At 42.3% G+C, this 64119-nt stretch overlaps 1 protein-coding gene across 1 annotated transcript; it reads left to right on the top strand.

Moving 5' to 3' along the window:
- The first annotated feature begins 20837 nt into the window (after positions 1–20837).
- LOC135455324 (endogenous retrovirus group K member 5 Gag polyprotein-like) lies at positions 20838–32972 on the top strand. Its single transcript, XM_064728493.1, has 2 exons — positions 20838–24319; positions 32837–32972. The coding sequence occupies exon 1, from the start codon at positions 20844–20846 to the stop codon at positions 22047–22049; it is 1206 nt and encodes a 401-aa protein (XP_064584563.1). The 5' UTR covers positions 20838–20843; the 3' UTR covers positions 22050–24319; positions 32837–32972.
- Positions 32973–64119: the final 31147 nt, after the last annotated feature.

The raw sequence follows: 64119 nt of genomic DNA, 5'->3' as shown, positions 1-64119 counted from the left end.
GAGAGGAACCTAAGGTGATTGCTAAAACCATCCAGAAATCTAATTTCAGGTAATCAGTGCCAGCTTTTAGGTGTGAACAGTAATCACTGGAGTATTCAACTAATGGAAATAAAAATACCCTCTATTTTAATTTCTCCGATTTTGCAGGCCTTTTTTTTTTTTGGGTAAGTATCCAGGTTGTTAACTGGATGTGTTTCCAGGAGGTACAGACCAGATCACATAGGCCTCTCTCTGCACAGAATTGTATAATGGTTTGGGCTGGAAAAGACCTTCAAGGTAATCTGGTTCCAGCCCCTCTGCCATGGGCAGGGAACTTTGCACTATATCAGGTGGCTCAGATGTCCAACCACACCTTGAGCACTTCCAGAGATGGAGCATCCACAACTTGATTGGCAAACCTGTGACAGTGCCCCATTATTCATGATTGATTTGTGATGCTCAACAGCCTTTTTTTGTGTGTGTGTTCTCACAGTCAGAAATGTATTACCTATATTTGGCCAAAACAGAAAAAGCCTGAGTGAGGTTTGTGCTATGCAAGATCAGGTCAGTGAGCCTGAGCACCTCAATAAAAGCTGAAGGGGCGGGTACAAAAGTATGTTTGTGGGTCTGTTCGTTGCTGGGAGTTCACTGCCTCTGTGGGTAAGTTCTCTGCCTTTCAGAGGTTATTAACCTTTTAGAAGCATCAGTAGTCACTTATCTCAGTTAGCACTTACTTTCCTAACAATTTGTATCCCGAGAAGCCTTCTCAAGCGATCCATCAGCCATAAGTGTGTTTGCAGTCACTCAGATTGCGTGTACCCAACGTAAGAGGGCACCAAACCCCTGCTGGTGCTTGGGGCACTCCGTGTGAGGACAGACCTAACAGCTGGTGCTTCCTGAACGCTTTCAGTAAGTCAGCAAGGATAACGAAGTGCTCCAGACTTCCTTTCTCTTTTCAAAATAGACTGCTTGAAGCATAAGCTGATCATAGAATCATAGTAATTTTGCCCTATTATTACTGGATTTATGTCCATCTTTTATTTCAATCGTTTTCCTAGGGAAAAAAAAATCAGTAATTCAGTCTCCATAGACAACTGGATATTGTGAATTGATTCTTGTAGTGCTTCCATCCTTGGTTTCAATTGAATTAATAGTGATAGGTTGCTTTGGAAACATAGTTATTTATAACAGTATAACTGTAGTAGCAGAATTATTATACAAAGAGAGTGATGCCAGTATGTTTCCCTACAGAGGTGACCCTGAGTAAGATTAGAGCTAAATTTACTTAATCTCATTCACCAATTTTATTCTACCCCTCCTTCCTCAGCCTTTGTTTTAAAAAAATCTTGCTCCGGTTTTGCATTACTATTTTATCCCATTCCTTTGGGAAAATGCATCTACAAAAATTGTATTTTCCAGTAGCTGCCATAAAAAGGATAGAACACAGGCTTTTCTTCAGGTAAATGATTCAATATTGTTGAATCATTTGGTCTTTCAGTGTTCATAAATCATTAAATTCATGTTTTTTATATGAAATTTTAAAAGTAGGAGCATAAGAATTGATGCGCACAGGATGATTTGTTACTGTATTAAAGCCAAAGTAACAGTGATACAAATGAGATATTGAATAGACATTCTTTATCATAGTATCACATGTTTCAAGTCTTAGGAAACCACATGTAATTGTATAACTGGATCTGCAAAACAGAGGTGAAAAATACTGCCCATTTACCACAGGAATAAGCCTGATAATTCAGTCTCAGCTGTGGAGGAATATCTTACAAACAGATTAAGACTTCAGAAATCTCTTTAATCTCTTAAAGAGTCTGTATAGTTAAATTTTTCCTACCAGTCAATAAATATTAGGAAGGGCATGCTTTATATTTAATCTGGGTTAATTTGTTTTCAACACCCTGTCTTCTGTTTCCAGGTAGCTTAGAGATTTAATATGGCTTTTTTTTTTTTATCACCCATGGAATCATTTATAGATGAGTACTGAGTCATCTCTTCCTCTACTCCTTATCTAAACCATATAGTTTGGAAAACTTGACTTGCAATGGAAAACTGATAAGACTAATTTCAAAACATTTTTGTAGCACTTTTTAATAAAAACAAACAAATGCAGAAGAATGTTTACTGTGCTACGGGAAGTCTGAATATTAGATTGCCAGCACTAAGCCTATCTGTGTGCTATACAGATTAATGCTATCCCCCACTTGATTTGGTGAGGCTGAATTTATTCTTACAACTAGCTCTCAGTACAGTACTGTCTCCAACAGTTGTCAGAGAATTTGGGTGACTACATGGTCAAGGTGTAAATGTGTAACAATAGACCAGAATGGATATAGAGTTTTTTATCACTCTTTGCTGTTGAAGTGCTTAGCAAAATATTCATGCTGCTAACATTTTTGACAAAGTTTTATTCAGAAGATATGGCTGAATTTAAGTGTCAGTAATGTCTGCTTGAAACAATCTGATGAGTTACTAGCAGGTGGTCAGCTCATTACAGTTATTAAGTATTTTCAGGAGATTTCCGAAATACTAACTTGTGCTTAGAACTGCATTAGTATCACAGGAGAGAAAAAAAAAATAGGCAAATGTGGTTCAAAGAAAAAATATCCACCACACACACAAACAAACAAAAAAAACACCCACCACACCTGTGTGTGTGTGAGATTTCTGTAGAAGTTTAAAAGCATTGATGGCTGTACCTTGCCCATTGACGTAAACCATAATGAAAGAATACGGTATTGGATATATAACCATGAAATCTATTACAAGTCTTTGGAAGAATCTCTAAGCATGTATGTCAGGATGATCTGGCTAATAAAGTTTGCTTAAATCTTAAAAGGGCTTTTAGCAATGTCTGATGACAAGTGTCCAATTGTGTGAAATGAAAAAGAAGGGCTAATTGTGGAAGACTAATTAAAATATTATAAATGAAGGTAAAAACTGGTTCTGTGCTGGTGAATCTATTGATAAATGTTCTGGAAATTAATTTGGAGAGTCAGGGACAGAATTTACTAACAATACAGGCTTGAGAGTAGAGACAAAAGCTGCAAAGAGTTGCACAATATCATGAGATTGAATGGGCAATAAAATAGAAAAAGAAATATAACACTGATAAACATAAAATCAGGTACAATTAGTAAAAAGAAGTCAAATTTTATATACTGTGATAGCTGTAACATATACTGCCATTCAGGAAATTATTCCAGCTCATAAAAGATGATTCTATGAAAATATCAGCTTCCAAACTCAGCATCAGTCAGGAAACAAAGAGAATATGAACAGTACTAGGAAAGTACCAGCTGATCAAACAGAAAGCTTTGCAATGCAGTTATGTGAATTCCCATTGCATGCTCATTTGGAGCAGTACAGGCAATTCTGCCTCTTCTTCCCCCTTCTAATCTCAGGAAAGCTAAAGCAGAAATAGAAATAGTAGAGCAGGGGAAGAAAAGTCTGTTAAAACGCCTTGGCTGTATGCAGCTGCTGTGTGGGGTATTGTCAGCATTTCATCACAAAAGGCCTCTGCATGAGCATGCCTTTACCCCATAGCTGCTGCTGTGAACTGGTTTGGCTTTAGAGCTTGGTGAGGATGTACAGACGGCTGGAGTGCCACGGAGGGGTGGGGGATACAGATGGGCAGGGACATGTCTGTGGTATTTTCTGAGACCCCTGTCAAAGGGAGGAAATTATGAATCTGACTCCATGTTCTTAGAAGGCTAACTTATTATTTTATGATCTATATTATATTTAAGAATAGTATACTAAACTATACTGAAGAGTAGAGAAAGAATACAGACAGAAGGCTAAAAGATCCTAATGAAAAACTCGTGACTCTCTCCAGAGCCCTGACACAGGTGGATGGTGATTGGTTATTAAATAAAAACCATTCACATGAAACCAATGAAACCTGCACCTGTTGGTAAACAATGTCCAAACCACATTCCAAAGCAGGAAAACACAGGAGAAGCAGATGAGATAATATAGTTTTCCTTTCTTTCTGAGGCTTCTCAGCTTCCCCAGAGAAGAATCCTGGGCAAGGGGATTTTTCCAGAAAATATGGTGGTGACACATGTGGTGTCTATTATGCAGGAGAAGTTTAGGTTGAAGGGAAGATAAGACTTTGCAAGTATCTAAGCTTTTAGTGGTGAAGGTACTTCATTAATAGGACATAGAGTCACAAAGTCAGTTATTTTGTCTTACTGAAAGTCAAAAGTTTCAGCAAAGGGATCAGAGTTGCCCTCATTCCAATCTGATCACCTTTGATGTTCCTCCCAAGGGTCATGCTCTGGGTGCCTGTGCCATGTGTCCATCATCCCATAGACAAAAAGCACTACACTCTCTGCATCAGGTATTATAATATAAAAAAATTTTTTTTTTTTTTTGGGAACACATCTCCCACAGTCTAACACAAACACAAGGTAGCACAAGCTAAGTTTTGTTGAAAGATTAGAGCCCTTGAAAAATGTTGGCATTCAAATGAAGGTGCTCTTTCAATGTTTTAATGATTTCCAGCCAAGACACAATGCTGATGGTTGTGCTGGCTTATCGCATGTGCAGTGGTGTAGCTGGAAGAAGCAGGCAGAAGATGACTCTTGGCTCCCAAATGAGGCCTCTCACTGCAATGTTTGTGGCAGTGAGTGACTGGTCTGCAAGCAAATACCCATAATTGTCTCTACAGGAATGCTGTAAAAGAGAAAGGAATCATACAAGGAATCATACTAGGCATGTGCTCCAACATGTGTATAAATCTTACAGTGGAAAAATGTCTTTAATCAATTAAGGAGGAGACCTGGATGTCAGGGGGAAGGAGAGGGGAGGGGTTCTCCCTAGCAGAGTCCACACTAGCTCTGTAATAAGTCTTGCCCCATCTTACTTAATGCCCAGTCTAATTTCAGAGCTTTTAGTAATGAAAACTAGAAAATTGTTATAAGAGCAGGAGATTTAATTATAAATAAGGATTGCCATGATTAGCCTCCAAGCTGTTGCCTTAACAAGGTTTTGTGATGGATGATGCTACCAGATAAAAACAGAAAGAAAGTCTGAACCATATTTCAGACAATAAGCTAAAGGAGTTAAAAATATTTGGGATTACTTTAGAAGTGGTACCTTGCAATTGATTTGAAAATGCTTGCCAGTGTTCTAACAGGGATGCATGGTGCAACAGACACTCCTGATTTTCATTTTGCCCAATCTCCTTGTCATAGATGTCCTACTTCCTCATAGACAGTTGAGTCAGGAGGAAATACAGGCCACAAAAAATATTTACCAAACATCTTTTATGAATTAAACTATTATTATTAATAAATTCAATTTACTATTTTCTTTACTGTTAAGTCTGACCCATGAAGATCTACCTCCAGAGCTCACCCAGCTGCAAAGGGCTGCCACAGACAGCTCCCACCATGTACTTACCTTCTCTTTGTCCTGCTGCTTTCCAGTCACAATTCCTCCATCCTCACACATATGTTGGCAGTGAACAATTCTTCTTCCCTGCACAACTCCCCAGCAATGCACAGAAGAGAAGGACAGATTGCACACCAGGAAGCCCTGGAGGGGCTTATGTTTAAAAAGTCTATTTTTTTTTTTTAATCAAGCATTGCAAAGAAAGGCACAGCTTACCTAAAAAGGGAGATTTGCTGACTCTAGGAGAGGCCACCTCTAAAGCACAGCTGGCCACCAGGAGTCCACCAGAAGGTTCCCAGATGCTATGAAACCCATGCAGCTCTGCAGAGCAGCCATGTAAGGTCTGGTGTGTCTCAGCTGCTTCTGCCTGTGCCCTTCCTGTCCCACATGGAACCAAAGGGCCCTTCAGTCACCATGGCTGCTCTCTGAGCAGCACCTTCCTTCTCCAACACAGGAAGCAATCACACTCCCAGTGTAAAACCTGTAATGATCTGCAGACACAACTTTTGCAAGGAGAAATATTATCTCTTGTTAGCACATTTGTGGCAGTTTAAAAGCCTTTGGGTATGCAAGGCCTTATGTAACTTTCTTTTTTTTATCAACTTTCTCACTAGGTATAATAAAGGATGTCACCTTCCCCAGCAAATTTCAACTTGCTCAAGATGCTGTAACAAATTTCAGATTATACAGATTGCATACTGTGTGTATCCTTAACACAAACACACACACACTCAGGTATACAGATAATATATCAGGAGAGGTGTGCAGCAGATGCAGTATATATAATCTAACATTCATACATATGTATGCTATTTTAATTTAATTTTTATTGATCTAGTCTGGGTAGAAGGCATGCTGGGATAGGAGAGTGGTAGCAAATGCTTCTATAGTGAAACTTCCTAAGCCACCCAACATCAGCAGTGGTTCCCTGCTGCGCTTGCTCTGAACAGAGACAGTCCTTGCCCTTGAGGTCTTCCCCAAGGAAATGGGCTGGTGTTAAAGAAAAGCAATATATAACTCAGTAAGACAATATGAAACTTCCATCCTTTCAAAAGGAGGTCTGGTTTGGTGTGAGGGATCCATTAGACCAGCTCAGGTGTCCCAAGGAATGCTATTGTGCCAATCTAACTCACTGCAGTAATTATGGTGTATGAGTTTGAATGGATTTTATTAAATCCTTAGTTCTCACTCCTTTGCTTGGGAGAAATTTTAGCCAGGATAAGAAAGGAATAATAGCTGCTTGACCCAAAATCTTTATCAGAGAAGAAACATTTGCAGTTTGATCTAAAAATCTCAAACCCTGTGTAATTTCAGAAGAAAAAGAAACAGCACTTGGCACTACACAATACATGAGATAAAAGCCTGCACATTGCCAAGAGGGCATGACATAAGAACACTGCAGAAAATGAAGCAGTGGGAAAATTAATAGAGAGGAAATTACGAGCACCTTCTAAAAAGTTTTCTTATAAACATACCTCTTAGCCCATGGAAGAATTTCTTTTTCACTGCAATGTGGTTAGAGGTGAATCCAAGTAAACAGAACATTCAAAAATTAAGTGGAACACAGTGGCATTTCATGGAAATACAAATCAATGACACAGGCTGGAAATGTATCCTTTTTGTTTGGCAAAGATTTATGCAAGCCTAGTCAAATTGATGTGGTTCCTGGTGCACACATTTAAAGAGCTAGCACCAGGATAGAGCTATACCTAGGACAGCAGTCTCAAATCTGAAGTGTAAATTAGACTCCAAATCAGTAGTTGCAATTGGTAACATTTAAATAAACACCAGCAGGCTGAGTGACTGATAATCCCACTGCCCATCCCTCGCTAGCCCTGCCTCCTCACTGAGGGTGAGTGACAAAACCAGGTACATCCTCTGAAGTGAAATAATTAAATGGGCTGAATCCTCCACAGCTGGGTGTTCAAAATGCAAATACTGCTGCTTTTTGAAATTCAATAGAGAATTTATTAGCCTTTTATACAGATAATCAGATGCAGTGGGGGAGGGATGAATGGTAAAATTGAAGCAATACTGGCGACCCAGAAACTGTGGGACAAATGGGATTGGGTTGCTTCATTCCTGTTCTGGGATAAGACTATTTTAGCTGCTGCAGTTGGTTTAATTGCCTGGCTTTAGTTTTTTTTTTATGTGGGTGAAAGCAAACCTGAAGACTTTTGTTGGTCCCTTATTTTTTGCTTTGTTGCTTGCTCTGCATAGAAAGGGAATGAAACAAAAGGGGAAGCTGACCACTCCTCCTCCAGCCTGGACAGGTCTCCTGGTGCCCATCGAGGGGTGCTCTGCAGCAATGCCCTCCCCTACAGACCCCCCTGAGGAGATAGAAGGGAAGAGAAAACAGAACCAGCCCTGGACACTTCTCCTGTTTTTTCTGCAGATGATTTACTTGGAGCACAGTCTCAGACCCCAGCCTCTGGTGTCCTGTTCCTCCTCTTCAACAAGGCTCTTGAGGAAACTCCCAGGACTGCAGCAGGCTTATCAAAATATGAGCTGAATGATCAATAAAGCAAGTAATGTCACCCAGCCAAAACCTTCCAACATTCGCCTTTATTAGGCATTGGTTTTGTTTACTTTTGACCTCTGAAGTTAAACTATTCAGGCTGAAGTCATCCATGCAATGGACTTCTTTATCTTCGGCTTAAATCAGTGACTTCTAAGAAAGTATATTGTTTTCCACTTATTCAGAAGAATTTTAAAGCAGGCAGAAGTTCTATTACCTTCCTACTAAATATGGCTTTAAATTAAGCAAAGGTCATGTCCTCTGCATGAGATATTTCCACTTGTTATTCCTGTGGAAAATATGTGGATGTATGACTGTGCAGTGGGCCTGGAGATGTCTGAGGAATGGGAAGCTGGAGGAGACCACCCAGGAGAGAACACTGAATAGGACAGGAGCCCCTGGGGAGAAAATAAATTGGTAATCATGTCATTAAAGGTTGTAGCCATGATGCATGTGGGGAAAGGGCAGATTTAAAGTTGCACAGTTGGCATTAACTCTGACACTTGGTAGTTTCTGCCTGCTTGAGTTAGTAGATTTAACAAGGTATTAAATGTGCATATGTACATGTATAGTATTGTTTTCTGACAATGTGCCTTTGACTGGGTAAACCTGTTTGCAGTTGACAATACCTTGACACACAATGCCAGTGATCCCTAAGACATGGCTGAGGAGAATGGAAAATTACAGTGTGAAGTGGGCTTTCAGTGTTACTGAGAAAAAAAATAATCTGTGTCACCAGAGGTGGGCTGCTGCTTTGGATCTTATTCTCTCATCATAGTTTTCCTTACAGCTGTGTCCGACAGTGTTTACAGTGCATGTGTCTAAGTGGAGGGGAGAAAACTCTTTGCCAGAAGCCTCAAGAATGCACAACAAAACATTCTTCTTGGTTTTGTCAGTTACTTGTTTTTCTTACTTCTGTAATCAGCTCTTTTACTCCTTCTTAGCTTTAAATTTTATTTAGCTGACCATGCCTGTATAAAGATCCACAAATAGAACAAGCCAGTCTCCCCTCTCTAAGTGTAAGATTCAAAAATAAGTTTGTAATGGAAGATGCTTTCAATCTTTTTAAAAGAAATAGTAATTTGAGTTACAACAAGGACTATTAAACAATTTCCTGTACTGAGCTACAATAGATGTTTTCATCTCTACACCTCTTCTCATTGCTCACTATTATTCTTACTGCTTATATATGTTGATGGGTTTTAATATGCTTAAAATGCTTCTCCAGAGTATTTTCCTAGATTATCATGAGCAGAGTTGTTATATGGTAGGCCCTTTCATGTTCTGAGCATCATATTACTTTATCAATTAAGATTTTCTGAGTAGTCCAATCTTGCTAAAATTTGCAAATCAAATAACTTTTAATTTAAAGGAGAATGATTTGATGGTAGTGTCTACTGAGTTTTAGCTAAAGTAAATCAAAACACACGCAGCTGAAATTGTCTTGAAAGCAGAAAGGCAGTTCCACTGTGAATCTGTGGGGGTGGTGGAGGTGATGAATTACACTGTGAAAGAAAATGAAAACCAGATGGCACTTGCCAAACACCAACACAGGGCAGTTATGCATAGTGGAGGCACAGCCACATAGCACTTGTTCAAACCTGTTACCTAGATCCTCACCAGGCTGCTGAGCAGAGTGAAGCCCGAGGTGCCTGGTGACATCGGGGTTTTGTGAGATGAAGACAAAGCAGCAGCTCGGGCTGAACGAGCCCAGGCTGCAGATCAGATGAGGGACAGGCACTTTGCCAGGACCTCCCCAGCACTGGTGACTTTGCCCAGAACTTCTGCACTGTTTGGAACCCCCACCAGTGCCTTCAGGGCAGGGAGCTGCTGGCTGCTCTGATAACGGGGAATGAGGGGGGGTTTGAAGGCTGAGCCTGAACAGAGTGTTTTTTCCCTTATACAACAGCTCAGGCATCACTTTGGTGGCCACAAATAGTTTTAAACTCACAACTTCAGTTGCATTATGAATCTTAGCTTGGTGTAGGTGGAACTCAGATTTTATATAGGAGGAGATAAAACTTGTAGGAAAAGGTTAAAACACTGACTGCACTGCAACCAGGAATAAAATTGTCACTGACAGCTACAGCAAAAACAGGATTTTCCCCTATGCAAATAGATCACATATTTTGTTGTTGCTAATATGACCCCACTCACTAGGACCAGAGCGAACAGAAGATACAAGCTGGTGATGAGGGATTGACATCAGAATTGGGATAGTTCTGCTCCTCCAAAGCATCCACAGTTTACTGACTGGGGAGTGCAGCTGTAAGTGAACAGAAGCTTTTTGCTCAGCGAGTTACTGCTTATTAAATGTTGTTGTTTGAATTTCTTTGCAACTTTAAAGTAGATTTTCCAATCAGCAGATGAGTCATTCCCCTAATCCGCTTTATTTTGCCCACAGAAAAGTAAGAAAACTCAGCTGATATACACCTTGGCATATTGCCATTTTATGATTCAGTCTACTATCATAATTGTTTGTTGTTCTGCTTTGTTTCAGTGAAAATGATGGATTATAATAATTATTTTTCATATTTGTACTTCTTTTTTAGTCCTTAGATCTAGAAAGGGGTTTGGACCCATTTTCCTGCAAGAGAATCACAGCAGAGGCATGCCATTTTTATTTAGAGATAACCTAGGTTAATTTCTATTATCAACATCTCTTATTAGCAACATTAAAGAGAAAAATCAATTCCCAAGAAAATCCTTATGGGCACTTTCCCATCAGTAAAAGGTTATGGCACTGCAGAGTTAAAGCCTCATCATCTCTGCATGACTGTTGTTGCTGGGTTTGTTCCAGTTAAAGTATCTTGTGAAATGGTCACATGAGTGCTTTATGATTGAATTCAGCAATTTATAGAAGATTCCCTTTGGCTAGAATTTTCCAGCCAACAGCTGAGATGCAGTAACTGACAGCATGCCTGGAGCAAAGAAAGGAACAAATTTTAACTGGAGATCCTAACAGCTTGTGTAGGTACACATTTTTAGGGGTTCTCTCATGCTGTGGCACTATGCATGGAGCTCAAGGTGAAAACGTTTTGATCCATTAAAGTTGCAAAACTGACCCCTCCTTCAGCTCAGGTGAATGTTGCACGTCACAATATAGAAAGCTTCTCTGGGACGGTTTCCAGAGAAGATTTCTCATCCACCACATTGTGAGGGCAAGGATCCAATAGATCTGTTAGCTGTTTTTCTTGCAATTCCACCTGCAAGCTGACCTGAGATGTGCAGCTTCTGGCCATAGCCCTGATTTACACATGCCTAATGCTCTCCATGGGAAAAAAAAAAAAAAAATTCTCTCTTCCCTGAACAGCTGGAGGAGGGTCTGAACTCCAGTGCCTCAGGTTGAAAGGCTGGATGGCAAAGGCTATGTCCACTCTGTTAAAAATAACAAAAAAGAGGGTTTGGTCCCTACTCCTGAATGACATGGACTGTCTCACATCCACACAGCCCAGGACATATTCCTCTTGTAGCACTTCCATCCCATCCTCTCTGGATGTCCTCTGGCACCCTGTTGGTGTCCTTTCAGCAACAGAATTATGATTTAGAGGGCTGGGGAAGGTCACCTTGTTTTCTTTTTATGAAATAATCTAGGGTTTGCTCTGCAACTCTGAACTTCAGGAACCTGTAAGTGGAGGTTTTATTCACATCAGTGTGGCACGGGGACATACCTCAATGATGGAGGGCCAGGTACACTCATGGTGCCTTCTGACAAGAGTTGCTGAGAAAAGACTCTCCCCAGAAGCACTTCTGGACTGTCTCTTGGAAAACATTCATTGCAGTAGTCTGGTCAGCCCTTGAGCAAACTAAAAATTCAGCAGAGAAGAGCTGGGGACCGGTTCTCAGCCCCACCCCCTGCCCCACATTTGTTTAGCTGTACTAACAAACCAGGAGTCAGCACCTTATTCCACCAAAACAGTATTACCAAATACAGAAAAGGAATTACATGAGTCAAATTCAACATTGCACACACTCTTTTCCCTGACAGGGAGCAAGCATTCCCATCAAATAGTTTAATCCAGATTAGAAATATATATATAGATATAAATCTGGCAGAGAAGGAATCTTAAATGTCTCAAGTCAAACTGCCTCCTGGGACTTCTCCTGGGAAAGTCAGCTCATGCCCCACTCCCACTCAAGGTCCCATCCAGAATTATGGTTTCATCTTATGCAAAACACCCAAAGTTTTTTGGCAGAATATTTGAAAATTAATACTGCAGCACAATCATAAGAATTCCTCTCTTTTTAATGGGATTTTCTGCCTGGTTAATAAACAAATTGTCTTTTAAATGAAAGCTGTCTCTGAGTTTTTTCTCCTGCTGGATTCCAGCCCAGTTGACTAAGAAGGAAACTCCAGAGAAGTTCTGCTCTCTCTGACAATGATCATGCCATGAAGTGATGTGTAATGGTTATTCATTTATTTATTTGCTTACTGACTTGCCATAGTTAATCTCTGTTGCATTGCTGCCTGCTGTCTCTCCTATTGGTTTAAAAGGAATTTTGCAGCTTGGGTTGTTTTTTTGCTCACAGTACTTTGGCCACCTAAATCTCTTGGTGGTGGTGTGTCCTGTCTTCTAGCCCTGGGGATTTTCTGTCATAATCATCCTTTATCTATCTTAGGGTTAACTCTGCAGTTCTTTTTCCCTAGAGATGAGAATGGATAGACAAACTGAGCCAACAATGAATGAAAGCAGCAGGGCTGCATACCCCAACAGGGTAAAATGCTTGACTTAACCAGCACTGCTTTAGACAATCATAGTTTCTTCCCAGTTAGCTTACTGGTCACAATCTCTACAATTGCTGTGCTCTGTAGTCACAGGCTTCTCAGACAAAGAGTTATACATTTTAATTTATCTGTGAGGCAACCAGCACAGCATCAGTGCTTCTGAACGTAGACAATAATTCATTCTGGCACTGTGCTGTGCCGTGTTAATATGAAAATGCAGGGCTGATTTTGTTTATTTGTTTTGTGTAAGGAGATTGATGCTAAATTTACACCTGCAAATCCAAAAAGATCATTGCAGTTTAAGATAATTGCATAGCTTAGCATAGTTTTAAAAGTGCAGTTGATTCTGGCACTGGGAGCCTGCCTTTGATGTGTCTCAGGTTCATCTCCTGGAATAGAGTGCCAGTTTGTCCCACAATCCATCATTTATTTATTTAAATCTAAAATAATCAAGATTGGTTCCCAAGGCCCTATGGAACTGCCATAATAAATTATGCAAAAATACTGTCAAGTTAAGCCTCAGCAGTTCAGCCAACTATCTACCTCCACTGTCAGCTGGAATGCATGTCTCTGCCTCCTCTGAAAACCCTCTTACATAAATGCCTTTTGCAATGTGCCTGGAAAGTCAGCAAATTTGGAATCTTTAAAAGAAGCAGAGGAAAACTTTCCACAACCATCAAATATAACACTTTGCAAGTGCTGTGCTTTTCCCAGTTACTGGGAACTTATGAGGAAAGGCCATTTCTTGGTTTTGCAGACCCAGTCCACAGGTGACTTTACTGTGCACACAAAACTGAGTGTGTCAGAGGACGAGACACTCTTAATCCAAACAGAGACAGTAAGGAAAACTGCAAGGGATGACCACAGATACACTTCTGCTTTCCTAGGAAAACACCACAAACTCCAAGGAGACTCTGCAGCACTGATCATAGCTCCTGAGATACCAGTATCTTGTCTCTGCATTGGGTCTGTGTGGCAAGGTTTAGCTGGGGGTGCTACTCAGGTGGTGGCTGTGAGAAGCTGCCAGGCACCTCCCCATGCCCCACAGAGCTGATGCCAGCTGGCTCCAAGACAGACCCACTGCTGGCCAAGGCCATCAGATAGTGCCTCTGGCATAACAGAGTTAAGAAAGGAAAATAAAACGACAGCATCTTCAGCTGGAGAGAGGAGTGAGGATATGGGAGAGAAACAGCCCTGTAGACACCAAGGTCAGTGGAGAAGGAGGGGCAGGAGGTGCTCCAGGTGCCAGAGCTGGGATTCCTCTGAGAGCTGTGAGGAAGACCATGGTGAGGTAGCTCTGGCCCTGCAGCCCACAGACATCCACAGTGGAGCAGCCATCCCCCTGCTGCCCATAGAGATGTGTGATGAAATGTCTGTAACCCCCATTCCCTGTCTTCCTGCACTGCTGGGGGAAGAAGGCAGAGAGTTCAGGAGGGAAATTAAACCCAGGAAGAAGGGAGGGGTGGGGAGAAGTTGTCATAAGACTTGGTTCCATTACTCACTGTCCCACACAGATTTAATTGGCAATAAACGGAACTAATTTCCCCAAGTTGAGCCTATTTTGCCTGTGATAGTTCTTGGTATTTGTAACATAATCGTCTTTATCTCAACCTTTGTTTTTATATTTTCTCTCCCCGGCCCAGCTCAGTTGGAGAGTGACTGAGCAGTTTTGGTGGGCACCTGGCACCCAGCCAGGGTTAAGCCACCATATACTCCCAAGCATTCTGTCTGGATTTCAGTTGTTGAGCTGCATGAGGCATGTTTGCCAGCATCTAACCCTGAGAGAGCCATCAGGTGGATCACGTTGTCAGTGTTTGTGCCCAAGAGGGAAGGCTGTGTGTGTCTCATGAGACACATATTATGAAAACTGGCTAAGAGGAATGCTAGCAAAGAAAGAAGAAAATTATAAATAAAGTAGGCTTGATAGAGTGAAAATATTTAAACTATTATTTTTACTGTAGAATCACTTTTTTTCCCTACAGCCTATGTCCCTGGTATCTTCTGAATAACTCTCACTTTTTTTCCCTAAAGCCTATGTCCCTGGTATCTCCTGAATAACTTCCCTGTATATCCTATTTCTTCTTACTCTTGTCAGAACTGTGGCAAAAAGGTCAACTATCACAAAATACCATTAAATTCCTTTAGCCTCCAAACTGCTTGGCTGCATCCTATCTGCCTGTTGGCACTGCTCTTTGTTATGTAGTAACTCTGTGCTTGTGAATTGTCTGGAAAAATGCTTGTGGGCCCATTTCAAAATCACACCAAGGGCTTTCTGCAAAAATACAACACAATTTTGGCAATCCCAGTTGCATGAAGCACATTCTGCAATCAACAGAGATCAACAGACTGTGTCCAGCCAAGGATGCTGCCCATCCAAAAAAAGCTCTTGACTCAGGGGACTTGAGATTTGCAGCTGCATCTCAGCCTGTTGTCCATGTGCATCTTTGGTCTCCACAATGTCTGCGCCTTGGGATGGATTCTATGAAAAGTCCAGGTTAACTATGGGCCCCCTACTAGGTAGAAATAAAGCACCTTTCTGAAATCTGGTTCCTAAATACAAACAAGGGAAGTGTAATGGAAGCTTGAGTGAATGGAGACTTTAGCTAGACCACTAAGTACCACTTCTAAAGAGATGAGATCTCTTAGACCTTACAATAACAAATAGAGCCACGTGCAAACACTTTCAATTATAGAGTGAAGTACAAACACTTTCAATTATAAAGGAGTTACACTCTCTTTGAAAATCATCCTTAGCCAAGGCCACATCCCAAATGGGCTCTGTTTATCAGTGTTTCGGTAAAGACACAACCTCATGGGAATGCTAAACACAGTGGGACCAGTAGTAAATATTGTGTGATATTGGAAGGTCACTTACCCTCCTCAGTGTTTTCTGAATGAAAGACTACTTAGAATCGGGAAAAGTATAAGGCTTTAAAAAAAAAGACATCCTATTAACTGAGGCTGTATATTGAGTTTTCTAACATGGCATTGCTGAAGTCTCCAAAGCAACTCAGCTTTCAAAACTTGCAAGACCACTAAAAGATTAGGGAGCACAATCCAGGAACTGAAGTGGAAGAGTTGTAATTAGTTTTGATGCAATTACCAGGATGCATATTTAAATCATACATGTACAAGCTGTATGCTGCCCCAAAGTTGTGTTTAAGCTTCTTTTCTTATTGAAAGGCAATGACTGGCCTGCCTTTTGCACAGGTGAATGCAATTTAGATATGTTCATAGGTAAAGCAGACACAGCAGCTGGAGCATTAATTAAACGTTTGCCTAACTACGTAAACAGACAGTGATATATCTTCATGGCATCTGGCAGTTTAACCATTCACTAGTCATCCTATAATTAGCATGCTGATGAATTTAATAGAATACTGTTCTAATGTAGTGCCAGATGGTCCTTCTGACTTACAAGGGGAATGACAATCTCTGTCATGTTTACTTCAAGGGTAGCAGAACAGCTAAAAAGATCCTTCATAGACTAAACATTGGTGATATAAGAGGTTACATTTGCTGCCCTCAGAAAGCTTTAAGTGTTGCTAAATGAAGTAAGCACAACTCAGGAACTTCACATGAAGAGTATGCTTGACTTCCCTTGTTTATTTCTGCTATTTGGTAAAGACATTAGCTTGCTTGCTGTGTTTGCAGACGAACTTTGTGTAAGAGAAATAAGCACCAATCCCAAGGTGCTGTGGAACAGGAGGAGATGGAGGATATTGAGTAGTGCTCAGAGAGGTCTGCTCTTCAGCAAGGCCTGTGAGATGATCCCTGGCCACCTCAGTGAAACTTTAAGTTAGTCCAAACATTACCCAAATGAGTCTTTGCTGTAGCTCAATTCATTTGAGAAATTACATTTACAAAGCAACTAGTGAAATGGCATGGATAATAAAATGAGGAATATCCATAGAAGAGAAACTAAAAGACAGAGATGGTGACATACTTGGTGTCAATAAGTAAAGACAATTATTATGTAGCCAGCAGAGAATTTCAATAACCTTCAGTATCATTCTGGAGTTTGTAACAGACTTCAGTGGAATTAGTAGTCAAACTACAGCAATCTTATTATCAAAGAATGTCTTTTAGCTAAGAACCTCTGGGAGAAGATACCATGTGTGACACATAAATCTCAGTGATTCTTTCATTCTGAAGCTGGATGCAGCCTGCTAGGTCAAAGTCTCCTTCATGACAACTATTGATTGTGTTCCAGCTGAACTCCAGCTAATATTCTGAACATTAAAACTTGCTGACTGGTTTTTACTCATCCTTTCTGTACAATCCTCTTCTCTTAAATAACAAATTATACTGCCAAAATGTCAGTGAAGAGACTCTGTATAGACTTCTACCTCATCAGCATAAACAACATGCTCCACACTAACATCCTAAATTCCCTGCTACAGAGAACAATTGCTTTTAACTTCAGGATCTTCCAAACCGTTTCTAGAATAACAAAGATCTCAAACTACTTTTATGGGCTCCTGCAGTGGTTCTGACCTAAAGGGCATTGCACAGTGAGGATTAGTGATCCACCTAACAGTGACTCTGTGAAGGCACAAGGCCATGCTGTGCTGTGCACCAACAGCATCACCTTCAGGCCTGTGCCATGCTGCACTTCTGCCTCGGTGCAGGGCAGATTTGGTCGGGGGATGATAACAGTGGAGTAGCTCCCACTCCAAACCAGCGATTACACACCTGCCTGGCCTTGCCTTTATCTCACAGCAACCAAAAAGTTCTTATGTGAATTTCCTCTCTGTTTGACAGTAGAAATGATGAATGGAGTTGTTTTCTTGTAAGAAAATCCTACAAAAGCTTGAATGACCAGAACAGACCAATCCTTGCATCTGATGGGATCTGTAGGGCATGCTGCTACTCTCCGGTACCGCACAACATGGAGTTCCCAGCATGTAAAGGGAGACGTAAGTTTAACTCTCCACTTTTCCTTCTTTATGCTGTTGGCTTGTTAAAGTCTTATTTTAAATGATGCTTCACAGAATCCAGGTGCCTTTCTTCCTGGGATCATAACCCCGGTGTGCAAACCCGTTGTTGCAGCAGGCAGGTTCCAGTCAGGAACGCCTCTCTGGAGAAAGGATCCTGACGGAAAGGGGACCCCGGGAGGGTGCGTGGGTGACTGCCCAGGCCGCAAGGCGCGTCGCCCCGCTGGCTCCCGCGGCGGCCAGGGAGAGCAAGAAGGGGCTGTCTGGACGCGTTCCCTGGCCGAAGTACTGGGTGTCCCAGCAGGGATGGGGCAGGGGAAGGGAAAGCCGGGGGACGCTTTCCCTGAGCTTGCTCGGGTGTGAAGCGGGGTCAGCAAGCGGGGCGGCCCGGCCCGGGCACCGCGGCGGCTCCGGGGACGAAGAGGTTGCAGAGGGGTCCGGTCCTGGTGACGGCCAAGGCGAGGGCTGCCCGCACCCTCTCCTCCGGGAAGATGCTCCCGGCTCTCCTCCGCCTCTGCCCCCGGCCGGGTCGGTTCGGAGCGGCCCCCGCCCGCTCGGTGTACGAGGAGAGGGGCGGCGAGGGGGCCGGCGCTCACAGGCTCCGCTCCTGATACCCTGGGGATGGGGCAGGATACGCGACGGGTTATTGCGGTGCCAGGGTTGTTGCTGTGCCAGGGTTATGGCTGTGCCAGGGTTGTTGCGGTGCCAGGGTTACTGCTGAGCTAGGTGGTGGGGCAAGGGGGAGCCCCCGTGCGTGGAACTCCACCCCGCTACCCCAAGAATGAGCCGACAAATACGAACGTGTTGGGTGGGGCAGGCACGGCCGTATGTAAGGATGTCATGCTGGACAATGTCAAACGCTCTGCATACATCCAGGCAGACGATGCCCGTTGCTCTGCCCCAACGCTGTAGCCCCGGCACAGAAGGTCACCAAATTTGTCAGAGCATGATTTGTCCCCAGTAAAGCTGTGGCGGCTGTTACCAATCACTTCATTGTTTTCTATATGCCTTAGGATAATTTCGAGGAGAATCTACTCCATGATCTTGCCTGGCACAGACGTGAAACTGACTGATCTCTAGTTCCCTGGGTTTTTGGCTTTCCCGTTTTTAAAAATGGGGGTTATATTTCCCTTTTCCCCGTCATTACTGTCTTGGTTTCAGACAATTTAAAGGAGAACACTCTGGAATGAGTTGTCTCCCTTTATAGGAGATTATATATGAACATATCTGAATTGCATTCACCTTTGGGAAGGCTGGTCAAGTTGCTGTCACTTTCAAGTTAGTTTGTGACAACTTCCAAGATTCCAGAGCAATTTGCATTTCCTATTTGAGCTTGTTGCATAATGAGGGCAATCCACATACTCCAGGTAGCATTGGTGGTGTGACATGCTGCAGGGACCTTTCCTTTAAACATCCAGCCCAGCACTGAAAGTCAGGGTGCCAGAAGAAGCTGTGCTTCAGTGTCAATCACTTCTGAGGCAGCTCAAGCCCCTTCACAGGCTGCAAGAATCTGTTCTGCAGTTGGAGTACAGCTGGCTCAGATCCTCTCTATCTGACTCCACAACCCAAGAGGTCATCCTCGAGTCTCTTCAGGTACCTTCTGCCAGAGGCTCCAGGCTGTGGTGTACAGCATTTAATTCACATCCTGTCCTGCCTGGCCCAAAGGCTGTGTGAGTAATCTCTTGTTTGATCTCTTCAAAGGCTTGCTGTTGTTGTTCAGGGCCTGTGTCACAAGGCAGAGAGGGCTTACGATCTGGTTGTTTTCTGAGATGTGCATCCTCTAAAAACCCACAGAACCTAGGAAAACCTGTGGTTTTTCTCTTTATGGTCAGTGAGGACATGGCAGCTATCTCTGCAGATTCCTGTAGAGTTCCTGCGGGCACTCTGCAGGAATCTCTTGACAGCCATCTTGCCACTACACTCCTAGGAGCTGAATTTCCTGGGCAGGTCCCTTGACCTTATTTTGTTTAATGACAAAAACAGCTTTCCAGAGAATCTGAATTATTTTTTCCTGTTTCTCAGAAACATCTTCTGCTGTGTTGCCCTATACAATGAGGTCATTGATAGTGTTCCAGAGCTTCACCCTTTTCAGTGCAGTCTGGATCAGTCCATAGAAAGTGGTGGGACTGTGCTTAGAAAGTGGTGGAACTGCACCTCTGATGCAGTCAATTCCAAGTGTACTGCACGTCCCTCCAGATGACAGCAAACTGTCAAGAGTGGGGTCCCATTTTGCTGCCTTGCATGCCAGTTCATACTGAAGTTCCAGCGTGTCTGTCACAGCAGCACTCCAGCACGTACCCGGCAGCATGGCTAGCCCGAACTGCCCATGGGCATGGTCTCGTAGTCCTGGGGGGTCGGCAGCGGCCCTGTGGCAATATCTTTGTCAGGCAGCTGAAGGGGCATAGCAATGGGGGATCCAGAGCCCCTCTCGGGCTTCTCCTGGCTGTGCCCTGCCTTCTACAGGAGCTCCTGCACCGCCTGAGCCTCCACCCAGGAGAGGTCCAGGGCAGCCCCAGCCTGGTGGGGTCTGTGCTGGGAGTGTCACAGTGGCGGGGGTGGGACGTGTCACAGCCTGGGGTGGCAGCAGGGGCAGCCGGGAGGGCCACGGCAGCGGTGGGAAGCACGGGAGCGGTGGTTGCATGTGGGGCGGTGCCAAAGACGCACATGAAGGGAACAACTTGCGCAACTGCAATGGCGAGCGATCAGCAGCCATCCGAGTCATGGATCGCGGGAACTATGTCGAGCAGGACTGGGCCAGCTGGGATGGGGCACAGAATTGTGGGAGCCAAATACGCAGCAGCGACGTGCACAGTGCTAGAAATGGCAAAACACAGAAGTCAGAGTGGGGAAAGTTTTTCCTGTTTCGCAGACATGTCACAGGCACCGGCAGGGTGGGAACCACATGCACCAGTTGTGGGTGTTGGCACGGAGCCAGGGGAGGTGAATCCCAGTGGGGATCAGAGCAGCCAAGCTCAGCAGCCCTCACAGTCTCAGCCTCAGTCAAAATCTCAGATTAGAGGTCTTTTGCAAATATAGCAGATACCATGTGAGGCACTCAAAAACCAGTCAGATTTTTCAGTCAATGCAAGGCAGTCGTGCTTTTTCTTCAATAGCAAATACTTCTCTTTCATTCGTGAATGTTTGGTCTTAATCTTCACAGAATTTGCAAGCAGCACAGGAATTTCAAATCCCTGTTCACCATCCAGGATCAAGGGCAATGGCCGCAGCTCAGCAGGGGGTGCAGATGCCACTGATGCTGGTAAGTCCCAAGATGGGAGAGGCTGCAGCATGGCAGCAGCCGCAACAGATGACTTCACTTTACAAGCAAGTGCCCGTGGAGATACAGGTACACACAGCACAAAAAATTCCAATGATAGATTGGGCAGGTATTAGGATGAAATTAGCTAAAGAAAGAATTTTATTATGTGGAACAGGAGACTTCTTGGTGCCAGTGAATTATGATGCACAGGGCCAAAAACGAAGATGGGAACGAATAAATCATGAAGTAGTCAAAGATCTAGCAGAGGCCATCAGAGATAATGGACTAGGATCTTCACATTTTAAACCACTTTTAAAACTCGCTTTCAATATATATGACTTAACACCATATGATGTCAGATGTCTTGCATCAATGATCCTTAGAGATACGCAAGTCCTCATGTGGGACATGAGATGGAGAAGAGCTCTTGGTGAGCTGCGAACCAGATATCAGGGCGGAAAAAATGCAAACCTCACCATGGCACAGTTGGCAGGTGATCCTCCTGAGGACAACCCGGTGCAGCAAGCGGAGAGACTTCCACGAGAGGTGTTGAGCGACATCAAAAAAGCAGCAGGAAAGGCAATTCTAAAAATTGCACGAGCAGGAGTTCAAGACACCATTTACATGGACATCAGGCAAGGTCTTTCGGAGTCTTTCTCTTCATTCACAGATCGTCTCATGCAAGCAGTGGATCAACAAGTGACTGATGAGGTGAGAAAACCACATCTACTCAAGGGCTTTGCGTTTGCTAATGCAAACGAGGAGTGCAAACAAATCATCAGTGCATTGCCACATCAGACCTCTCTGGCGGAGATGTTGGAAGCGTGCAGCAAGGTGGGAACTCCTCAACACGTGGCGTCCATCATGGAGGAACGGTTGGGGGAACAGTTAGAGGGACAGTTGGAGGAATGGATAGAGAAAATGTTCCAAGTGCAAAATGAAAGATTAGATAGGGTTTTGGCAAACTTTGAAAAGAACAGCAGTTCTCCTGGAGGACAATGTTACAAATGTGGGGCATTTGGACACTTTAAGAGAAACTGCCCACAAATGCCAAGGACTGAAAAGCCATTGGACATTTGTCCAAGGTGCAGGAAAGGAAAACACCTTGCAAGTGAGTGCCACTCTCAGACAGATGTGGATGGAAAACCTCTACCGCATCCAGGAAACTCAAAAAGGAGCGTGCATCACCAGCACATGACGACAAAGTTATGGCAATAACACAAGACCAGACAGAAAAATCATCGGGGAACATCAAGCAGACCCCCTCCTCAAAGCAATCTGAGGAATCCCCAGCGACCCAGAGCTGCTGCCACCAGGCGCACAGTGTACCCTGGCAGCTTACAAACTGACGTGCTTCATGGATGAGAGCCACGCAGTGATACCCACTGGTGTCACTGGAACTTCACACAAGAGACAAGACTTTTTAATAATTGGCAAGGACCGAAGCAGTATCCTTGGACTTGTCATTTACCCCTCGATCATCTTGGCAAATCATAGTGAAGAGCTGACAGTTCTAGCCAAAGCTCTTCAACCACCACTGATTGTTCCAGAAAATACCCCGGCAGCCAAAGCTATCATTTTGCCACCACGTGCAGTGGAACAAGTCATGCCGGTGTTTGATCAGCAGGAATTTTCCTCTGGCGACCACGTGGAAGCACACACTTCCTGGATAAAACACATAGGTAGGGATCAACCCACCATCACCTGTCAATTGACGTGGGGTGAAAAGTTGATCACCATCAGAGGGATTCTTGACACAGGGGCTGATGTCACAGTCATATCATACATATTTTGGCCCCAGGAATGGAAGTTGCTTGCACCCTTGGGCTCTCTCACAGGCACATGGGGAAGTTCCCTGTGTCTGCAGAGTGAGAATGCAGTTGTTGTCACAGGACCAGGAGACAAAACAGTAATCATTCATCCTTTCATTGTGCAAAAGCCCATCACTGTATGGAGAAGGGACCTTTTAGCACAACGGGGCATGAAATCGGAAGTGGATTTTTAGTGCGGATCACTGCGGCACTCACCACTCTGAAACTTATTTGAAAAACAGACAATCCTGTCTGGGTGGATCAGTGGCCCCTTGAACGAAAGAAATTGAGTGCTCTGAAAAGCCTGGTCAAAGAACAACTGCAAAAGGGACACATGAAATCAATGAACAGCCCATGGAATTCTCCAGTGTTTGTCATTCAGAAGAAAATCCCAGGCTCATGGACACTGCTACATGATCTCAGAAAAATCAGCAAGGTCATTGAGAACATGGGACTGCTTCAACTGGGACTACATTCTCTCTCAATGATTCCAAGAGATTGGCCACTTGTGACCATTGATCTCAAGGACTGTTTCTTCAGCATTTTGCTTCATCCAGATGATGCTCCTCGACTTGCATTCTCCATGCCAAGCATCAACAAGGAGGAGCCTCTGCAAAGGTACCATTGGATGGTTCTTTCACAAAGCCTGAAGAACTTGCCAACTATCTGCCAATGGTATGTGGTGCGAGCTTTGTCTCTGGCACGGAAAAAACACCCGGGGGTAAAAATCATTTATTACATGGATGATCTGCTCGTCACAGCACCAACACAACAGGAGCTGCAAGAAGCTTGTGACTGTGTGATTGCAGAAGTGCAAAAATGGAATGTTGAGCAGACCCCCTCAGCAAAGCAATCTGCGGAATCAGCGTTTTTAAAATTCAGGAGATCACACCATGGAAATACCTGGGGTGGAAGATCTTGGAGCGAACAATAAAACCATAGAAAATGGAAGTCAGCTCAAAAGCCAGCAATTTGCATGACCTGCAACAGCCTCTAGGAGAAATTAGCTGGATGAAACCAATCTTGGGGATCACAAATGATGATATCCCATCATTACTTGGTCTTTTGAGAGGGGACAATGTGGAGAGCTTTGTTCAAACATGGCTTATAGAAAGAGGCCATGAACATATACAGCTGGTTAAAAAGTAAAAGGCAGCTGTAAGCAGCAAGTTCTCAGGCTTTTCCCTTAACAACAGTAAACACCACGTCCTTGAGGAAGTGGTGAGAAAGGCATGGTGGAAAACATGGAGGCCTTGAATGATAAATAACAAGTCAATAACAGGATGAGAAAAACAAGTATTAGTCTCAACAAGAAAACCACAGGTTTCAGCAACAAAGGAGGGGTTGGTGTGCAATCTGTGGCCAATGATGAGCTCGGATTTTGTAATATGTATAAGCTTAATTAACACCACTATAAAAGTGTGTAAGTGGGATCAATAAATTGGAGTTCGATGCTCATCAATCGGATGGTCGTCTCCCTTCACTTCGTCAGCACAACAACATTAAATCTCCCAGAACTCTCACACCTGAAGCACAAAAAGAACTAGAGAAAGTTACAGAGATCATTCATCAGAAACAGGCACACCATTTTGTGGAATCACTGCCCTTCCAGTTGGCGGTGTTGGGGGAAAAAATACAGTTTCATGGCCTGATTTTTCAGTGGGATTCGTCTCAAATGTTTTGCGGAGAAAAGAAGAAACCTCACAACTTGTAAAAGTTGTAAAGCCCGGTATGCTTTATTGCGACGCGCGCCGGACGCAAGACTCCCCAAAAGGGCATGCGTGCCCCTGGAGACTCCGAGTCCCCTTTTTATCCCCCCTTCCAAATGCATATGCATACAGTTTCAAATTAAGTTCATACATATTCATTCCACATGACATTTAGCACTAATTCTTCTTTATCGAAGGAATTCCTAAGTCGGGGGCAGATTGACCTCGTGGTTTTTCTGTTTTTCTTTCTCTGTCTCCTTGCTGTCTCTGGAACGCGGCCTCTCCTTCAGCTTTAGCTCCACAGACCCTTCACCTCTCCCAGACACTTCACCTAGTTCAGGATGGATTACTCTGTCTCATTCCCCCCTTTCCTAGGAAATAAGTAAATTCTTTTACTTAAGGAAAATTTCCACGACAATAAGTGTCTTTTAGCGCTTTACCATGTACATTCGACAAAGAGGTTAGTACAGCTATTCGTTGTAGCATTCTCCAGTTCCAAATTAACAATGTAATAGATAATCCTAAGCTTATCCCAACTAATATTAGTAAAACTAGAATAGGGTGGCACAACTTATCAAAGATTCCATTTTGCAGTTGGTGATCACCCAAAGATCACATCTCACCAGTGATTATCCGTATTTTATTCTTTGTAGAACTCTGGTTATTTCTTTTGTACCATGTTGGACAGTAATTAAGGTTTTCTTTCCACTTTCTCGGATTTCTTTCAAGACTTCTAATAGGTCTTGGTGCTTAATTAATTGTTTTACCAATGTAAGGTTCACCCCGATAGGGGTAGGTGGTAGTCTGTGATACATTGTGTAATTGGCTGTAATCAGCTGGTGGGATGTTACTGGTACCAAATACGAAAAATCACACCCAATAATCTTAACAAAATTACAAATACAAATACAGAGATTAGAATGGTTTCTACTAGACAGAATAACATCATTGCTATTAATTTGTACAGCAGCACAAGCAGTTCTCAAACATACACCCTTTTCCAGTATATACGAGCACAGTTTTCTGGTCAGTGACTGGATGAATTTCAAAGTGACAAATACTCTGTTCAGTGTCCAAACACATCCTGGGCATTAGCAGTATTGCTTTCACAAATGAATCCCATTTGTTCTCTAGTAATGCAGGATTCTAAGTTTACTACCTGCCACTTTTCATTCATCTTTTTGTGCCCACACTCTATGTTCTGAAGGATAGAGTGTTGTTTCTTCATGGTTTAATCTTAGGGCAATGATGGGATGGATAACATAAACAGTGGCATTACATAATGTAAGCACAAAGGCAGTGGCCACATTAGAAATAGGATCATAGGTGAAATTCACCATAATCCACCAGGATTAAAACTTCCTTTCAAAATCAATTGCATTATCCCATTCAATTTTCTGAATTTCAGCTGGAAAATTACCTTCACCCCTTTCCTATATGATCAGAGCTGCTGTTGCTTGTATCCATAACTGTGCTTGTATACAACTGAAAGCTAAAGACACATTATCTTGAACTATACTAAGTGCTTCTACTATCAATTTGTGGTCTTGGTCCCCGGCCTGTTCATACTTCTTTACTTTGGCAGTACTTTTGAAATCTGTCACTGGCTAGTTCCTAATGCCAGTAGAGATTACTATAAAGGCTGCTTCAATTTTGTTAGGCTACCTGCTGCAGCAGCCAGTTTATTCATCAGTATTTCTGAATCAATTCCATTTAAAACTCCTAATCTTGTCCCTAATATGCCAGTTAGATATTTGTTATGGGGAACAGGAACTGCTTTCTGTCCGTGATCATCCCTCCCTGCCAGAGGGATGTGCTGGGCTCATACTACAAATTCAGACACACTTCACAAGTGTATCTGACAGAGGTTTAGGTCATACTTGAGACAGATGTTTGTTCTGAAATGTAGAGACTTCAGGGAATCTAACTTCTCTCTCTCCCTCCAAAGCACCTGATTTCCCAGATGTGTGGCAAGCAGGAATGTCTCTCCTGGTCACCCACCTTGCCCTTAGCTAAGATCAAGCTGTGGACTGTGTTCAGGGCAGAAGATAATGGAGGGGAAATCTTGAGAGAAGAGCCTAAATTCATTGCCTACAGGCTGTATCAGGGTGAAATTACACCAACTGTCTGATTCACTTAGGTTATCACAGACTTCCTGGTGTTCATATACACCAGGGGAGGTTCAGACACTAATTACATCTGGTCTCTCATAAGCCATCCTATTGATGACTAAGCACTTTACTTTGATTTCTTCGCTTCAGATTCCTAGAAGTGTTCACAGCTCCTGTTCTTGCTATTCTTACTCCTCACATACTTGATTCTCGTGGATTACTACAGTAGATATGTTTAATATAAACCTTCTTTATCTCAGAAGGTTTTCCTATGGATCCAGTATACTGATTAAATGCCAGGGACCAAGGCCATTCAGCATTGCTTTGGGTAGAGGTACTCTCTAGTTCTAAAACTTCAGTTATAATTCCATACAAAACAATTCTGTACACTAAAGTATGAGCTACTCCCGACCGCAATATACTCATTTTGCCCGAATAAGTTTTAGTCTCAGTTCATTGTCTCCTGGTGTCACTCCTGAAGGGGCTTCTGGGCCTTCTTCACCCGAGAGTGATGGATCCAGCGTTCTGCTCCTTGATTTTGATTGCAGTGAAGGTGGTGAGAGGTACTTGCAGTGGTCTCTCCCACTGTGGTTCCGAAGTCTTCTCTGTAAGAGACTTAACATATACATCAACCCCAGGCTATCCAACTCCCTGCTCCGAGTTCCAGCCACAAGTTTCTCAATTACTCTGAGCTGTTTGCTTAATGCCACCATGTAAGTGGACATTCTGGACATTCCCCTTGTATTCTATTGTCTTCTATAAGGCATTCCAAAAGGATTCAGCATTCCTTTAGCTCAAAAGGTTTAGTTTGAATTTGCAATAGTGCTAGTGGAAGAGCTTCTTGCCCCAGTCTTATGATTTGCTGCTTAATCAAATGATTCATTCTCTCCCCCTGGCCGCTTGATTGGGGGCGGTATGGGGTGTGAAGTTCTTAATCTATGCCCAGATGGCTACTAATCTGTTGCACTATTTTGGAAATAAAAGGTGATTCTTTATCTGAGGATATTGTGGCTGGAACTCTGAAGCGTGGTAATATCTCTTGTAAAAATGATCTGGTCACCTCTTGAGCTTTGACAGTTCTGGTGGGGAATGTTTCTGGCCACCCTGAAAATGTATCTATTAATACCAGTAAATACTGATACCCCCCTTTCCTTGGGAGTTCTGAAAAGTTGATTTGCCACTGCTATACAGGCCCATGGCCTCTCCCAGTCTGACCAAGTTTTGGCCCGGGGTATTTTGAGGTTAGTCTGGAGGCAAGGATCACATTATCAGCTCACCTGAGTGATAGTGGCATATAGATTCCTGACAATGATACAACAGTCCTTTCAATCAGATGTGTGTTCTAGAAAGCCTGTGGGAATTACTACTTCAAAGTCAACACTTCATTCCAGTGCACTCTGTATCACTCGCAGCCTCGGTCATTTTGAGAAAGGAGCCACACTCTATAAAAGGCTTTAAGTAATTAGGCCCTAGTGTGTTTTCTAGTGCCCTTCCTTCACTAGTAACCACGAAAATGGGAGGGATTACTAGCTCTCTTTCAATGGTAGCCCACCCCTTGCAGTTGTACGTCTCTTTTGATTAGTATTATTGTATTATGGCTTACCTTCGAGGAAAATCTGTACCTCACCCTTTGCTGCTTTCTTTGCCTCTCCATCCGCCAGCTCATTTCTTTCCTCCAATTTTAAGCTCACTCTCTGGTGTGCCTTAATATGCTTTTTCAGGTAGCCGAACTGCTTCCAGCAGCTGGATTGTCTCTTCTTTCCCTGTGAGGTCAGCAGTCCCCTCTCCTTCCAGATGGCTCCATGTGCATGCACAACTCTGAATGCCTTTTGCTGTTTCTAAGGCATGGGTCCATGCATTTATCTCAGCATCCTGTGCAGAGGTACCTGTTGGTAAGGGTCCACACTCTATTACCTGTCTGCAGGTAGTCACTGTGAACATTGCAATGTCGCTTTCTTGTCAGTGAACCAGGTCTCTGCATCGTCCGGAGGAGTGTCCTTTAAGTCTGGGCGGCTGGAGTAGGTAGCTTCAGTGGTCTCTAGGCAATCATGGTGTACTGCTTCTTCTTGATTCCACTGAGAAAAGAAGCTGGGTTGACAATATTAGTCACCACTATCTCTCCATCATCTTGCTCTACCATGATGGCCTGGTATTTCAGAAACCTCTCTGGTGAAAAGCCAGTGGCCACCCTTTACTTCCAGTACTGCAGACACTGTGTGGGACACTAGCACAGTCATTTTTGTCCCAGGATAAACTTGTGTGCCTCTTGAATGTTCAGCACAACTGCTGCTACAGCTCTGAGGCAACCTGGCCATCCTTTGGCTGTTGCATCTAGTTGCTTAGAGAGGTAAGCAACTGCCCTCCGGTATGGACCCAAGTCTTGAGCCAATATTCCCAGAGCAATTCCTTGCATGGAAAAATAGAAAGAATGCTTTACTTACATCTGGAAGTTTCAAAGCTGGAGCCAACATGAGGGGACTCTCTAGCTGGCGAAAGGCCCGTGTGGTGTCTCTTGTCCACTGGAGATCTCAGTTCCCATTGGCAATAAGAGCATAGAGGGGTCTGGAGAACAGTCCACAATTATGAACCCACAGCTGGCACTACACTGCCATGCCTAAGAAGGTTTGGAGTTCTTTCGTTGTCTGGGGTTCAGGGTTTGGCATAGGGCTTCCCTGCCTTAAAGTTTGCTGCTCAGCACTCACTTCTTACTCCAGGTAGATTACCTTCTGTTTCACTACCTGTGCCTTTTTCTTTGAGACTCTGCATCCTTGGAGTCCTAGGAAATTCAAAAGGCTTACCGTCCAGGCTTCTCTTGCTTCCCTCGTCCGAGTGGCTACTAGAAGATCATCTATGTACTGCAACAGCCTCCTTTCCTCTTGTGGAGCTTCCTGGGACTCTGGGTCCTTGCAAGCTGTTCTCCAATCGGAGTGGAGAATTTTGAAGCCTTCAGGCACATGGACTGTGTGAGCTTGTGTTTGAATGCAAAAATGTTCTGGCTGGCTTCATGGATAGGGAGGCAAAAGAAGGCATCTCTTAGGCCTAAAACAGTGAACCAGGTTAGCTCAGGTGTTAAACAAGTTAGTAAGGTCTATGGATTTGCTACCACAGGGTACAAATTCTGTGTTATCTTATTGACAGCCCTTAATCCAGTACTACCAATTATTGGACTGATTCCTTCCTTACCTTCCTTTTGAGGGTACTACTCAGTTCTCACTGGTTGTGTTCTTTCATTAAGCTTGATGGGGGAGCATCCCATGGGGGAGCATCTTTCACTCTCCCTGGTGCAGCAGAGGCCCATACCCTTGAAAACACTTATTTACTTATTCTAATATCTCCTTACTAATGTCTTTCTTAATTTCAGTGTCTGTTAATATTAAGCCTAACATCTTTATATTATTTGCCTCCAGAGTAACCTTTCTCATTTGAGAATGTTTAGCAAATTGAGCGAATTGTACAAAAGCTTTTAGGTACACATAGTGCACATGTTACTTTAAAGGTTTGCAAAAGTATGCTTTTTCAGACTGGCTAGTTGTTCATTCTCCACACTACAACATAAACATTCTCTACAGGTACTAAAGCTTTATTTAAAACTGAACACATGACCCTTGTGCTGACAAAATTCTTCCCTTTTGGAAGGTTACCTTTACCCCTCCTCCCTTACCTTGGGAGGAAGCCTTTACAAATCATATGTACTCATTTTGCGAACTGTGATTGCTTCGCATTTCAGCGTGATAATCCTTGCCTGATTTCATATGTTGCTATCTTATGCTGCATGCTGAACAACATGTTTGATTTGCTTTCTCTTTGCCTTGTCTTCCTTTTCAGGGGCCAAGACCAGAGAGCAGTCTGATCTCACAGTCTCTTTGTCATTCTGGGTGATTTCTTAAAACAAAAGACATTTCAGCATACAAAAACTATCCCATTTATCTTCCTATTATAAAACAGTACTAACAGCAATGAAGCACTATAAATCTTTTTATTTTCTGAGCTGCTCTTACTGGCAACCTCCTCCCAATGAGCCCCTCCCAAAAGGGGCTAATTTAGGAACCTGTTTGCTCTGGTCAGTTCTCATTATTTATTTCTCCTTGCCCTATCTCGCTTCCATTTGAACCTTTTACAGACCTTCACAGTAGTTTCTCAGTTTTCCTCCTATACACACAGCTCCAGGTGGCAGGTATCAGATGTGATTCCCACACACAAGCTCTAAGACCTTAGGTTCTGAATCCGCTTGACCAGAAACCTTTAATTTACACTCGGGGCGTGTACCCTGACACTTATTGGAACAGCAAAACAGCAATACCAGTGTTTCTCATAAACACCGCACTGCAATAATACCTGCACATCCAGCTTTTGCTCACAGGCCATTCCCGTGTTCCCTGGGGAGACAGGGCAGCCAGAGCTGTCCCTGTGCCCAGGGCGCAGCCACTGTCACCTCACACAGCCTGCCAGCCTCTTGATGTACCAAAGGCTCCCCAAAATTGCCCGCAAAGGCTGGCTATTCTGTTTATTACAGAGAACTTTAAATCCTTTCAGCGGATTGTTTCCAGTAAAGACTTACTGCAGTACCAACCGAAGTCTCATAAATCTCATAAGTCTCATTAACTAATTCATCTCATTCATCCTTTCCATATAAACTCTGTTTTACAAAATATCAGTCTTTTCTAGTTCTCTTCTTGCACAATCTAATTAAGCACTGTGTCTACTTACACTTGTTTTGCTGCTTTGCAAAAGGGCTGTGCTTGTCACAGCCAAAACTCTGATATGCCCACAGACACAGACACACATGCACCCCCCGCCTTTATCTCAAATTCACTAGAGCCAAGGCTTGAATTGCTGTGAGGGGGAGAATTCTTGGAATTCCTTTAACTCACTTTATCGAAGTTAAACATAAATCACCGTACTATAGCTCTCCTATGTAAAATGCTACTCTTGTTGCAACAAAATCTTAAAATCTCCACAAACACCACTATACAATCTGAGAATCAAATTACCACAATGCAGCGGAAGAAAATCACCACACAAAATCACCGGGAAAGGGCATATTTCTCAAAGTGCTCACTTTTCTCAACACAACACAGCACACCATAATTCGGCATTTACTCAAATCAATTTTTCCTGGACACAATCAAAATAACAGCACACAGTCTAGAGATCAAGTCCAAACATCCAAGGCAAAGGAACTCTCTGAGCTCATACTCACGGTTAAAATGTACCAAATCTACACAAATCACTACATTCAAACACGATAAATACCATCACTGTCATTCCTCCACTCACTTCTCCGCAGGGCACTTCTCTCCTTGCCCTCGCAGCCTGCTGCAGCCGGCGCCTCTGGCCTCACTCGGCTGCTTCAAACACGGGCAGTACTGACCCACCCCGCACTGTAGGGCACTGTAGATTTACTCTCTTTTATACACCATACACATATCACCTGCACGATCACAAACACAGTGCACTGGCCACACACATTAACCATACAGCAACACAGTGTCCGGACATCACACACACACACAAACAAAACACACGGGCTCACCAGTTCTGCTCCATCAGAACTATGAATCCTCAATACACACATACACGGGTTCACCCGGCTTACCCCCAAAGCCGCTAGCGGTCTGCTCCATCAGAACGACGAACCCGGCCTCTAATACAGCTGCTCTATCAGCTGAACCCTGTTTCTAATACAGCTGCTCTATCAGCTGAACCCCATCTCTAATACAGCTGCTCTATCAGCTGAACCCATGAACCCAGACGTCTCTGGGTGGTTTACTCCCTTTCTCTCCTTCCTCCCCCCCCCCCCGGGGCCCCATACATACCGTATTCTCCTCCGCAGGCCAGCGGGTCGTTGTCTGTCCCGCAGGTGGCAAGTTGAGACAAGCGGAGCCCCACCAGAAAAAAATCCTGGGGCGCGCCTTGGAGGTCCGTCTATCCCCCCTGCCCCCGCGGGGACAGAGAACTCCTGGCTGGCTCGCCAAAATGTTTTGCGGAGAAAAGAAGAAACCTCACAACTTGTAAAAGTTGTAAAGCCCGGTATGCTTTATTACGACGCGCGCCGGACGCAAGACTCCCCAAAAGGGCATGCGTGCCCCTGGAGACTCCGAGTCCCCTTTTTATCCCCCCTTCCAAATGCATATGCATACAGTTTCAAATTAAGTTCATGCATATTCATTCCACATGACATTTAGCACTAATTCTTCTTTATCGAAGGAATTCCTAAGTCGGGGGCAGATTGACCTCGTGGTTTTTCTGTTTTTCTTTCTCTGTCTCCTTGCTGTCTCTGGAACGCGGCCTCTCCTTCAGCTTTAGCTCCACAGACCCTTCACCTCTCCCAGATACTTCACCTAGTTCAGGATGGATTACTCTGTCTCACAAAGAGACCCTCTCTTAATCATAGAGTGGATTTTTTTATCTTACAGGTCTCCAAAGACAGTCCTCATGACCTGGAGATGGCATCTCAAAGTATTATAAAAGCAAGGACAAGGTTGCTGACAATGTCAGGCAAAGATTTTTCAACAATTTACTTACCACTGAAAAAACCAGTATTTTGATTGGGCAATGCAGAAATCAAAAAATTTGTTAATTGCATTGTTAGGGTATCCTGGTGTTAGCACAATTCATTTTCCTAGCCATAGGTTGCTGAAAGCAAAAATTTTAGGGAAAAGCCAAAAATAATTGAGGAACCATTGGATGGGATGACGGTATTTACTGATGGTTCAGGGAAGACTCATAAATCAGTAATCACATGGCAAAATTCAGTTACAGGAGCGTGGGACTCAGACAGAAAGATAGTGCAAGGTTCACCACAAATTGTGGAGTTAGCAGCACAGGTCAGAGTTTTTCAATTGTTCCAGCAACCCCTCAGTTTGATCGCAGATTCAGCATACACTGGGAATGTTGTCAAATGATTGGACGGATCACTTTTAAAAGAGACAAAGAATGACATTTTATATTCATACTTATCATGTATGAGAACATTGCTGAAAAACATGAAACCCTAATATTTTGTTGCCCACACCAGAGTACATTCTTCTATTCCAGGACTTCTAGCAGAAGGGAATGCCCATGCAGACAAATTAACCATGTCCATTTCACAAATTTTACCTGACATTTTTGAGCAAGCAAGATTGAGTCATGTATTTTTTCATCAAAATGCACAGGCATTGATGGAATCCTTTCGCATTTCCAAAAGCCAAGCAAGGGAAATCATTAGTGCTTGCCCAGACTGTCAACTTGTGCAACCACCTGCATCCACAGGAGCAGTCAATCCGAGAGGATTGCGAAGTCTCCAATTGTGGCAAGCTGATGTCACAAAATATCCATCTTTTGGGAAACTCAAAAATGTTCATGTCTCGGTTGATACTTTTTTGGGAGCAATTTTTGCACCCTTTCACACAGGAGAAACTGCACAACATGCCTGTCGGCATTTTTTGCAAGATTTTGCATCATTAGGGGTGCCACAAGAAATAAATGCAGACAATGGTTCAACTTATATAGGAAAAGTGCTTCACAAATATCCAAAAAAGTGGGGTGTCAGACATACCTTTGGTATTCCCCACTTTCCCACAGGTCAAGCAATCATTGGAAAAACGCATCATACCCTGAAATCCCTTTTGGATAAACAAAAAAGGGGGGGAGGCAGAAGCAACACCTTACATGCGGTTGAACAAAGATTTGTATGTGTTGAATTTTTTAAACGGCTCTTTTTCAGAGCCCACTCCACCAATTATCCGACATTTCTCCAACAGCACACAAACAAAACTAAGGGGGAATCCTTTAGTTTTGATCCAAAATCCAGACAGAGGACAAATTAAAGGTTCTTTCAAACTAATTACTTGGGGCAAAGGTTTTGCTTGTGTTTCCACAGGGCGAGGACTGAAGTGGGCAAGACACATGAAGCCCTGCCAGACCCAGATGCAAGCAGACACAAATCCTGAAAACAAAGAGGCAAGCACGCAGAGAGAAGCAGATGACAAGACCACGAACATCTCCTCGATCAATATATAAGGAGTCCAAGGACTTGGGGTTTCTTTTGGGGCTTGGGTGTCATTGCATTGCAAAGCTTCTCACAGGGAATGAAGCCTTGAGCTTGAGGTTCAATCAGGTGTTTTTCATGTGCCTCATTCTCTCGCTTGTTACCCTGAGCAGTGGGGCAAATTTGCCTATGAACAAACCAAAGAAAATATTCAGGAAGCTTTGGCCAATGCAGCAGCTTTGGACAGCATCTGTTTGACACATTCAAGGCTGAGGAAACCATTTTCAACATGCTTGGTGTGCTTGTTTTGCGGAGAAAAGAAGAAACCTCACAACTTCATAAAAGTTGTAAAGCTTAGTATGTTTATTACAGCGCTGGATGCATGCGGAGATTGCACTCCTCAAAAGGCATGCGCCCCTCTGAGGATTTCAGGTCTCCTTTTATCTCCCCTTCCAAATACATATGCATACAGTTTCACAATAGGTTCATACGTATTCATTCCGCGTGACATTTATTGCCAGTTCTCCTTTATCAAAAGAATTCCTAGGTCAGGGCAGATCGACCTTGTGGTCGTTTCTGGTTTATTTTCTGTCTCCTCACTATCTCTGTCCTGCCGTTTTTCCCTTCAGCTTTGGCCTGACTTTTCACCTCTCCTAGACATTTTACCTAATTCAAAATGGATTTTTACTCTGTCTCATGCTTGCCAGTGAATGAGTGGCCAATTCCAAAGAACATCCCTCCAAAGGTCTCACAGGTCATCTTGAATCCTGTGGATGGATGGCGTGCTTGGTTACAGTTTCTTCCTGTGACTCCTTTTGAACCTCAGGAACTGGAAATTCTTGGTTCGGCAAAAATGAATTTTTGTATAAAATGCAGGTTTTCAGAAGTGACACAAACAAAGAACAAAACGATAGATGTCACCCCAAATCATCTCATTTATAGAAATGTTTCCTCTTGGTGCAAATACACCAAGGTGTCAAGCAAACGATCCATCCACGTTCCAGCACAATTGCTGCAAGGACTCTTTTCACCATTGTGGAACTTTTGAAAGCAGCTTTTTACATTTTAGTAGGGCTTGTAATTCTTCTGCTCCTTTTGCCATGCCTTTTTCAGTGCATGCGATGGGTCATGAACAGGGCTGCAAAAGAGGTGTTCTTGGTCCAAATAGGAGGGGGAGATGTCAGGACCCAGGACATTCCTTTGGCTGCCCTGGCTGATTCGAGACCCTGGCAAGGGGCTCAGAGACTTGACATGGAGTCAAAAACACCTGTGCCTTCCATTTTAGCCCATGGAAAAAGCTACCAACTTTGTGTGAAGATTTACAAGCCACAAGAGTTTGAATAGAATGATAGTTAATTTGTCACACAGTGAAAAAGTAGAATTTTGGGGATTTTAGAATGGGAGTTCAAGAGGCAAGATGGAGGAATCTGGGCGTGTCCTGTCTTTCTTCTTCTTCTTGTCCTCCATCTTCTGCTGTGATGGTGACACTTTTTGATTGGTTTAGAGTAGAGACAGACTGTCTAACATAGGTGATAGGTATTGGAAAATTATTGTAAATAAAGTATACATAGTTCTTAGTATAAAAAACATATGTAATAAAGGGTAAAAAATTATGGAAGAGAGGAGTGAGCAAGTGTGAGAGAAATGGCAATGCACAAACACTGAAGTAACAACACTCAGTGAACGAGAGAAATCCTCCAGGCACCAGTCCAGAGATTTCCCTGTCTCTGAAGGATACACCACGTGAAAGGGACCTGCATAGCAGCAGTTCAGGAAGGACTGCAGACCATGGGAAAGACCCATGTTGGAGAAGTTCATGAAGGATTGTCTTCTGTGGGTGAAACCCCATGCTGGAGCTGGGCAAGAGTGTGAGCAGGAAGGAACATCAGAGACAAAGTGTTTTGAGCTAAACACAGCCCTCCTTCCTGCATACCCCTGCACTGCTTATGAGAAGGAGGTAGATGAGTTGGGAGCCTAGGAAGTAGGGAGAGACGGGGGGGAATGGTGTTTTTAGGTTTGTTCTTATTTTGCAGTGTCCTGCTTTATTTTATTTGCAATAAATTAAATTAATTTCCCCAAACTGAGTCTGTTTTGCCCATAACTGTTTTGCCCATAATCAGTAGGTCATCTCCCTTTTTCTGTCTCAACTCATGAGCTTTTAATTTTTTTGTTTTTTCCTCTCTCGGTCCCATTGAGCAGTTGAAGTGATAGAGTGGCTTGATAGGTGGGCACGTGATGTCCTGCCAAGGACAACCCACCACACCTGTCCTGCTGCCAGGCTAGATTTTGGCCTTTCCACTGAGAAGCAGTGTCCTCCTGGGATGCTGCAGCTGGCACCCTGTACATCGTAGGGTACTGACTGAAGAGTCATAATTGATACCAACACACTCCTGTCACAAATGGGTCTTAAGCAGGCAGAGAAGACTAATTTGTTTCCCTCCCTTTTGAACTGTAAAAGGGAAGAAGCCTAAATGAAATCCCAGTGTGGATTTGGATAGAGGAAAGGGTTTGTCTAACAAGAAAAGAGGTGTGTGTGAGGTCTGGATGTGTTCAGTCGTATCTTCACAGATTTTTACAACTAATTTTTCATTATGAATATAAAATAGATATTTCCCAAGGTAGTAGATCACTGGCAGTTTTTTCTGCATGGCCTTTAAGTGCTGAAGTCAAATGAGTTACACCATTAAAAACTGAACTGCACATCAGCAGTCCACAATCCCTGGCCTTCTCTGACCAGAGACCCCCAAAAGTCTGCCTCAGTGATTTCCAGCATGCTGCTCTCCTGACTGAGGAGCTACAGCCTCAAAAGCTCCTTATTGCTCAAGGGTAGAGAGGACTGAAGTGCAGCCTGTGAACATGGGGTGTGAAGGGCTCACAACTAGCAGTAACAGCAGGGAGAAACTGCAACAGTGGTGATTCTGAGAGAGAAGATAACAACAAAAGAGATAGTAAGGATTTTCTGGAGATGTGGAACAAGGGCAGAGCACTATATGAGCTAAAGGAAAGCAATCTTTCACCAAAATTGTGCTAGCAAACTTGCAGGCATGAGAGAGGTTTGAGAGAGAAAGTAGAAGAAATAAGCAGTAAGAGCACATTGAAGCACTGAAGTAAGGTGGGGAATGGCGTTATGTTAGATATTGGTGCAGTCATTCAGAAGACTGCTTCTGATTCTGAAACCTCTTCCAGAAGGTATTCAGCTGCAAACTGACTCCTTGATTCAGTAATGTCTTAAGGAAAAAGACCAAAAAATACCTGAAAGGCAGTATCTGTTCCTCTTCCATCCTTAGTTTTTTCACAGATAAAAGAAACAGAGTCTAGGAAGGGACAAAATTCACATGAGCCAAATAATTTTTCTTTTCGACTCTTCATGAGAAAAAGGAAAATATTTGTTGAGAATAGCTGGCTGAGAGAATATACAGGATGAACAATTCCATATAACAGTCTCAGTCTATATCTCCACTAGCCTAGGTCCCAGTAAACAAATTATTCATCTGTTAAAAGCAGTCCTGTCTTAAGTTAGCTCAGGGAAAGAGCTAGAACACAGGAATAGAGCCAAGACATGGCTGTGAAATTTTTATTTCTGGCTTTCTGCCCTTCTAGGACTCTCTCACAACCCTGATTTCCTCCAAAAAGCGTTTTGACAGAGGGGATGCTCTCAGAGCCTGGGATATGAACTGTGTGGGCTGTAGCCAAGAGTCCCTCCATGTGGCTTCCTGGGCCTTGCTTACTCTTATACTACTTATCTCTCCCACTCTCCCTGCCCTTGGGATGGCCTCAGGGTGCTGTTGATAGATTTAGGAGTCCAACTAGTTTGCACACTCACAGCATTTTTTATCTGAACAGCAAGTTGTTAATAGCATCATCAGTTATCTCCTTGATCATTTGAAGAACACACTAACAAAAATCTGGTAAGCATTTGGAAATATCTCAAATTATTTCAAAGATTTTCAAAAGCACTTGTAGGGGAACTGGGCCGTTCCCCTACCCCATCACCTTGAATTGATCATTCCCATGGTGGGTATTTGCTGCTTAATTTGCAAATGTCTAGTGCTGAGTAATGGAAGTGCTGAGTAATGGAAGTTACTGAAGACAGTTAAGTTATTAAACATTGGTAGAACATTAGGTATTAAGACTCTGTGTAGTACAAAATGGCTTGTTTTTTTCACTGAGATTTTAAATTTCAACTGGTACTTTTAAACATCTGTGTATTAGTCCAATTTAACCCATAATTCTATTGCATACTGTGTAAGAAGCATCCATACAATAGAATTCATTTATTACTAGCCTTAACCGTTGGCAGAGAAAATATAATTCTGTTACAATGCTTCACAGAAACACTGCAAATATAACACATACATAAATTACTTCTTACTGATGTAAAAGTCCCTTCCCAATTAAGCACATCTGTGCTGTGAGAATATAGAATGTCACATATTTTCCTGGGAGCAAATAGCAAAACTGCATAGTCTATGAAAGACCTACTGGCAATTAGTCTGTTGAAGGGTCAAAATTTGAAAGGTAATACTATTTCTCTTATCGATCTTAGAAATTTTCAGTTCTCAGAACCAAAGAAAAAAGCATTTAGTCAGACTTACTTCCCAGTCTACAACTATTTGTTCTTCCATTTAATTTCAGCTAAGAATAGAGAAAAAATGCTTTATCACTGTGTCACTTGCATAAGCTGTTATATTTGTTGATCCTTTCCTCAGGAAGACACAAAAGAGAACACTATTCTCATCACCTCCGTCAGCCATAGAAGAACTCAGTTGTGTAGGCCAAAATTAGACATATCAAAGCACCTTTGATCACTTCATTGTCTGTCAAGTTCTCTCCAAAGCAAGCACTGTCTTCCATAATGGATTGTATTACTTTGAAATGTCATATTTAATGTGTGTTCATTCCTTCAGATCCCTGATACTGTCTAAGGTGCTGACTGAGCAGCGCCACACGGAGAGCCTTGCAGGTGGGTCTATTAATTTCAGTGTGTTCCTGCTTCTCAACAGCATGTGGTTTAATTGCAGAATTGGTGAAGTAAGGGCATCACAAGAATTTATCTCCATTTTTCTGTGTATGCACAACCACAAAGTCATCCTGCAGTGTAGGCTTGAATGAGTTATGGGACCATAAAAAAGTACTTCAATTCACAAAGCTATCACCTCTTTGTCATGAAACAAAAACACCTGCCAGAAGAGTTTTAGTCTTACTTGATAATCACAGCACAACTAGGCATGGGACAAAGCCATCATTTAAAGGGATATTATTATGCAGCAGATGTGCTCTGAGGAACCATAGTCTAAATTTAGTTACTAATTAGAAAAACACATTTTACAGATGTCATTAATTAGCCAACAATCTGAGAACTGTCTCTTTCAAAAAGGAAATGTAATATTCATTAGTAAAGTACCCACCACAGGATTTTATTTCTCTTGCCCAATAGATCCAGCAATGGGTCATTACTCATGTAGGTAACTTCTTGTCTTCCGCTGATAAAATTAATTCTAAGCTAATTTAGCTAATACTGAAATTATGCCCTTGAGAAGAAACTGCAGAAATACACAACAAGTCATCATTCTTGCATCACTTTCCAGAATTTTATGAAATTCCTCTTCTATCTTTCAGTCTGTTTGGACACAATCAGATCACACTTTTGTCTAATAACCTGTGATTTAGAAACTTCATTTTTCATACAGAAGAGCTAAAATACTGAGGAATTCCTGTAGTTCCAGGACTCAGGTCCCTGAAAAATCATCTGTAGCATCAGTAAAATACCAAAGCTGTCACTTAGAAATTATCAAGTAAGTTGAAATAAAACTGCAATTTGAGGAACAGAATGAAAGTTGCCAGTGGTGGGAATACAGCTTTCTCTGTCAAACGAAAAATCTCGAACTCTGAAAGAAAAGAATGTCTCAAATATTTCAACCCAGACAAAAAACCATTGTTAAATGTTACAGTGTTGATTTATGTGAGCTGTGGTTCAGTGGCCATATGCACTCGATATTTTTCTTCTTTGCACTGGTTCATATTTCTCCTAGTGTCTCCTTTAGGGAAGGAAAATGGCTCAAGACACTTGTAAGGAGTTATTTGGCCACAGACACATTTCAGGAAATGTAAAATGTACCTAGGTAGCCCAGAAATGGAAAACTATAAGGACATGGGGCATCTATTCTGCAGTGTAACTGAGGCACGCTGCTTATATATACCCTGAAGCACTGGGTACTTGGCCAACTCTTCATTCCAGGCTTTCATTCTTAGGGTCTCACTTCCCCAAAGGAAAAATATACTATGTGTGGGAAAGTCTTACCCTTCAGGAAATTAAAGATATTAGTCTCATTTTGAGTTTTGACAGAATGATTTTAATTAGCCCTGGAAAACTTGAACCCTACCCATCAACAAAATCCACATCTTCTTCACTGGTTTTTGTTTGTTTCTCTTTTGCTTGGTTGTTCTTTTGGTTTTGTTTTTGGTTGGGTTTTGGTTTTTCTTTCCAGCATTAGACAAATTTCAAGTAATTTCCAAGTATATTGTTGAAAATATTTTAGAAGGAAGTCTCCAACACAAGGACATGGCAAACACTAAACAAAATTTTAGCAGCTCTTTTGAGAGTCATAGCGATGAGAAATATTTGTAGAGCAAGTCAAACATGTTTCTTAGTGAAATGAAAGTGCAAGGATTTAGCTTCTATTGATTCTTAAAAATCTCAGAGACTTTGAATGGCATTGATTTCCTAAGACACAAACTGAGCTGATTGTGGAAATTTCTCTTGTAGTTTATGGAGACAGGAAGGTACCTCAAGGAGAGTCATCCTACCTTGTCTCTTCCAGCTTCCTGGGTTCAGGGCCTTTCACTATGGAGGAAATTGGAAAGCAGTGAACATTTTTTCTCACTGTTTGTTTAGGAAACCCTTCTGGATTTTCTTCACTCAAAAAATAATTCAATGCTAATGTTTTGCTCATAGAAAATGATGCATTTCTCCATTGTCTGATAATCACTGTTCTCTCCTGGGATATTCTGTACAAATGATTTCTGAACAAGTTATCAGTCACAGCCATGTCTGTGTATTCAAATTTTCTTTCATGGGTATTGAACCTACATTTTAACTTCATCTATATACACACAGCTCTAATTTCAATGAACAGTGAAACATGTACATGCATTTTCTATTTTAGGAGATACCTATAAAAAGAATTTTTCCTGTCTGGCCTAGTTTTTTATTTTTAAAGTTAAAATTAAGCTGGGGCAAATCTTCCTATTTAGGAAGTCTTGGGATCCTTGAAAGTGAATTTGCTGAAGGGACTTTTAAACTTGAGGCATGTAACTTCACCACTGGGGCTCACCTGGATCCTTCAGCACTGTTTCTGTACCCTGATTTAGAAAAACATCTCAACAAGTATCATGTGTTTGGAAAATACATTTTTTTTCAGTATTTTCTTACATAGACAGTCACCTCTGTGAATATTCTGGCTTCTAAAGCCATTTACTAGTACACACTGTGAAAGAAAATCCAAACTCAATTAAAGAGGATTAGCTCTCTCTGTGTCCCGTGAGGTGGCCTTTCTGCTTGCATCTCTCCTGCAGCTTTTAGTTTCTGAGATTCATGGCTGTTACCCTGGGAGCCAGAGTCATATATGTTGTGTTCAAGACACTCAGAGAATGGATTGCCTGTTAACATAAGCACAGCTCTGTGTGGCAAGTGGCATATAGCTGCTTGTATACAAATTCAGGCTATTCCGCAGCAGAAAAAGTAAAACTTCAAATCAAATGAAAATGAAAAATGTTGCTTTTGCCACTTCCTTTTACCTAAAATTATTTATGCAGGTGTAATACTTTAGGATCAGACAAGAAGATAAGAAGAAATAATTTGCACACTTTTATGGTGTATAATTTAATGATGTTTCAAGTCCTTGTATTATTTCAACAGGCATGGGAGGCACTGAAGAATTTCTGGACATTCATTCATTTCTAAGTAATATCTCCCAACCTCCCACTTTATTTTTCTTTCTTCTTTTTTTTTTTTTCCCACATGGATTGTAAGTTTTTTAGATTAGAATATTGTACATAGTTTTTCTCTCAGAAATCTTTGCCAGCAGATAATACTAGCTGTCCAGTTGGAACACAGGAAAAAATGCAATGAAAATGCTTCCAGTCCCAAGAGAAAAAAAATCTTTATTGTCATTCTTTTTTGTCAGAATAAGCACTTATTCATCAAAATGAGATGGAAGTATTCATTATTCAGTATAAAATGTCTAAAATGCTGTGTACAGTTAAATAAAATCACAAGAGTACTGGAAGCAGTCTAGCTTTTTCCTACTGGATTATATCAGACAAGGTGTCCTAGTTCAGAGTTAGCTTGCTAGTTCACATTGCTAATATCGCTGTGGCACCAGCCCACATTTTACATCCCGTGTTTGGGGGCAACAGCCTAATGCTCTCTGTTGTGGCAACAGGGAGAATAATCACCAGAAGAGGATCCCAAATAGGTTAACAGTTCTTAAGGAGAATTGGTGGAAAACGTTTCATCTTCTTCCTAATGGAGCTATGGAGAAGCTCCACTTTTTCCTTTTCCCTCATATCTCGTCCTATATGTGTCCTTCCAGCTTTGCTACACTTCTTTTGCTGTTGGAGTGGCTGTCACTTCTTCTGACCCTGTACTAATTTCTTTCAACTCGAAAATGGTCAGAAAAGTCTTTGGGTGATGCTTGGTGGGTTTCCCCCTCAAATTAGTTTTTTACTATATCAGTGTGCTGAGTTCACTCAGCGTCAGAGGAGCACTAGGGCAAATGTAAGGAAAGGAGCAGGTTAAGCAGTCATGGTCAGGGCAAAAAGGAAGAAAGGAGAGGAGATGAATGAACTGGACTCCTTTAGAGTCAAGCAGCCATCAGGTCAACTCAGCTCAGCTGTATTATCAGCCTAAATCCATTATTTATTAATGGAGTTAAAACTACCTTATCAGCAGAACTATTTCCATCCAAAATTGCAAACTTTGTTTAGTTATTTAAGTGGAGTGATTTTCATGTTCAAGAGCCTACTACTTATCAGCCAGAAATTTACTTTTACTTCCTATTGATATCTCCTATCAATATGCTGATGGTGGGACCAGGCATTTTGGTGAGGCATGCTGGATACTGCAACACTTCATCAGAAAACCATCCCAAAAGAACTCTTAGGCTGTACAGTAGGATGTTGCACCCCAACTCTTCTTCTATCTTTTATCCTAACAGAGAATTCTATTAGGATATTAATTTCTTCTATTTCTCCTAATAGAGAATCTTTCATGTGCCTTTTGAAGCCATGTTAAAAAGCCAGGGTGGTTTGAGATAGTAGAGAGGAGCTGGTCATTCTTGGTGTCCTTCCAATATAAACTGAACAACTGACTGTGTGTGATGGATTGCAGTGTAACACAGCTAAACTCTCTGCTCTAAAGGGAGCCAGTTCTGACAGGCCTGTCTGGAGGTGTATTCAGAAAGAATAGGCAGAATGCAAGCAACTTTAAAAGATGTGTTTCCTAGGAGGAAAGCTAAACTGAACAAGATCTATCTGCTTCAGAGGGAATCCTTGCGAGAGGAGGAAATGTTCCACTGCGAGAGGAGGGAATGGATTGAACAACTAGGCAGAGATGCAGCTCTAAATTTAGTTCCAGAGATTATATAGGCGTATCTTCTGCTGCTTGTATTCCCAGAGATTTCCCTGAAGCAGTATCAGTCTGAGCAGTGGTTATTATGTTATTCATGGCTTTATGTTCTGTATAAACTATTTAAGAGATATGGGGAAGAAATCTCTTGTACATGGCCTCTAAGGTTCTGGGCAAGTTACAACTGACTGTTTTTCCTTTGTTTAAGCCTGTTCATTAGAGGAAGAAGAACAAGAGGAGAAATCTTTTCATTAAGTCATGTATATTTGTTAAAAACTTTCACCAAAGTTTCAAAAAAGGCAGATGCTTACTGTGTCCTTTGGTCTATAGCAGGGCAGGAAACACCATGCTTTGTTTTTCAAGGAACAAAGATGTGTGTCAGTTCAAATGCCATCCTGACTCTAATGGGAAAAAACTCTGATAATGGCTGGACAATATGAAAGGAAACTGCGGAAGGGGCACAGAAGGAGCAGATGCCTGGAGAATATAGAGTGGCAATGCTGGTGGATGCAATCTGAAGGAATAGAGGAGAGAATGAGTTTTGCCTTGAACTTAATGGAGACTATTGAAAAATGGAGAACCAGATCAATAGTCACAACTGACTTGATCTAGCACACGCAGCAGTCCCATTGTAAACAGGGCTTTGAACTGAGTGGCTTCCAGATGTCCCTTTTTATCAACATTTCTGAAAGCTTTTGAATTCTTGCAGTGCCAGGTGAGGACGTGCTGCCATTGTCTGATTTTTCTGCATCCAAAATTACTACTACATTGCATACATTTTCAAAGACATCTCCTGATGGCCATAGTGCAGGGATCCTTCTCCTCACCTGGAATGGCAGCCCACAGAGGAGCGGGTGGGAGGAGGCACATGAAGGTGGGTGGGGAAGTGAGACAGGGGCAGGCTGCAGGGAAAAGAGTGTTGGTCAGTTTTGTAATGGGATATGGAATTTTTCATTTCTTGGTAAATGGGTAGAGAACGCTGGTAATTATGGGGTGGGGATCATATGGTGCGCTGCAGGTGTGCCTGCCAGGTCTGTTGTAAAAGAAAAGGTTTCCAGACCAGGTGCCAGTGCTGATAGGGGTTAGTGTAAGCTGGCAATATGCTCCAAGGCCTTAGAGAGGCTGAAGCCTGGGCAGCTGGGGAAAACTCAGCTCTAGTTTTTATGTTTTTCAGATGAAGGATGATGCACATCTCACAGGTCACCTAAAGACAGTAGGTATCTGTTAAGCCACAGGGGCATAGTCTTCCTGAATTCCAGAATAGCCATAGCTGTGTTTTTCTACTGAGAGTAGCCATAGCTGTGTTTTTCTCTTTTTCTGCTGGCCCAGGACAGGAGTCATGGACCTCACTCAAATCCTATCCAATCTCCTGCTGTTGGGGAGCTGTTCAGCAGAGCTCAGTGTCCCTCCCTGAGGCACAGAGCTCTCACCTCCTGCTCCTGAGAGCCACTGAGAAGCACCCTGGGTCCTCTTTTTTGTTCTCAAGAGCAGGAAAATTTGACAGAAGTGAAAAAACATCTGGCAGAAAGGAATGAGCAAAAAGTGCAGCCTGCCCAGGGCTGCTTTTCTTCGTGCATGCAGCTGTGAACAATTACCATCACACCCACATGCCAGAGCACACACATAATCATGCCTTGTAGGCACAGCCCACAGCAGCCACAGGGTGCCTTCAGCTTCTGTGGCAAAATACATCCCAGTTACTATCAAATCCACTGGACCTGCCATGATGGGCACTCAGCCTCCTCAATGCACTCACTGATAACCCAAATCAATCATATATGCGTGATTTCGGTATCACAGCATTTCAGGCAGCAAAGAAGGCAAAGGATAATTAATAGAAAAATGCAAATACAGTATCTCCTGTAGAAATCCATGTTTTCTGCACAGGTTTTATACTGCCCCTTAGCCTAGGACCTGGGGGTCATATCAAAACTAGGAGCTGCAGTAACCTAACTGCTTACCTTTGTCTGTAATTAAATCAGATGAACTTCCCAGAGCACCCTCCCTTGCTGTATAAGCTATGAATATAAATAGACATGATAGTTGAAGGCTTCATTTCTAGAACAGTGGAAGAACTTCCTAACTCCCTGGTTTTATTTATCTGAATCACAATTTTGGAGCAAGAACTGGGAATATGCTGTCTCCCCAAACCTGCTTTCTGTGCAAATGAAACCAGAGTCCAAAGAGGTGCAAGGAGCAGCATGACCCCAGGGTGTGACACAACATATTCACTAGGGAGCCTCCACACAGCCTGATAAGTAGGTCATTTGTTACAGACACTTAATTTAGGCATTATAACTTATTTTCAAATTGACTGAAAGGGCCATCATGGCCTGACAACAAGCTCTCCAAGGTGCTCATTGCTCTTGTCACAGTTACCTTCAGAAGCCACCAAAATAAGCATTTAAAGTTGGTGTCCTGAAAATAGCCCTGGGCATCTGTAATGTCCCAAATGCAAGTCTAATCTTCCAAAATTTGAAATGTAGGTCTCACATTTTTAAAGAGAAGTGGTTTTGCATATTTTTATGCAAACTTTTGGGTGGTTTAGGTAGGAGCCAGAGTGCTTTTCAGGATATGGTAGACCTAGGTTCAATTTTTGTTTGAGCAGATCCAACTTCTGTCCTAGCACCAGTATGACTTAGCTTTGTTCCAGCATCCTCTAAATGTCTCCTTGGGACTGAGTAACTGTGACAATAAATATTTGTGAATCACCAAGCCAGGTTAAGAGAGAAGGGGTGCAAGAATCACCCTGTAGTTTGGGTGCTTGCATGAAAAAGAGGGTTTCTGCTTTATGTTCTTGCTGCTGTCCCTTGACATTATTCTAGAAACTTATCTAATATAACATAAATTTGCATATCTGAGCTAGGTCTTTTGTGGACCATATTACAGAAAAGAAAGCAGCTGAAGGGAGAGACCAGATAACATGAGGTGCTTCTAGACCTCTGACTCGTAAATAGATGAAAACAGAGCAGACCAATCATAGACAATATGTTCAAAGAATGTGTTGTGCTGGGAAACTGTACACACATCTACTGCTGTCTCAGGAACAGGTGTATGTCCAGTAAAGAGATTCTTTAACTAAGTTTGTATTCCTGACTTATTGGCATGATGTCCCTCAGAAGAACTAATCAAGAAATCAGTGTGCTGTGATGAGGTGAAATGCTGATAAAAAGCACAAGGTTGGAGATTTTCTAGTGTTGAGGCACCATTTACGAGACAGTTAGGATAGAGAGAGTGAGATGTTCTGGGATTGGCCTTTGGCAAAGTTATTTGGATGCCAGACTAAATATTTATGGTCTACAATAGCACTGCTTCATCTAGATCTTGCCTAGGCAACAACTGTGTCCCCCAGTTTTATACTGGTGTCTTCCAACAGGAAAACTGGGCCAGCTTGGAACAGCCATCACCAGCAGTGTTAGCTGCGCTGGCAGCTGAGAGTTTTGAAAATCACCCACACTCCTGCCTGGCAAATCCAGCTGATGGATTTGAAGGTTGCCAAACCAGGGAACATTCCCACCCCCGTGTACGAGCCCCCCTCACCAGAACTGGGGTACAATGGCCAACCTCTGTGGGGCTGTACCATGAACATCATCCAGCATTTCAGTACCCCAGCAGACAAGAGGCCCCTGGGCTGTGTTTTCACCCGGGTTTGAACAAGATGCCTGGAATGCCAGGATCTGAAAGCAGCTTGCCGGAGTTCAAAAGAAAAAGATGGAAGTAAAGGACCTCAGAGGCATTGAATGATTAGCTTGTGTTGGCACTGCCAACCATGGCAGCAGACTGGGTTTCCAATGTTAGTGCCCATGTTTAATGACAATATTGCAGCCTTTAATCTGAAGTAAATGGAGTTGATGCCATTGAACAAGATGAAGAAAAAAATAAAAGCACGGGGCTTGACAGCTCCCATTCTAGCCAGCATTGACATGAATTTCTCCTCCATCCTGTCCAGCACTCCAGCTCTTTTACAACAATCTATGAAGTAGTCATGCTGCATTCAGTACATTAGCAGTGACTGAAAATGTAATCACTGGAAGTGATACACAGCTCAACGGGCTGCAAAGTTGTTCTATGATTTTTTAAAAGGCCACATATTTTCTGATTTAGAGTTTCCTTTATAAAAAACCTGACTTATTCCTTCTCATGCTGAGAAGTTACTCGGACATACTGAATTCTTTGGAGGAAATATTTCCATCTAAATCTGTCTACAGTCATCAGATAAATTCTGAATATACACAAGGGAAGATTTAGTTCTTTGATCAACTTAAAATTTGACTGTGTTGACAGCAAGTTATGTCTGATCTCATTTAAATCAGTGCATAACTCAGTTTGCTTCAAATAGAGCTGCTCTGGATTCACACCAGTGTTTGTCTAATGAGAGTTTGACCTTGCTTTTCAGGCTTTTACAGATAATTGTTCAAATAATCTTTCTGCAGGCTACTCAAATTTGTGTCTTCCATGCTGAATGATCACTCACTTCCAGGCAAATGAACTCCGCCTGTCCCAAGCAAGAAAGGTCAAAATTTTGTCCTATTTCACCTCACCCATTGCCCAGAATTAAAGCTGAGATATTTTTGCTTTTTCTTGGGTCCTCCAGTCTCAAGTTGAAGCAGGAATATTTGTTTGGGGACCTCTCATATCCTTGTTTTCCTCCAATTAGTGAGTAAAAACACATTCTGACTTCAGAGCTCCTCTTCTGCGGCTCAGAACTTCCAGAATTATGTCTGGGAAATTCTATATATGTAGTCTAATATATAGGAAATTAAGTATTGCCATTGACATATGAAAAAATTTGCACTTATAAAACACAACCAGAGAAGGTACTGAAATGCCATCTCATATCTCCTTTCCAACAAGAGGGAGAAAAAGAAGCTCACATTTTTCCTGCTAAACAGGCAGATATTTAGGTAAACAAAATTACACTTTCTAGCTAAACATTTTAGGTAGAAAGTGTAATTTTGAGACATTGCAGTGAAACAAGGGAACAACTGTTTTTGTAGCTGCCTATACACATACAGGATTAGGGGGAAAAACCAAGAACAAACAAAACACAAATCCAGTAAAAAAAATTCCTAACCTGATATGCTTGGCTTTTATACATGTAATTATGTCTTTCTGAATGGACAGGGGAACCCCTTCTTTTTTTCTGTTCTTGCAAGGTTTTAGTTTTCTGTTGGTGATACTTATCCGAGTTTGGGACCATCAGGATAAAACTATGTTGTGTTGGAAAGTACAACCATAGCTGTTCTCTTGCTGCTTCACAATGATGTCAAATTAGATAATGTTCTGGATTTCAAATATCTTTGAGTGTGAAGTTATGTTTATCTTTGCATTGGTGCTTTGACCTATCACATCACCCTGAAATTGCCTAGGGACCAATCTTCTCCAGCTAAATCTGTTAGTTCCTTTCACTGAGCATCCTACTGCCTGGTCCTTCCTACCCTGTCTGTGGATCTGTCTCACATGGATCAGTCTGGAATGCATACAAGGAATACACCATTGAATCCTTAATTACACTGCTGCTTTCCTAAAGAGAAGAAGGAATTTCTCTAATTACCCTGTTTTAGCAATTGTTTTTGACGTCATGAGTTCTTATACCCTCTCCCCTGTTTACTTTATTTCAGAACCAGTAGTGCAGCCCTTTTGGTGCCAGCCAGCCCACATCCTTGCCAGTCTGTTGCCATTGCAGGTGAGCTCCCCATGCTCTAGGGAGATTTTGGGGGTTTGGAGACTGCTGCAGTAGTTTTGTGGATCACTCTTCCTCCATGTGCCATCAGTTAACTACCTCCACAGCTGGCACTGCAGGATGCAGAGGGGAAGAACAGACAAACAAAAGTCTGCTTTTAAGACACTAGGTTATGTGAACAAACAAAAGTCTGCTTTTGAGACACCAGGTTAGATGACCCACCAAGATGATGTGTGTCTGGTGTGCTCTGACTGCCTCTGTACCGAGTCTTCTCCTGAGTATAACATGAGGGCTACTAAATGTCATTAATAGACCATCTCTAAATGATTTTTCTAAAGCTGAATGCTTTTTCTAAAGTTGTGGCCAGAGCTAGTAAAGGCTTCCCAGAAGTGAGCATTCTCACTCCTCAGCTCAGAGGTTGGTTTAGGCCCACCTGAAGAGATAGGCAAGAAGAAGGGGAGTAGGGCAGGGGAGTGTGCAGACAAGCTGGAATTCCTGCGCCTGCAGCCAGGAAGCTGGGAGGATGGGGTGGTGACCACCACTCCATTGCTTCACCTGAGAGTAGTAGCCAGCAGCCACACCTTCCCACAGTGACCCTGGAGGAAGAGCAGCAGCTATTCCAGTTCTCCTATTCTCCATCAATCACAAAGCCAGCAGCCATCACAAGTGTTTTACCTCCCTTCAGCAGGATGCTGCTTTGGGCAGGTACCTGATTTGTCCATTCCCAAAGGAGCTCTGGCTTGGGTATGAGAATAAATTTGGCCATGTTTTACTGCTGATGTATTTTTGATGTACAGGTGACCTGTAAAAATCTAGCCCAATGCTAGATGAGTAAACTCTTGTGACAGGCAAAAAAAAAGTTGGTCTTTCATGGTAGCTTTATATATCTAGTGCTGGAATTCATTGGAGATACATGGTGTAATGAGCCCCCATGTATAGTCCTTCCCCTGTACCAAGGCACAGCAGAATGCAGAAGCAAATGGAGCCTCATTGCATAATCTGCCTGCTGAAAAGTAGATGTTTGTAAAAAATAGAAAATAGGTTAAAAAAATTATTCTTTCTCACTTTACACTGAAATGTTCTTGTTCTTTATGGACAAGCTCAAGCAGTTCTGTTTCAAACACCACACCCCAATCTGTGCTATAAATCAGGTGAATTCCCTCAAGTCAGAGAGCCTGTGAAATAAACACCCCCTCAAATCACAAACTGCTGTTGCAGGGAGTCTGCAGCAGACAACACTCCATTTTCACCTCCCGGGAGCATCCAGGTCAAGTGTTTTGAGTAGAGAAGGTAATCATGCTGCCTAGTTTTAAGCCCCCAGTTTAGGAACTTATATGGAAGGGTTATTCTCTCTCAACAGGCAAAGGAGAGAGAGACAGCCTTTTCTACCCAGATATCCAGAGTATTTGTCTTATTCTTCTGAAAGTGCTCCTTCAGTTCACTGCCTAAATGGAAAACTTAGGTTGATGTCTAAAATGGGCCAAATGAGTTCTAAAATGTTCTGTCTTTCTACCCAGGGAGCTGCGGGGAGATTAGTCCAATCTAGGCTTCTAAAATAAACTCCTAAATTTGGTGGCTGTAGTTGGCAGTATGCCTAACACATCTTTACCTGGATGTCCCTGTTCTGAGGACCTTTTGTATTCTACTGACTACATACAGTAACGGCCAGCTATTAAGAAAGCTTGGGGAAATCTTGGCAGTGATAGAGTTAATTGGTCACTGCTACACCCTCACAATCACCATAAAATCCTGGAAATTCTTTATGGTCACTCATGTAAAGAGCACGGAACAGGAAGCCCTTTTTCCCATCCCTCACTGTAAGTAGTGTCACAGGTATGTATAGTTTTGTAGTGCTCCTGTAATGCTAAAGAACCCACACATTGCCTCTTCACAGCAATCCCTGTCTCAAGGAAAAGGCAGGATATTAATGCTTAATGCAGATGATGAAAAGCTATATAAACTGTTAATTTGCTTACAAATAGGGGACATTACATTTTGTAAATATTTTTGTCTGTTGATAACTGTAGCTCTTCTCTGGTTCTTCATTCTCTATATATGGGCACAAATGGAGATGAACGAATGGAGATGATCAGTGACTCAAATGATAAAACCCAGAGAAGGTCAAAGCAGTAGCATTTATTGCCATCATCTCTAAGAGAATATATGAGCCATTAAAATTCTGATACTGTACCATATTCCAGTCACAAAGATTTTAACGAGCACAAGTAATGGCATCAAATGAATCTCACCTAATGACATGAGCAATAACGAGAACAAGGAAAGGTGCACACCACATCCTCCTTGAGTGGGATCCTAAATAGGTGGTTTACAGTCCATCTTGGAAAGTAGGGGCTGTGGCAGCGTATTAAGGAATGCACAACACAGCCAAGCTGTTTCATCATTACTTATTGCACAACAACTGCTGTTGATTGCTACTTCTAGATGTCTGATGCGTTGCCATCCCAGGCTACACCTTTTTTTTCCTCACAACAGTCATGAAATTTCTGTTGGCAGATAATGAAAGCTGCCACAAATAATACAAGGGAAGCTAAGTGTAAATGTCTACTGTGAATCCACAATTACTTCAGGAGAACAGAGTAAACAATGCAGCTGACAAGACTCATATCTATCAGCTCTTCTTTAATATCATTATTTTGCATAATATGTGGTTGTAACTCAGAAACATGCTTGATCCAGGCATATCATCTGTTTGCAGGCATCAAATCAAAGATGGCATAAATGCTTTTAATTTTATAGAATCTGGAGGATGAAGAGCAGAGTAATTCTATGCAGCATTGACTGGCAGAAGTTTGGAATTCCTCTTTGCAGGCTCCTTTCCCCAGGACATCTAGAAAATGTGACAGAGCTTAGTAAAGCAAAGACTGAGCTGCAGATTTAATTGCCTGGCTCTGGCACAGACAGCAATAATTGCAAAAGATAGTTAAGAATGTATTAAAGATTCCATCTCCCCACTAAAGAAGAATCAAGTTGCATTTTCATCATCGGCAATAATCAAAGTGTAGTTTAGTTTACTACAAGCCTGCCCTGACTTGGCTGGGACATTATTTGCCTTTCCTGAACAAATAAATTCTTCCAGGAACCGCTTGAATACGACCAAGGGTTTGCAAATCTTAATTTACTCCTTTTAAAAATCAGGCCAAACTGTCACTTACAGCCCTAGATTATTGTGTTTTGGATTACATTGCACTAGAATTTAGCCCTAGCTGAAAAGCTTTCAAACAGTGTTATTTGCTCTTCTGTCAGCCATGCTGGCACCAGGGCCAGCTGCGGACAGAAAAGGGCAGTAAGGTGCAGTTTGTATCTACTTGAGGTGCCTTTTTTGTGTTGTACAGGTTCCACAGTGGCTACCACACAGTGCTTCATTTCGGGATTGTGACCTTTTCAGTGCTGACACTGTAACAGTGCTGTTGCATTTTATTTAGTATGATCATCCTATATGATCTGCCTATGCCACCTCTGCTAAACAGGAAATACTCTGACCAAAGCTGGCATGTCAGAACCTTTTTTTGTCTACATGTTGTCCCAACACATCATTGCATGCTATTGGAGCTGTGCTCACACATAGTAATGTGATTTTCTATGGTATTTAGTATTAGTCTCTGCCTATAGATTTGCTTAATTTATTATTTTCTCTCCACCGTGAGTAATTCTCAGCTTTATGTTTTCTATTAAAAATGTGTCTGTAATAAATTATATATTGCTTCAAGGTGAATCTTGACTTATTTCTAATCATTACTGACTTTTTAAAGTGAAAACGTGGCAGGCAAGCTCATTTATTTCACTTTCTGAGGTCAGTCTCTTATGTTCTCAGTTGTGTCATTAAGACATTATGCCATGTAGAAGCTTTTGAGTTACAACTCTACCTTCAGTAGTGGCATCTACTCCATATCCTTGCCTGGTACTTGTTAGAAATTTAAGGCCGTGTGTCATGAAGATTCAGCCAGTAAGGAACAACTTATGAGCTTTGGGGTTTAATGCATGAGCTCGTATTACTTGGAAAACTCAGGTATATTGGTCAAAACTGAGCAAAATTCATCTTTCGTTGGCCCAAGAAATACCAGAAATATCTGTGAATCAAGGGGAAAAGGTGTCATGAAATCCTTTGAAAAATCAGTAAGGAACTTCCTGGGTTATTGTCAATAAGTAATTTTGAAAGTGCTATATGTAACAGCAGCCATTAGCAGTCAGGATTTACCTGCACTTGTGGACTCTGATGGGCAGCACATTTTCTGGAAGGGGAATGTTGGACTGTCTCTGTACTAGAGATCAACATTGATTATCTCATGTTCACCAGTAAAAAGGGAGTCCTGAAGTGCCAAATTTTACCTTCAGTACTGGTTCCCTTTCAACAAATGGTGACAGTGGTGTCATTCCTATCCTGCTCCCCAGGAGCTGAAATGCTGTCCAGTGATGCCACAGGCACATTCTGCTGCCAGTCATTGCCAAATTATTATTTCCAAGATGGTTGTGGTGCTGCAGATGGTGAAGTGAAGGAGCCTTTTCCACAAACACAGATGACCGTTTGCATGCTCACTTTTTGAAGAAAAGTGATCACAGACACCATGGTATGCCATTGTATTCAGCACAAGCAGTAGTTTGTTTGCTTGTCCTGTGGACTTCAGTGTCACCTCTGGCACAGCCAAATCCTCAGAATATCTGAGACTGGAAATACACAGAATTGTCTGCTGACATTGCCTGTATGTTGTTTGCATGGTGCATGGCAGGACCATGATCACCATTTTGGTAGCAGGATAATGATGAGTCTTGGCAAAATAAAAGCTGTGTGCATTTGCAGGACCTTTGTGCATGGCTGCACTTGTGCTTAGCTCCTAACCACAGCCTATTCTGATGCCAGTGGGAGTTTGTTGCCTAAACCACTGGCTCTCAAACCGCTCACACAATTTCAATCTTCTTTTTCCCAGACCACCCATGAAGCCAGAGGGAGTTCATAAGTTTAAAACATTTTTGTGGAACATCAGTCTCACAGACCAACTGATAACCCCTCAGCAGAGACCACAGGTTGGGAGCCTCTTGCCAAAGCTTTCCCAAGAATATGCTTTGTAGTGACGTGCCAGTACAGGAGGGAGAGAGAAAGGAGATTGGGATACTGCTCAGCTCACACCTCTGAAGTAATGAAGATGCACACAGCTATACTTCTTTTACTTCACCACCACAGACTCACAGGTATCAGCGGGGCTATGACTGCAAGCAGGCCTTCACTGACCCTTTGAAGCAATTTGGACAGGGCTCTCTGTTACACACTAAGATTGATGTCTATTTTAAAAAATGCTAAAGCTGTGTGGTTATGCAGCCTCTACCAGGGTACAGATAATGATGAGAATAATAGCAACCTTTCAAAGGTGAGGAATTGTCACAGGTGAGGTTGGGAGTTTAATGGGTAGATGTAGCTAATTTAATAGCACTCAGGCACTGGGCATTAAAAGCCCAATTCCCTTAGGTTGCTTTATGCTAGACTGCAGGTGTAAAGGGAGCAGAAAGCCACTGAATCATCTTTTTGGAGCAGGAAATTCACCTGATATAGGAGACAGAGGTTGTCATGCGACAAGGTTGTACAATCTCATGAGCAAGGCTGAAGAAATTAGAAATATGCCAGCTATGTCAGTGTATCCCAAAGATCCTTCTTCCAATTTATGACAGCCCTGAAGATGTTTGAGTGTAGGCCAAGGTTCTGCTATTACTAGGAAGCCAGGGAATTTGAAGGTCACAAACCCACTGTAGTGCTTCCATTTGTCACTCCATTTTTTAATGCCTTTAATTTGACTATAGCAGAAGGTTTCGACTCAGGTGTATTTTGCTCTTCTAGCCCATGGAGTACAGATACTTTAAGATTGGACAATATCTGATCAAACTTCTGAGGCAATGAGAACTGCATGTAAAATTCCAAGACTGCACACAACTCTGTCTTGTGCTTTCCTGTGGCTATATTACATACATTTATGGAAATTCAATTTGTAGTTAGGGAACAAGAGGATTTTTTAAAGGCAGTTTATTACTGCAGGTAATAGAAAAGACATAAATCTTCTAATCCTAAAGTTTCTGGACAGTAATACTCTAAGCAGTTGTTACTGGAAGAGTTTTACCAACCATGGGAAATCTCAGACAAATACCATAAAACATTTTTTTTCACACATCCTCTGAGTCATTGTGAAAAAAGAAAGAAGTGGTTAAATTGCTCTTCTTTTTTCATTTAATTTTTGTCTTTCTAAAGTCTTTGGGAAAGTCAAAGAGAGTGTATCAGCATACTTTAATTAAAATAACAGAGGTTGGGGAGACATTTTCTAGAACTTTTACTCATAGTGGAAAGTTCCTTAGCAGATATTTTCCTGCAAGTAGCCCAAAGTGGTAAAAGATAGAATTTCTCTTCTGTAAAAGAGCTGTCTCTGAACACAGGATAGCAGGGCTGTTGCTGTATGCAACTACAGTGCTTTCTAGTCAGCAGACAAAATACTGCTTCCAAAGTAGCCAGCAGTGCTTGTCCTTTACCCATGGGGATATAGCAAAGGTTCAGTGCTGGCAAATGGTTATGAGACCTCTCACTTCTTTTGCCTCAGTGCATGAGAAGATGCTGCCTGACATGCACTAGTGTGGCTACATTTCTCTTCACAGAGAAAAGCAAGGCACAACTTCCCAAGGATATTTTCTGGGGATCACAGCAAGGATCCTCAGAGAAAGAAAAAACAATTCTTATCTCATTGGCTGCTCCTGTGTTGCGCAAAAGTAGAATGCAATATGGAGATTGTTTACCCAGAGTGATGGTGTTTTGTTTCCTTGGCCTATCAGGGCCAAGCCCGTGTGCCAACTGTCGGTCAGCAGACAGGCACGAGATTCTGCTCAGTTGAGTTGAGTTCTTGTGCAGTTTCAGTTTAGATGTAGTGTAACATAGTATAGAATAATATAGTATAATAAAGTAATTAATTAGCTTCTGATATCATGGAGTACTCCTTGTCATTTCTCCCTGCCATGGGGGTCGCTCTGGATCCTGTATACTAGGCATGAGAGTGCCTTGCTGGTACAGCTGCACTGCTCTGCAAGGCTGAAGAAAGAAGAGTCCTCAGCCTTTCATGGCCCTTGGAGTGAGGAGCAGGCATGGATTTCTATAAGCAAGTACAGCATGACTCCATCCTCAGGGAGAAATGAGTGGCAGCTTTGTACTCACTGCACTTCTTGTACCAATGGGGAGCCAACCACCCTCAGCTGCCATTTCCATCCCACTGCACTCACTGATCATGGAAGAGGTGACTTGTGGAGGGCACCCCAGAGTCCATGGCTTGTGAAATATGCGGTAAGTCCCTCCAGCTGTGCTACTCATGTTCTCACCATGGCCCTTTTCCTTATTCCTCCTCTCCATCTTCTGTTATGTTCTTTGCCTGCTTGCTGCATCCTGTCCCTAGTTAACTTGTCAGTTCTTTAAGACGAGGATAATCTTTCCTAAATATTGTACTTACTCAGCATGACAGAAGCTTGAGAACCTCTGGGCTTTCCTGTAATGAATGTAATATATAATAATAACAAGATGTCATTGAAAAATGAGTCTGGCACTGTGCAGAATAATTGAGAGTAATGTTAGTTTTTAACAGGAACACTTTTTTTGCTCAATGATATATACATTTTGTCAGAAACAAGAATTATCAAAATTTTCAGATTTGCAATTTCCCCCTTCATTTATGTCGCTACTTCTTTTCTCCTTCATTTTATTATCTGTTAGATTCTTTCCTGCTTTTGACTCTAATATGTGAAAGGAGTAAAACTCAAATTCCAAGACAGAGTTGAGGGTTTAGGCTGCATTAAAAAAAAAAAAAGATAAATTTCTGAACATTTATTTTTACATCACTTTTCAACAAAAGTACTATAAGTGAAATATTTGCACCAGTTATAAGAAAATTTATGGTGACTAAATATATCTCTCTTTCCCCTTTCTAGTAGCCATCTATTTTCTCCCTCTCTCTTTTTTCTATTTGCCTGCATCCTCTTACCTCTCTTGCTTTGACCTATGCATGCAAACACTCACTGGCACAGATACTTTGACGGGTGCTTTGTCTCTGCACAGCAGAAAGGCTGAAGCTGAGCCTGGGTTTTACATCTCTGTGTATTCTCCAATCTCCTGTCTAGCCTTTGAGACACTCACAGCTACACAAAGGCCAATGGGAATATAAACATTCTTTTTCATTTCTTTGGTATGTCCTCCAATAGCAACAACAACAACAACAAATGTTTTCTCCTTTTCTGCCTTTCCAGCAGTAACGAAGAAGCCATTGTCTTCACGTTTAAACTGGAAAGTTCCAGAGGGAGAGAAAGACAGGGAAAATCCCTACTTACAAAAATAATACCATAAATTATTTTAATTATTACAGTTTGTGGTACTGAGCCAATACCTAAGAGGCCCTCCTGAGAGCTAGGGGCCCCTTTGTGTTCTGGGATGATACACAAAAGGACTCTGCTCCAAAGAGCTTCTTTTTTTCTTTAAAGGAATTTCTGGCGCTGATTGGATGTTGATGAAAAGTGCTGGCTTGGCAGCAATAGAGAAGAAAGTCTCTTGTTCATCTGCAGACAGTGCAAGCTTCCCCTTTCCTCTGTCCTGCTGGCCATCAAAAGGGCCCTTAGAGCCAGTCATACTTTTCCAGGTTGCTGGGTGAAGCCCAGTGCAGAGGTTCTGGTGGATTGTGGTACAAAGTTTTCTGCTCTTGGGGGGAATTAAGGTCACTTGAGCTCATGTCCCAGCCTGAGCTGAAAGCAGACATGGTACTGCCAGCAACACAGAACACAGACATGTGTGGATACATCCCTGTGTGTATGCACAAGGTGTGTTTCCTGACCCCACTGCTCTGTGGCTGTCCCATTGACTCATCCTCTTCATCCTCAGACTTCACCCTCTTTATACATGCCATATGTGTGTACAAGCTTGCTACCTTTCCAAAATGTTTTTAAAGGATTTGAGATGCTGTGTATCCTCTGCAGTATGTTGGTTTAGTTTGAGTAACTCCAGTGAGGCCAGTGCACGGAGACTGATTGAGAATGAACTCTTGATTTCCTTATTCAGAGGGTACAGCTTTGAGCCCTGAGACACCAGGAGCCGCCTTCCTGCAGGTGCAGAGGATGCAACAGGAGGGAGGCAGGAAAAGTCACTTAGGAATGGGAGAGGAGACTTCTTCTCTATGGCCTTTAGACACCTTGGCAGGAAGGCGCATTTCCTCCTTCCTTTTTACACACCCATCTCGGGATTCACTCTGTAGCAGGCTTAAAGAAGCTGGCTCTGACACAGTGTTGCACATAGAGTGACAATAGTTCTGTCTTGCAGATGGACTGTACCTTAACTTCAGCATCTTACCCTTAAAGCCAGGTAAAACCTTTCATTTACAAGAAACAAAGAATTATCGAGCAGAATTAAGCATAAAATTGTATGAGCAACTTTTTTTCCATAGCCATTCTTACTCTAAATCTTTCAGTACCCAACATTTCTTTTGTTTGCATTCCCCTGCTTTGAGTAACCCAAACTATTTAGCTTCAGGTTATACTAAGTGGTTTTTAAATGGAAAATAGGAGCTCAAATTTAGCAGCCATTCATTAATTTCAAAGAAATGCAATGTGGTTTTTAATATATGCTGTACTTTTTATAGCTGGTGCACTTTTAGGAATTCAAAGTGTTAAATAAATTAGACGGTCCAGTGAATCTTTTCCAGCCCAGTGTGTTGCTGGGATTTGGACCTGGTCCACTGCATTTCTTTGAAGCTCTTACTGCTTCTATATTTTGTTTTCTAATAGCCTAGTTAAGACAAAGAACATTTCCTTCAGAGCTTCTTGTCAGCTCTGCATTTCACTTGGCTTCTATTTGATTTTTGGACTGTTTCTAATTGATTTCCATTAATAAGGTAAAAACTCTAGTTGGCTTTTTTTTATCCCCTGGTGCAAAAAGAAACAAGTAATATGAAACATAAAGTTTATTTGGATTCTATCCAAACAGTTAACTCCTTTTAGTTTATCCCCAGTAGATGTTCCTTTGGGGATGCACTATCATTTCATCAGTAGTTTCTCCTCTGCTTCTGTATTTCTTCAATTAAAATTCATTTCACAGAGTGAAATTTGTTGCCTCTTTCTGTTAGAGATCCAGACTCAAGGGGTATAACACTCCAGGGTTATAGTCTGATCAGAAATTTTGCTGTATTTTGCATTCTGAGCACATTTTCTCCTTCCTGTAAATCATGCATATTTGTATTTATTTGTAACTTAGTCCATGCTAATTTCCAGCTATTTACATAGCTACAGAATCTTAATTTTGTTCTTGTTACCATATCATCCTTTTTTCTTGACTGACTAGAGGGAGAAAATTACAAAGCAGACATGATCAAAACTGCAAAACTCAATTACAACAAATGATGAAATATGATGTAATAAAGACATGATTAAAAATATGGTGTCCTGTTACTTACTATATATGTTTTTAAGTTGTTGTGACTTTTCATGCTTAAAAGGCTATTTTAGTAAATATTTCTGACCTAGCACCTTGATTCAGCACCTGCAGTAGAGAGATTTGCTCTACTATTATTCCTGTTTTCCTCAAGGCCCACTGGACAAGAACCAGGTTTATAAGGAGAAATATATTTAGATAGAATCAATTTTCCCTTCCATGCATGAAATTCCATCTCTGGCTCTGGTAGTATTAGGTTATACCAGTCCCCTGGATTATTCCCACCTTAACCTCTGAATTATGTGAGGCAGGCTGAGTGAACAGAAGAAAATGGTATTTCCATCAGCAAACAAAATATTTTCTCATCTGAGTGTGGGCATTTGGATGCATTCTCACTGCAGGGGTGTACCATATAATTCTTGTTTTTCAGGCTCTCCACGCCAATTCCCCTGCAGTGCTAATGCAGGCAAACTCCATGCCAGAGCCGTGTGGAGTGGCAGAGCTCAGCGGGCAGGCAGGGACAGCAGGGCTCCGTTGCCCATCACTGTGAGGGGATTATGGCAGATTGCAGACACACGGACAGTCCTGCCCCACAGCACAGTGCAGTGCCAGTGCAGGGCAGGCAGGGACAGCAGGGCTCCGCTGCCCCTCACTGTGAGGTGAGTATGGCAGGTTGCAGACACACGGACAGTCCTGCCCCACAGCACAGTGCAGTGCCAGTGCCCAGTCTCAGGCTCCTCCTTGAGAAGCCCCAGGTCAGCCCCAGTGACTGCCTCTGCTCCAGGCAAACACCTTCGCTCCCTTTCCCGACCTTGCCTGTGCTTGTGGAGGAGAGCATTTGGCAGCAGCACAGCACTGTCAGAAGCTCGCTTATGAGTGCCCTCTGTGCCTTTCCTGGGAGCAGCAGGAGCTGGGACAGGAACAGATTTCACCCTCACTGGCACAGCGTGTCCAACCTGGCAGCCTGCTCTCCCCTGACCTACTTCAGCAACAATGGGCACTCGAACTCACCAAGGCTGGGTGCTGCAATTCTCTGCTAGCCTAGCAGGAAAGTTGGCTTACTAGTGCAGGCACATGTTAAATTGAGAAAATACATGAGCATCAGGCAACATCTTTCCTGGTTATGTCCTTGAGGACGCTCCTGGGTGACACGAGACACGCACAGCTGTCACTTGCACTGACACCCAGCAATTGGTGGAGGATGCCACAAGCCAGGCCAGCCCTGGTGAGGCTGTATTGCCTTCTCTCAACACGACTTGGGGCAAAGGCTTTCCCTCTCTGCAGCTTCACCTGCTGCTTGCCTCCTGACCACCAAAACCCCTCCTGCACAACCCTTGTGCTCCCTGCTGAAGTCCCTCATTGGGAAAATACTAATATGTGTGTCAGTGGAGGTCCTCACTTCTTCTCTGGTTTATTTTCTAGAGGGTTTGATTTTCCTTTTTACCACTACTGGTAATTTTATGTTTATAGTGTTTTTATGGCCTTCGTGATGTATCATGTCACTATGACCTCACAGCAAGCCCATGTGTGCTTTTCCCCCACGTGATTAATTATTTTAATAGAGGCAAGAGAAAGAAAATGGGGAATTTGTGGATAGTGGTTTTCCTTGCTTGGTGTAGGGAAGCATTTCATTGTGGGTCATTAAGATTCGCTGTAGCATAACTCAGTAATAATGTGGAAAAAGAAGTCATGTGCTTGTGGGTTGTGTGAACTGAAATTACAAGCCATGTCCAAACCTCTGAGTCACCTCTGCTGCTTCCCAACACAGCTGAGTCCAGGCAGGAAGCACTGAATGAGCAAACACAGTGCTTAAAACCATCTATCCCAGACCTCTTGCTGGGTGCTTCTTGAAAAACTATCCATAAGCAATTTTAAAAGGATAGATTTAATGAGTGGGCAGAGAAAGGCACATATTACCCTCCCCAAGTAGCACTAATTGACCCTGGATGCCTGCTTCATATAGCATGGCTAGGCAGTAAATAGTAATAGTGATGGTAAATAATGCTATCAGTGTGGAAACTGATCTGGTCATTAGTTGTAAAACAAAATACCACAGAATCCACACTCCAGGGGTCCCATCATTTGTTTTCACAGTACTTCCTAAAGGAAACTGAAATCTTATAGAACAAAAAACTGGCATTACTCTGGAAAGGAAACGAAGATCTACTTTAAAATAAATTTTAAAACTCCAAACAAAACAGACACCAGATTGGAGATTTGATGCACAATGTTTTTAGGGAATTTATTACTGTCCCTTCTATTTCTGACCTGCAAAGTTTGTATACTTGATATATGGCCAAACTACAGAGCTTTCCTCCAGTTTGGACTCCAGCAACCACTTTTCTGGCCATTTGCACTCTGTCAGTAGCCAGTCTGGTGTCCTCCATGCCTAGACTCATGGTCACAAATCCATCCCACCATTACTCTCATATGGAGCAGATCTATTTGTTGTAATCAAATGTATTCTTTCAGTTCTTCTAGTGGAAAAGTGTGAGCACCTAAAAAATCTGTGTGGGGAATGGAAGGAAATTTCTTTGCATGCTGCAGTGCACTGGAAAAGTTTACAAACTTCAGGGTTGCAGTTGGAAACAACAGCAAGATTGTAAGTCAGCTGAGTAACAAAGAATGGATGGAAAAAGAATACTCTGGGATAGTGACCTGCAAAGTCAATGCTTTTCATGTATTCAGAGACCTATGAAGCATCAAGCACAGATCAGGAGTAGGAGTAAAATGGCAGAGAGGGATGGATGTGGACATCTTAGTCTGTGACAGGAAGGAAGCTCCAACACGCTATCAGAAAACCTGGCTGAAGGGTGGTCACCAGACATCGAAGAGAGACTGGCTCCTGTTTTCAGCTCAGGTTTTATACTACACTGAAGTCCAGTAAATATCTAATTTTAAATCAGTGGAGGCAAGGCTGAATGCACAGAAACATCCTCCTACTAAACAACATCTCTGTTGAGTATTGTCATCTTGGGTATGAAATTCAGCTGCTATATCCATACCAGATCTGTTAAATATCTAGAAATTATTCATCTGTGATAACTAATGAGGAAAATAAGATAATTAATTTCAGTGTTTCTTGCAACAGGGAAGCTGTCTGGCAAAATATGCCAGACAAAACATCCTTACAAAACCATGTCATTAACTTAGATGTTTAGATCATTCACAATCCTAACCATGAATAAAAAGGAGAAATTAAATTACAATCTTTAATTGTCTGTATAATTCTTCTTAATGAGTACATTCTGGAGTACCATAAATGTGGTGTAGGTTTATGAAACAGAGATTTGTCTTCCCTTAATAAGAAAGAAGGAAGCAATATTGCAGTACTGGTTAATTATTGGATACCCTTTCACTGTGAATTAAAGGTCTATGCACATGCAAGCTTGGAAGTAAAAAGATGTAACACTTGAAAGTACATATGTTATCAGAAAGCTGAGAAGGTTAGGGGAAAAGGGCAGGAACTGATGGAAAATAAGTGATATGAAAAGCAATAGAGATAACTGTGGTAACAGTAGATCCATTAAAGAATGTATCATACAGAGTCACAAAGGTAATGGGATGGTTCACCTGCTTAAAAATAAACATGCAGAAGTGTTTGCTGGCTCAGGACAGAATGCTTAGGTCAGGCAGAGCCAAATCCATGGTCAGTGGAGATGGGAGAACCTCAGTCAGTGCCATCCTTCAACTCTGTACATAAACAGAGATAAAGTAAGCTTGGGAGCTGAAAGTTAAAACGTTGTGAGATATCAATGAGTCTTTTTCCTCCAGTTTGTACAGCTGTAGGCCACCACCTTGCCAAAGCTCTTCAGCCACGGCTGAATTCAGGCATGAGAGAGTTGTATCCAATTCAAGTTCTCACCTGTGCATGTCTCCACAAAGAACCCAGCCATGGCTTTTCATGCTGCCTCTTGGCTGAGAAGGATT

The sequence above is a fragment of the Zonotrichia leucophrys genome, chromosome 1, assembly GCF_028769735.1.
Source record: "Zonotrichia leucophrys gambelii isolate GWCS_2022_RI chromosome 1, RI_Zleu_2.0, whole genome shotgun sequence".
In the NCBI taxonomy this organism is placed as follows: Eukaryota; Metazoa; Chordata; class Aves; order Passeriformes; family Passerellidae; genus Zonotrichia; species Zonotrichia leucophrys.
This window is presented reverse-complemented; position numbering and strand designations above follow the sequence as displayed.

Excerpts from the sequence above, each read along its gene's own strand:
- LOC135455324 (XM_064728493.1), top strand. The coding sequence starts at position 20,844 with ATGGGAGAGGCTGCAGCATGGCAGCAGCCGCAACAGATGACTTCACTT.